Here is a 55,890-nt window from a genome sequence, read left to right on the forward strand (position 1 = left end):
TTAACATACCGTGGTGTGGATGAGTTGAGCACATCCTTTTTTTTACAGCTTATCCTCTTCAGGGTCACGGGGGATGCTGGAGCCTATCCCGTCTGCCATTGGGCGAGAGGTGGTGTGCACCGCCTCTCAATCGCAAATCACGTACAGACGGGCGACCGTTCACCGTCTTTTTCACATCTGGGCAGTTTTTCCGATTAACCTGCATGTTTTTTGATCGGAGACCTCGGAAATAACTCACGCAGACACGAGGAGAACACGCAAACTCCAAACAGTCCTCTGTCGGAATCGAAAGCGGGGTTCTTTGCGCCGTTTGGCCGAAGCGCGAAACACTCTGCCTGTGTGATCGTAAACTTGAAATGGGCGTCCCTGGAGGACGATGACACTTATATCACTCCCTGGCGGCACCACAAAAAGTCACTACCCTAAAGGATGCACTACATTAAACAAAACTCATGAGTGGGGCTTTGGATGGAGAAGCCGGATCGGAGGAAGAGATTAGTGCCGGGTCAATTTATACTGAACCAGCAATGGCAGACACAAAGTCAATTCATGCTTCTATATTCATAGAATAGCACGCCCGCTGTCAGTCACTTCTCGCACGTATAGTAATCCTACCGTGCACTCACCGGTTGTCGCTTCACTTACGAGCTGAAATCGTCACATCTCGCCGTCCCTCTATTTACTTGTAGAACATTTAATGTTTCTTTCCCTCTTATCTAAATGCAACAGTCCCATAAAGTGAGTGAAAGCTTGTTAAGGGCATCATTGCTGAAGTTTGCTATTCTCAGAGGAGATAACGGGGATCAATTTTCACAGATTGCCTTCACAGTGCTCATAAGATCACTGCACCTAGCCACTGACAACACACACACACGCGCGCGCACACACACAGGGAGGGAATCAGACAGCATCCGAAAAACCAGCTATCAGTCAGTCTCTCTTGACAGAAAAGTGATATTTTGTCAATATGACAGATGTTGAGTGAATCGAGTGTATCTCGTTCGGAGTTGTGAGGCTTGTGTTACGTAAGACAAATGCATAAACTGGCGTTTCTGCTGTTTTTGGACTTCTTAAAGTATTTAGCTTCAAAGTAAACAACAATAACACTTAAGTGGCTCGGGTTTTGTATGTGTGGTTTCCGATCCTCTTAAAGACAGAGGATCTACTGCGCAGTGTGTGAGTCCATCTGTGTGTGTCTGTGTCATTTACATGGCAACACACGGGTCATGGATGCCTGTTTGTAATGATAAACTAAAAAAAGTTTTACATACATATAAAGCTGACACAGATGGAGTCGGGGCTCAAACCACACCTTTGTTCCCAGCGGATGCTCAGCTCTTCGTTCTTGTCTCCAATGAGCTGTGAGTTACCCTGGGAACAACACAAAGTAGGGGAAATGACCCAAAACAGACTGTTTCCTCATTCCCCGTTGCCGCAATCATGGATTCAATTTCTTATCTCTCTCTCATGTCTTACAGCTCTCTCCTATCTCCTTTCTATTTTAATCGACAGGTGACCTGGAACCGGTTGGAGCGAGGGAGGAGATCAAATGGAAAGGGAGCAGACGGAAAGAGGATGAGAGAGATAGAGAGCAGGACCCAGGAGATTCCTCATGCAGAATGGGAGCCTCTAACTCTGCCAGCTCGTGATTTGAAAAGAACAAAAGAGACTTTGCCAAAGAAGGCCAAAAGGATTTCGACTTAACATCCGCGTTTCGCCCTTCTGGGGCCGTACCCTTGTTATCGCGGTAGGAGTAGTCATGGTTTAAAAACCGAACTGAGAATTAAGTCATTGTAAATCTCAGAATAGCCTTCTGCTATTGACGTCTCATTTATCGCGGCCCATTGCCATGGAGAAGACGTACTCATTAACCGCACACTATGACGAGTTCCAGGAAGTAAAATACGGCGGGCGCTACAGCAGCGACATCCTCAGCAATGGCATGACACTCCATTTGGGCGGGAGCTTGGATCGCCACGTGGGGCGAAGCCGAGGAGGGACCTGGTCGAACGGTCGAAACAAAGATCCGAGCGGCGCCGGCGGCGCCGGCGGAATTCCGAGATGGAGCCGCAGGGAGATTTGCCTCCTCTCTGCGCTGGTTTTTGCAGCTGGCATGTGCATTATCCTGGGCACCATGCTGGCCCTCAAATACATATCTCTGGATGCCCAGCAAGACCCGCAGTGTAAGCAGGACTGCCAGCGGAAACGTTCGCTTCTGCGCGCCGCGCGCTTCGTTCAGGCGAATATCGACCCCACCATCCAGCCGTGCCAGGACTTCTACTCCTTCGCGTGCGGCGGTTGGCTGAGACGTCACGGCATCCCCGAGGACAAGCTCAGCTACGGCATCATCACAGCCATCGGGGAGCACAATGAGGAGAAACTACAGCGCCTCCTGCTGGAACCCATCCGGAGACGGGGGCCCGACTCCGCCGAGCGCAAGGTCAAAGAGTTCTATCGATCGTGCGTCAACATCCAGGAGATTGACAAGCTGGGCTCCGACCCCATGACAGAAGTGATTGACAGCTGCGGGGGGTGGGACCTGGTCGGGGCTCCTCCCGGGGCGGCCGGCTGGGAGAGAGAAGGCGCCCCGCAGAGGCCAGATTTCAATGAGCTGTTGTACAGGACCCAGGGCATGTACAGCACCGCCGTGTTCTTCTCTCTTACCGTCAACGTCGATGACAAGAACTCCTCCAGGAACGCCATCAGGGTGAGTGTGCTCGGCCACGAAGCGGACATTAGCGACAAAAGAGGTGTTCTTCTGTTTGTGCTTTAACCTGTTATTTCAGGACGGGGAAAAAGAAACATCCCGCTTCTCGTTTAAGAGTGGACACATAACAACAACTACGAACACGGTCGCCCTTCCGCGCCCCTGCCCCGTCTCTCCTGTCAGCTAAGGATATATTGCCCACAAGACGAACAACCTTGTAACCAGCGACATAATACAATAATACATAATACAAACATTTGTACTGTAGCCAATAGAAGTAGCCAGAACACTTACATAATATGAACAAACAACTACAGATCTTTGTCACAGCAATTCATGCCAAAGCTGTGTCTCTCAAAACCTGTCACTTTTCCAAATGGGGCAAATGATTGCGGCATGTCCGAATGGCCTAAATAGAGCAGGTCAACAAACGCACACCTGCGCACCACCGAGGGTTCTGCAGAGTTATTCTTACAGTATAAATCGCTTGCATTAGATGCAGGTACTTTCGCCAATCATCGCCTTTCTATTCAGTTCATGAAATCACCCTCAGGGCATCTCCCCCCGCTATTCAAATTACAACCCAAAAAATTGAAAACGATTGCCCATTTTGATTGATAGTTTCAAACTTTTGTTTTCTTTCATTGGTCATCATGTGCCTTAAAAAACCCTTATTTTTCAAATGATGATTCCCAAGAATTGCTAGAGCTAATTTGTATTTTTTCTGTGACATCTTTCATATATCTTCCAACTTTAATAGTAGAAGTGTTCATGTCTACGACGTGTTCAGGTAAATATATACATGTATAAGTAAGTATATTAGCCTGTTTGTTACAACTGTTGGGTAGGACATAAATTTTGTTAAAAATTTTAGCTAATCTTTACAACATGGGACATGCATTACTGTCTATCAGTGCTTGAAGCAGCGTGTATCAGTTTGCAGCAAAGAGATGAAGCAAAGCAGGAAGCGAGATATCAGACGCTTGCGCTCGCAGCTGTTTTTTACTTTAAAACATACAACCAAACACTCGGTCGTATGTGACATCGCTTTACCGTTCCTGGAAAAATCAGAAATTGTTTTCGAACTGCAGGGATGAGGTGATTTTGAACATGTTGCCCGTAAACACAGCGGCTCTTCGGATTTGATGCGTTGCTGAAATACGTTACAAAGAGGATGATTCTACAAAAAAATCGCCAAAGGGTTCATCTCAGGGTGAAAAAAGTCATAAGTAAAAAGACTTTCTCTGTAGGGATGTTGCACAAAAGCAAAGGGGAGGGGGGGAATCAATACACTTAAAACGGATAAGAATTTATTTAACAACAAAAAGCCTCCTATCCATGATAAAAGCCCCCCAAAAAGAAATAGAGAGAATTCAAGAGAACATAAAGAGAAAATGATTTAATCAGTGAACCTTAGCAGACAGATCGTACTGCCTCTGCGGAGCTCCTGGTGGGATATGAAGCCCTTGAAGGAGGAACGCAATGTGAGAAACGGCGTTTGAATCCAGATGTAAGATTGATCTGCTCCGTTCTCAGGTGTGGACAGATGTGCGTTTACTTTCAATTTTTTGATACTCATTTGATATCGTATTTACATATTTTTTTACATAATTGGAGCAAGAGCTCATGAATGTCACATTTGAAAATGACATCGAATACTAATAAGAATGCTAATAATGCTAACAACAAAAATAGCAATAATAATAACAATAATGATAATAATAATAATAATAACAAAATAATGCTACTACTACTACTACTAGTACTAATACTAATAATCATAAAATAACAACAATAACAATAATGATGATAGTAACCGAGAACTTTCAATCTTACTGTTGTACAAATGAGAATGAGCAAGAGTAGGGCACAAATGAATATACAAACAAATTCAATTAATTTATCCTGTAGCGAGACGCTTTCACTGAACCTATTGAAAGTTTGTGGACTGTTGGTGGAAAACCCACAGAGACGCAGGGAAAACCCACAAACTCCACACAGAAAGAGCCCTCTCTCAGAATCCAACCTGGAAACTTCTCGCTGTGAGGCAGTAATGCAAACTACCACCGTGCAAGTGGTTATATTTCAAGTGTCATGTAATATTGTTACAGTTGCCAGATGAAGAGATTTGGGTCATTTTAAGATTTGTTTGTCAGATAATACTAAAAATGAGTGTTGAGGAGTGACAAAATCTCCATCATGAAACCGTGATGAGAGGCACGCCAGACAATTAGTCATTACTTGAGACGAATCCTCAAATAGCAAAAAGCTCTCTGTCTCTTCAGTTGCTCATGAACAAATTATCAGCTTCACTTGAGGTCAAGAGGTCACTCTTGACATATGGAAAACCTCAGTGATATGATAGTCTATTACTTTCTTTTTCGGATGCTGTCAGTCATTTATTGCATGATACAGTAATCTCCCCCACCGAGGTTAGCCTCCTTCCACGTATGTGCAAGCCTTTAGATCGACTCTAGCTACTTGCGAAACTTTGACGTGCAGATAACCTGCAGCAGCTCCATTTGAGATAGTGTTGATGCGAGGTTAGGGAACAAAAACAATCAACCGGAGAAAATTTTATTTTCAAATGAAAAGTTTTTCCTCTTTTTATATTCTTATTGAAAGTGCAATGTCTTTAGGTGAAAAAAAGTTCAAGATTTCATTTTGTCCTAAAATGGATAAGAGCGGTCTCGTCAAACGGATTCTCAGAATGGACAGCAAACGTTATCAAAGCTGAATAGGCCGATATCCCAGATTAATAAAAGATGAGCATCACTTAAGATTATAAATAATTTACTCACAAAATGTTATGATTTATTCATTTGTGCGCTTTGTTTATCAGCTTGCATTTGTTTTTTTTAAATACGGATATATTCACAACATGCAGATTTATTTCCCCAAAATGTATCTTCTCATTCAGAGCTTTTTGTGCGTCCGTGCGTGTCCCTGTGTGTGTGTGCGTGTGTGTGTGTGTGTGTATAGATTGATCAAGAGGGACTTACACTGCCTGAAAGGAGCCTCTACCTGGGACAGGATGAGGACAGTGTGAAGGTAAACTCTTCTATCTTTGTGAGTCTTCTCATTTCTCCCTACTTTCCTCCTCCTTTCTCCATGTCATCCCTCCTTCCATCCTTTGCCGCCAATTATTTCACTGTAACTTCCCGCTCTTCTCCCCCTCCTCCTCTTCCTCCTCCTCCTCCTCCTCCTTCTCTCCATCTGTCCCACTGACCCATCTCTCTCCCTCCTCATCATTAATCCACCACCTGTTTTTACATCTCCATCTCCTGCTGTTCTTTTGTTATCCTGCCCGTTTCGCCACATGTGCCACCCCTCGTCTCCCAGTCACCCCGGCCCCGCGTTTCCACGGGCGTAACCTAAAAAAGCGGTCGTTCCTTCTGGCGATTGATGCTGATGTCATCACGCCTCTTAGATCTTGGCGGCGTACAAGGCCTTGATGGAGCGCTTGCTGAGCATGCTGGGGGCCCACAACGCCACACAGAAGTCCAAGGAGATTATACAGCTGGAGACCCGTCTGGCCAATGTGAGCTCATTTCTCGCGCGTGCGTGTGTGCGCGTGTGTGTGTGTGTGTGTGTGTGTGTCTGCGTGCTTTGTTGACCGAAATATCCCCTCTTTCTCAGATCACTGTGTCAGAATATGATGACCAAAGAAAAGACATTAGCACCATGTATAACCGCATCACCCTCAAGCAACTCCAGCGCATTGCTCCCAGTGTGAGTACTGCACGCACGACGCCCCCACACACACAAAAAAAATAGATAAATAAAACACGCGTACACATTCACAAGGCTCGACGCGAGTCACAAAAGCAACGGCGATGGATTGCGGGATGAAATGAAAGACGTAGGTAAGAAAATAAGGCGACATCGGACGCTGTTAGAAGTGATGGCAGGCAAAGAGGATGTAGACACTGGAGATAAATGGGGAGCGCGGAGCAAGAGGAAGGAGGAGGTTTTCCCCTGAAGCGACGAGAATGCTGACAGATAATCCTCAAGTTTCATGGTGGAGGGAGGGATGGATGAGGAGGAGCGAGTGTGTGTGTGTGTGTTGGGGGTGGGGGGGGTCTGCTTTTAAGATTCACAGTCATGGAAGAGGGACAACAAAAGAGGAAGAGAAGCGGGAGAGTGAGAGTAAAAGGGGTTAAAGAGCATTCAAACCAGGGTCGTGGTACGGAGCAGATTACAGATTCAATTGGAGAAAGATTGTAAAGCAGCCGCTGTGTGCCGCGGCCATTGATTAGCCTTAAATTGGATTTGGAGTTGAAATGTAGGACTTTTTTTTTTCCCTCCGTGCAAGTTGCAGGCCGTCCGGCCAACACGGCGGTTTCCTATTAATTGACCTTTAACAGGGAATCGAATAAAACATAAATATCTAAAGTGATGAAAAGAAACACGGAAGCCACTATTTCTGATGGTTTGAGGTAGCTATTCAAAAAAAGTGTCCAGCTTGTGAACTTTTAACCAGCTGCATCAGAAAGACTTTTTTTTTTTTTTTGATCATGTTCAGAATCTGAAGATTATAACCCTGTCAAAGCGTTGCAATCAAACTATTAAAAAATGTCACCAATGCCATAACTTTGAAAACATTTTGACTTTCACATTTTTTGCCCAACTACCCAAAATGTGTCAGTCTCAGCATCAGGGTCACTTAATCAGTTTTCATATTGTTATTCCACAGATGGTGAAAAACACTCTTTCAGTCAAGGAAGAAATGACGTATAATCCATCAATCAGCCTCCATCCAAAACCCGCCGTCACCCGATATCTTTTTAAAATCATTTTGCAATGACGAAGGTGCAATAATAGATTGTCGAGCACCAGTAAAGCAAGAGATGCTGTATAATTCAATTAGAGCTATACATACCCATTCCCGACAATAGAATGAGATATAATGACATTTTAAAAAGCGGGAGAAATCAATTACATGCCCACACTCACCCATTACTCGGTCTAATGGAGGCTGGACACCACGCTACGGTGCTGTAGACTGGATTTCCATGGGGATAACCAAACTACCAAATAACCGGGAATGTCGTGGGTGTATGTTGGCTGACATCGAGGCTGAATTTAATTAGGTGCGGTACGTTCACACCCAAAAAGTGGTGAAGTCTAGTGTCAAGCCGGCTTAGTCGTACAGCATACAAATATTCCATTTTATACAAATCACATGCTGTTTAATTTACTGCCACTGTGTAATTACATTTATAAATACATTCATTTTATTCTATTCTATTTTATTGTTTAGCATGCTCACCGACGTCTAGAAAGAGATGAACTTGCGCGTATCCAAAAGCAAGAGTGCCAAAGGCTGAAATAATCAAATTCCAGTCATGATGACGTTTGCCAGCTTACCGATAGTTCGGTTGTAGTATATTTAACAAAGAAAAAGAAAAATAAACAAAGACTTAGGAACAACCTCAGATCATTAATTTCTTCCTGTGCGTGCCGGCATTCGGATACCAATCCTCCTTGTCATGCCCTCAGATTTCAGGTTTCCCTTTAAAATCAGACCAGTTCTTCCACGCTACTCCGTTCTTTATTAGGGACTCCACTTTCATTCACCCGAAACTGATCCCCATTTTTTCAGCTTCACAATCACCATGGTCGAGTATTTATTCGCTAATATAGTATAAGCCTCTAAATGTCTAAATCTCGAGTACTAAATGAATACACTGAATGTGTATTAATCTATTCCTGAAAGTGGTTTAAATCAAATACATCATTTATTGCTAATTATGCATTATTTGTTTTGAAGCTGAATGCAATAAGGAGGTTTTGAAAATACAGTCAAGTAAGAATTTTATCTATTTCGCACAAAATCGCATCACAGTTGCTGTGTGACATTTTACATGCAGGTTTTTTTTTAACGATTTTTTTAATGATTTGAAGATTTACAGAACCCAACATTTTCCCAACAAGCAAGCATGGCAAAGGCAATGAGAAACATTGTCTTTTAATGGGCAGAAACCTAGAAAAGATTCAAGCTCAATGTGGGCGACCTTCCACCTCGACCGTTAGGGGTCGATAGAGAGAGAATAGAGTCTGAACCGGGAAACGTGGGTTGGGAGGGACAGACACAAATGATCCCTTACTAATAGTAACAGTATCGCTGACAGTTACATGGTAATAGTTGAAATGATACATCAATATCCTTGATATCCATAAAAGAAATAACAATGGTGGACGGCCGGCAAGACTACTGCGGTAGATCAAGCCACACGCCACCTGGGAATCTGCCAATTGAAAGAGCCGAGGGACTCCGGAGAAGATATGAGGTTGCTGTCATGCATTGATGAAGGGACATCATTGCAGACGGGATAGAAGAGTGGGAGGAATGAGCGAGGGGCATATCGGGATATCCTTCAGCAGAGTGAGTCCATGGCAGTATGTAGAATAAGGGACTCGGCCACTTGCGGCCCTCGGAACAATGTTTTGCGAGCGAATCTTTGTGTTTGTGCGGCCCGTGCGTTTTTTCTCACATGCATCCTGGGGGGTTTTATGTAGTGCGTTTCAAAAAAAAAAAAAAAAAAAAAAGGGCAAGGAAATAATGAAAAAGTAACTTTGCGTTGTATTTTTTGATTCAAAATTTAAAAACAAAATGATTTATTGATGAAAAAAACATCGAGTGATATTGTTAAAACGATCTTTTCTTTTCTTATTTCTATAAAAACCACAAAAAATAATGGCAAAAAAAAAAAGGCAAAATTAAAAAGATTGATTTAACAACCAGGGTCGCCACCATTAGCCTTGTAAACATTATCCTCCTCTTATGCATGATACGGATCAATTTTCTAATAAATTCTAGTGGCAAATTTTCTCACAATGACCCAATTTTCTCTTTTAACTCAACAATATTTTTAGTGTGTAATTTCATCAATTCTTTTTTAATATTTATTTTTGATATTAATTTGTCATTGTATTGTTTCTTTCAGAGGAACAGTTCATTACATATAAAGATTTACCTGTTACCTCTTTTACACTAAAACAAAGGAAAAATTTGGACTTAGTGTTACTTCTAGGAAATTATTTTACTGTCCGGCCCCCTTGACATCAAATTAGGCCGTATGTGGCCCCCGGAGCAAAATGAGTTTAACACCCCTGATGTAGATATAATGGCACGAAAAAAATCCTTTTCAAAATGTCCTTTTCTTTATGGGATGCATTGACAATAAGCAAAATGTGGCAAATTGATTACATTCCTTAAATAGTGGCCCTTTCAAAACTTTAAGCCAGCTTTTATGAATTCAGCCTTCAGTTAAAAGGAAAGGCATTTCTCAGCTGGATCAAATAGATTCTTTATAACCCAAATAGGCACATTATCACTTTATTTTATAAGTGCTGAGAAGTAAAAAAAAAATTCTCGGTTAACTGATTTCAAAATAATACATCCGAATGACGCTGTTGAATACGACCTTGTCTACCGCAGCTGCATTGGAAACGCCTGCTGGACAGAATCTTCCACGACAGCTTTTCCGAAGACGAGGAGATCGTGGTCCTCGCCACCGATTACATCCAGAAAGTTTCGGACATCATCAAGACCACCTCTAAGAGGTAAAGAGTTGGACGGATTCCCTCGGGGGAAGAGGGAAGGGTTGAGTGTCGAGGGAGGGGAAGAGAGGAGTGCGGAAAATCGATCATATTTGACGCGTGCATTTTTAAGTCCGTACTTTTCGAGCGTGAGTAAGCACTTTAGTCGGAGCTCATTTCACAAGTGTGGGTTGTGCACCCCTTTGGTTTGAGCTGTCAACACAACACGGGACAAAACCCGGTGTCAGAATTCATATGGATCTGTTCGAGGCGCGGAGTGTACCGCATATATGTGTGTGTGTGTGTGTGTGTGTGAGAGAGTCGGAGGTGAGTCACCGCTGGATGGAGTTCAAGTTGAACCGCAGCTAATTATTATCGATCTTCCCACACCTTTCTGTGAGACGGACACACGTGGACAAACACACACTCACTGCCCCGTTTTCCTCTTGACAGACTCAGAGGGAGGCCTTGAAGGGGCTGCTACACATCAATGTGTGTGTGTGTGCGTGTGTGTGTGTGTGTGTGTTACGACTACTGACAGCTCGCCAATAGTCACTGTGCTCTACACAAATACAGAACAGCATTCAGGCGGCATCCAGGCCTGACTGCCTGCATGGCTGACAGGTGAATGACTCGCTTGTCATGCATCCGTCTTCAACTGGATACTTGTTATAGCATAATATAAGAAGAGCCAAGGTCAAAAGTGCAGGCTTCTGAATTCGACTGGGTTACATTTGGGGGGATTTGGGATTTTTGTCACTTCTATCAACCCCGAGTCCAGATATTACTCCGATAGAGGATTTTCGAATCTAGAAAAAAGAAACATATTTAATTCAGTAGAAAAAGATTCATAACTTACGTGACATGCCTTTTCCTTCAGGCTGATTTTAGAGAGCAACACATTAGTATTTTGGAAAGAACTCTTTCCCATTGTGCTCAATATATGCGGCTTATTTGCACTCAGTACACTTAACTTTTTTCCTTTTCTATTTATTGTGACTTGCATACGGTCAAAGTTGAGTGGCAGTACAGCGGGAAAATACTCACTATTCTGAAGCTTTTTTTTTTTTTTTTACCAAATAGCAGGTTTTAATATGGACAAAAATAATTTGGATTTGAAATGTTCTCTTGGCTCAGCCTGTTAGATTTGGAGAAAATGGCTTTCCGTGTTTTCCATGTTTACGCATGTCTAGCGCTTTACCTGATAAAAAAATGTACGGTAATTGTTTTTCAACAGAAGTTAATATTCGGTAGTCACTGAATTCTAATCAGAAATGATTTGGCTTAACTGGATGGAAGGAATTTCTCACACGGGATTAATACATAAAATATTCACTTTTTTTGTCTGCTTCATTCGCTGAGTCGGAGACGCAAGACAGGTTAGGGCGGCACACCTCTGCCTCACACCAAGAAGGTCCCCGGTTCAGTTCCGACAGGACGCCGTTCTGCATGTGACGGTTTCCTCCGACGTTCTTTGTTTTTTTTTTTCTACCGACAGTCCGAAAACATGCAGTCGGTTCATTGACGACCCTAAATTGCCCAGCCATGTCAGTGAAAGAACGAATGGTTGTTTAGCCCCCCCTCCCCCACACCAATACCAAGAGTAGAAACTCTACTATTTAAAAGAAAGATCTATTAAATGTGCTTGTTTTATTTGGTCCTAGTTGTTTTGGTGATAGTCGGAGAGACCAGACAGATGAAATGCATATTTGGGTGGGCAGGAGGCCCGGAGGAAGACCGAGAAGGAGATTTATGGATGGAGAGAAAGAGGACACAAAGTTAGTTGGTGTGAGAGAAGAGGATACAGAGAATAGCGTCATAAAGCGGCAGATGATTGGCTGTGGGGAAAGGCAAAGAAGACTAATGTCGATGTTTTTTAACACACAGATGATGTGCATGTCCTCTTCAGCCCATGGAGATTCGCGATGATTTATAAATTGCGTCTGATGTGATTTACAGCTGTCGGATTCGCAGGGACACACTTTCATAAAGTGTGACACTGAACACTGGTGTTGCAGCCACATAAGTGTCACTCAAATGTTAAAACCTGCCTTTCCACCATAAAAACACAGACGCGGCATCACTTACATATGCCGACTCTCAGAGGGAACCCGTCTCCACTTCCCTCCCAAATGAGAAGGTTGATTACGGTTCTTTTCTAGAATAGTAATTTGCATGCATTTACTGTTTCTATATATACAGATGATATATACTCATCAAAAAAAAAAAGAGTTCTTTTTTTTGGGCTACTGTAATCACACAGTACGGGGTCGTTTTCTAGTGATTTCGCTGAAATCCCATCAGCGTGACGCATCTTCCACATAATTGTTTCTACTCTGCCTTTTGTCTTAGTTTGCGTCTATCTGGCCACCACTCATCGTCCCTCTCTTTATATAGCGTGGGTTTTTAATCACAACATTGCAAGATACATGCTCACCGAGTTAGAGTCTCATTAGCCGAGGATCTATAATCCACTCTGGAATGTTTACCATCACTGACAAATCCATTATCACAGATTCCCAACTCAAGCCAGGTTTGATCTTCTGTCTCCTCCTAGTGGTTTATGAACCTTCCCTTTAACCATCTGTCCATCCAACCCCTGCTAATGGCTTGGGTAATAGCTTTTAGACTATGATTCAATCATCCTTTCCCTCCTTGTGTATCACCCCCCGCCCCCCCTTTCTGCTGTTTGTCTGACATCCTTTCTACATTTTATCCTCCCCTTCTCCTAATCAGCTATAAATGCTAGCTCACCGGGCCTCACAGTTTGAGCCACACTCTGAAAGTTTTATGTCTCCCTATCTTCCCCGAGTCCGGAGAGTTGTGTAAACAAAAGTCCGATTATATTTTGAGCTGATGACTTCGGAAATTATGCATGTATTAAGTTTGGTAAACTGTTGGACGAACTAATATATATGTTAATAAACACTCCGGGATTGGCAGTTTGGAAATATGGCACGTAAAAGCCGAAGAAAAGCGAGTTCACCTTTTACCGGCTTATACATCACGAGTGTGACATCGAAGCCGATGCCTGCCAAGGAGAGAAATGATTAAAGGTCAGGAATGATGAGGACGACACGACAACAGAAAACTGAGATTATGGATTATTTATCATGTGAATCTTGCACACGGTAAGACAAGAAAAGCAATAATGATAAAAACTGACCCGACGCTGCAAGTCTGGTCATGATTTCCACGTTCTAAAGTGCGAATTTGTGAAAGCGATCTTATGACTTTGTGCACCCGAACCTTAGATGATGACACAAGGTGTGATCCGGCTTGTGCGCCGCATTGAATAAAAAGCAGTATTTTGGTTTTCTCATTCAGGGCCCACTCTCACCAAACACTCTCATTTTGAATATATAACCTTTCTGGAGGCGGAGGGGGGGGGACTTGAAAATTCCAACTATTGTTTGACTGTGATAAAGGCAGAATCTCCAACATCTGATCCATTTTCATGTGGACCGCCGCTCTAACGAAGAGAGTTGCATAAAAGTCACTTTTATTAATTGGAAAATCTGAACATGTTTTAAAGGAGTGCCTGGAGTGAGTGACTCGGGAGAACATTTGGACACGACAGACGCTTTTTTCACATAAAATCTCTAAGTGGCGGGTTCTTCTGGAATTAATGTGCAAAAGTGATACTGAGCCTTAATTAACGCTATGATTCCAATTTTCTTTGAGGACAATTTTGCAACAAATTTGCCAATATACATATTTTCACTTCAGGTTTTACAGTATAATATATTCATTACAATCATTCCCCTCTCACGCAAACTTTCTGTTTCTCCACTCAACGATGCTTCTTTTCAGTCCGAACACCCGTCATTGTTTTCCTTCGTCCTCCTCTTTGCCTCAGTCAGCCTCCCACTCACCTGTCCTTCTTCTCCTTTGTTTCTCCATGGTCACACTCCCTCTGGTTTATAAAGGTTTCTTATTTATTTCGCTCACACTCCATTTTTTTTCCTCCCACCTCCGGTCCTTGTCCCTCCTCTGTCCTCCAGGAAGATCATTATCAGAGTTTAAACAAATGTTAGCACGGCTTGTGGTTCATGGACAAACTCAGACAAAAACTCATGCAGGGACAAATCCATCCAATATCCCGAGGATCGGTGCTCATTATAATAGCTTATGAGAACGTGGTTACTGAGGTCCTCGCTTGCGGTGATGTCAGACCCCCCCCCACAGGAAACAGAAAACTTTTAAGGAGTTGAACTTAAACCAAAACTGTTATATTGATGAAATACCTTCCAGAATACCAACACACGGGGAAATGATGTGTCTCCCCTTCATTGGTTAAAACAGCAGTCGGCAACCAATGGCTTGTTGAGCCACGTTATTACAAAATGCGTCTCAACACTCCCAGACTATTTTGATTTGAAAAAAAAAATCAGTTAGGAACTGATTTTAAAATACTTGTGATATTTCTTCATAATACTGTGTCATTTTAAAGTCAACAGAAATTAGTTTTGTAGATAAATTTCACGGGTGGCCCGTCGGTCGGGTCGGCAACCAATGGCTCCCGAAGGTGAAGAAATTAATTTTAGCAGATAGCCAAGTAGTTTATCCGCTTCAACCCTTGTAACGGAAAAGATGGCGAAAAAAGAAAAAAAGACGATGCTTACCGTGCAATCCAGGCTGTGTGGACAGAGAAATTTACATTTGGATCTGCAGAATGTCTAATATGCAATGATAAAGTTGCATCGATGAAACGGTCAAATATAAAGCGGCACTTCGAACAAATCCATGCAGCACCAGAGGTCGCATTAAAAGTAACACATATTTAATTTATTACACGTTAAAAATACTATATGGCTCTCAATGAAATATATTTAGAAATATTTGGCTTTTATGACTCTCCCAGTCAAAAAGGTTCCTGACCCCCGGTCTAAACTTTGACTAAGGTTTGTCATTGTGCATTTGCATTATTTTGAACTGTGATGTTTTTTTGAAACTTACTCTCCAGAGCAGTGACATAGGAGGCTCCGCAACTGTTTTGCATCATCCGATTATTATGTCAGGCAGAACAAGCGCAGAATTTGCAGGTTTGACAGTGCGCTGGTATAATAGCTGTTAACAATTAATGCGAAACGCAAGTTACATTCCAAAAATAAATGAGAGATAGGAATGTGTCTAAATAGGCAGGCTGAGACTGTTGTGTGAAATTTTAACCTCATCCGGTGATAACGCAAATCCTAAGTCTCTGGTATCTTTATTTGAGGTCACATAATGAGGCTTAGAAGCACCTGTTTCTCTGCTCCTTTGTTGAAATATTCGCAAAAAAAAAAAAAAAAAAAGTGGAAGACTGGAGACTGAAAGGATAATGCTGGAATTGGAGCGAGAACAATTTGAGCGGCATTTACTTCCACGGGTGGGGAAGCACTCGAAAATAAATTAACCAGCTCTAATTTCTTGGCGTAAAATGTTTAATTAAAAAAAAAACAGGGGATTCTATCATATGAATATAGATTAAATGTCTCACTCTATAATAATTAATGTTTGCTGTATTGATTCTATAAAATCATGTTTTTCGAGGTATCTTTGGACTTTAGGCCGTGATGATATTCTAATAGTATCTATATGTATATTTCATTATGATGATTAATTATTTTCAACATTTGCTTCACTTTAAATTGAACTTAACTTAGTCCTTGAATTTGGTTTTAATCTACGCATCGTTTATCTATGTAAAACTAGCAGTGTGTTTTTTTGGTCGACTGTACTTTACGTCTGGTATTCATAAACTCCCTGTACAGTCATGCACCGCAGCTCAAGTAGAATTCAATTTGCCTGGCAGCCAGAAATATGTGTTTCTTCTTGATGCTACTGTTGAAGTTACAAGCTTCACAGAGCAGAATGATGGATGCACCGAGTCTGACACCATGCAACTTCTCACATTCATTGATTTAGGTCATAATTGTCTCCGTGTTCACTGAAAATCGGATTTTGAGACGCGAGCCTGTAAACTCAGATTGTGACATGACAAATAGTCTGAAATGTGTTTTGGTTAAATATTCAGGGGACTGGTCACTGTGAAGTATTGTGAACGGACGTGATGGCTACGTTTGAGACATCTTGTGCATCTACCTTCAATTTCATGTATGCTGGAATCTAAAAGAAAGATAGGAGGATTTAGGAATTATATGTCTAGTATAGTTACGTGTGACATATATTTATATAGATATATATACACATCTATATATACACCTATATTACATTTATCATCTATACTGCATATCCTGCACTCAGGCTTGTGTCAGGGCTGAAAACTGTCCCAGCTGGATGCAAGACGTTCATAAGTATAGAAACACACAACAGTGCGGCTGGGACAACTTGGTCACACGATCAAAACTAACATTCATTTTTGTATTTGATCGTAAAAGAAGTTGATTTAAAATCAATTTTTATCGAATATATTTTAACTTATCAAATGCAGGATAAATTGATCATTTCTTGATTAACATATTGAGGGTTGATATTTCAGTCCTGTGCCAGTCTGTACCGGAATGAATGAAGACACACACACACACACACAAAACCTTACTCATTATATAAATTCTTACCGTGTAGGTCAAGGGTTACGGAAGAGGTGTTCGCCTGTTCTATTATTGTCCATTAGAGCAGATGGAGAGGAGATTTGTTTCTTCCCCACAAAGCCCACTGACAGTGCACAATAAGTTCTGATGAACTATTTGGCACCGCGCATGATTCTGGACTCCGGGGGTTCACTTGAAGGCGCACATGGTTGAAAAGCCTCACGGCCTGCAGGCTGCTCATTTCAGCACTCACGCACATGCAGAATGACAGTTTGGTTTCTTTGCACAGTCGGGGAGCGGAGTGAATGTCCTCCTCGGGAAAAAGTACTGCACCTTAAGGGAGAAGCATTCATATTTAAGTGTGAAACCCGAATAAACTGTCATATGCGTAGAGAGAGATTTGAGATATCGGGAAAACACTAAATGTCCATTTGACATAATATCAATGTGGTACAGTTGTATATAGAGATTAAAGCTTCAGTTTTAGAAAATTGATGTAACAAGTGCAAGAGACATTTAATCTTTATTTTTAATGTGATTTCAGAAGTCATCAAACTTGTTATATCTGCAGGGGATGTTCACATCGAACATCCAAAAAGGCTGCATAATGTGCATCTTTACCACTTTGATAGTCATAGACGCTCCCAACATTTCTTCCATAGATGGCGTATAAGTATTTTTAGTAATATACTGAACTTTTTAGCTCTTTCACATTTATTGGTGCTTATAACTGCCAAAGTTTCTCCCGGAATGTCATCGCAGGGGCAGCTCTGCTCCTGCACTAGACTTACCCCTGGGGATTTATCAGCTCATTATTTAACTCTTAAATCTATGGTCTCTGCAACAGCTCAGAGAAGCATTGCACCAATTGAACGCACCCCAATGAGTCTCTCCTTTCGTTTACCTGCAACAAACCTCTTCACATTCAAGCCATCCATCCTTTTCTATACTTAACCTACAAGGAACCTTCGCCTTAACCTGACCAGCGTTCACAGCTAGACCTAACAAGGACATTAATCCGAACCCTGCGATAGACGTCCGCGGTAAACTGCATCGATATAACACAGTGTCGTATCTACAAGCCAGCGGGAAAACGGGGCCAGATGCAATACAGAGGGGAATGTGTGCAAGCATTGTCAGCGTGCTAAATGTAGACAATTAATATGTTTATTATTCCCTTGACATAGACGTTTTTTTAATCACAGTCAAAAAAAAAAAAGTTCATAGAAGACATTGGGACATTTTTGTGAAACTCAGCAAGTGTACAGTTTTTATTCATTTTATAATATACAGTTTTAGATATTTACATCATATTGGGCCATATCTGTTTATACATGTGAAACAGAGAAAATAATTGAAAATGTTTTTCGTATGAGAGGAAAAGAATACAAACCGTGATGTAATGTCCATGTCCAAGGTTGTGATATAAATTTTCGCTCGGACACTTGGAAAAAAAGTTATCATACTGGCTTTATGAGAGACTTTATAATAATAGGTAATAAATTAGCTCCATATGTGAATGTGATCCCCATATGTGAAAATTTTTCTTTTGTCTGTTTAAAACATTTGACCAAAACCCCTTTCAAGGTTTTTACTAGCACTTGGCTGCACACAAGTACTACTAGTATATATTCCTCACTTGGCTACACTTAATGCCCCCTAATAAAGACAGAGTTGGAAACTACCTGATGGCACTATTTTATGGGAAATTGTCTCAAATTGATGGTTATTCTTGAGACAACTCAATGAGATTGTTGATTTTAACCAGATACAAGCATTATCAGATTTCCCTCTGTTTGGCCCTCCATGCAAAAGAAGGTATTGTTTCTGTTTGATGAGCTGGAGTTTCTATGCACTGGAAAAAACTCCACAGAGCCGCTAGAAAATAAAAGAAGTCGGAGTACGGTTCTGCATAATCGTATCACTCTGTGACAAAATTAGCGGTGAATACAATCATTGTTTTAACACAGTTATATAGATCTTTGTGATTATAGATTTCTTACTGCTTTGGGCATCAATGATACTGACACAAATCTAAAAACACCACAGGAGTTCATCTATTGTACAGGTGTTTCTCTTCAATCTTCTTTCCATCCATCCTCCTCATTCCAATATTGATTTTCCCATCATACAATTCCACAAAACATTCACACCTCCATCATCCATCTTCCTGTACCCCTTTGCTCCTCTGCATCCCAGCGTTCCGCCACCGTGCACCAGCGTGCACCAGCGTGCACCAGCGTGTCTGCAGTCAATCCCATTAGCCAGATGAGCAGGCCTTTAATGAAGGGGAAAGCATAATGACAACACCAAGCGTCCCTATCAAACGCTCTCCTTCCATCTGCACCTCCAGTTCATCCATTCATTATTTTCAAGGATGTGTGTATTTTTGAACGAACTTGTGCAGTTCCAAGGCATGTTTTCTGGTCTCAACATGCAAAATATGCATCATCCATAGATATGGACCCACCTCGGTATTAACCTACAAGTCTGCATGAATATTCGGAGTCGTGGCAAAAAATATTTCATGAAGTTGTGATATAGAATGGACTGGTGGTACAATGAGGAGGGCTGCCGTGACACTGCAAGAAGGTACACGGTTCAACTACAATGACTAACGGGCACTTTCGCAGTGAAGTTGCTTAAAACATAAGTCCTACCGTGTCTTTAAACATCTTTATTGTATTTTATCTGACATGTAAGATCTAAAATAGTCTCCCTGCTGCCTGAAAAGAGACAGCGGTAGCGCGGGGAACTTTTCAACAGAGAAGTCCCTCCCTCATTACCCTTCAGGGTCATTACCTGTGGTAATGTGTGGACAGCATCTTTTTATCTCCCTAACTAGCCCCATTAAAATCCATTCAGCTAATGAGCCTTCGCTCAGTCTTCCAGTGATTAAGACCTACTGCTCGGCCCGTTCCGCACCCTCCCCGACAGGCTCTGTGCTTTAATTTAGCTCTGCTGCGACTCCATTACTGGACACAGCACGCGGTGACACATGAGCGCCCCGTTCGTCAGAAACGGCACTTTTGTTAGGCGGAATTAGAAGTATGCCATAATACACTCCCGTTCCCCGTGTTCTTATGGCGCTCCTAAAAAAATATTTGTCGGATACTTTTCCCACCATCAGTTTTCTTTGGAGTCTCCCTTTTGAAAGGGATAAGATTGGTTTATATGAGTTTTGTAGATATGTTTTAGATGAGTTGATTCATTTTTGCGGCTTTGGCTCGGTTGGTAGAGTCGGGCTTCACTCGCAAGGTTGATGGTTCAATTCCTGGCTCTTCTTGTCTGCATGTCAAAGTGTCCTTGTCGTTCCCAGTGGCCCGATTAGTGTCTTACATGGCAGCAAAATCGGTTTGCGCACGTGAAAACCTTGTTTAACCATTTATATTGTCTGCATTTAAGTTACGGGGCTAAACATGAAGTAACGCGGTCCATCGCAAACTTAAAGGTGCATGTCTGTGGTCGTAATCCTCAGAGAGGACAGTGACACAATGATTGTTTCTCTGCTTTAACCCCAGAACTTTTCCACATTTCTGCTTTTACCAGACAAGAGCTTCTCCCAGGTGGCAGAAAATTAACATTTAAACTGCAATTTAGTAAATAGTTGCAAAACAAAGCCCCTATTGAGGAATAAGGCAGCCTGAAGAACAATAAATTCACTTTGATGGTCTCTCGAGAATGGACGGTGCTTGGGCAATAATTCGACAAATCCTCGAACAAAACAGGCAATTTGCAATTGCCAACTACAAAGTCACCCGCATTTTCCATCACGCCACGTTCCAAACGGTGTCGGAATATTCAAAAATTTGCATGCTAGTACACAGCAAGCCCATGATGGGCTCAGAGTACACAGTCCTCATGGGTCGGAGAACTCGTTTCCCAACTCATCATTTAGATCCCACCTGCCTCTTACTGTTTTGTGTGTGTGTGTGTGTGTTTGTGTGTGTGTGTGTTATTGTCAGTTACAAAACTGAATATTTTAATGTAATCTGGAAGTGTGCTGCATCAGGGGTGGAGCCAACAATTGCAAAGGTTGACTTCACTTCAAGAGCACTTGAGGAATAAGTATGCGAATGAGAAATCTGTCGAGGAGCAGAGAGAAAAGGTTGTGGCGCTTGTTGAAAGTGTGGGATGAATCATTTGAAAGCTGGACAGGAGATCCGTCAGACATCATCAGTTAATATGAAATTAATATTATTCATACATCGGAAAACTTTGACAAGATGAGGAAAAGACTCTTAGAAAACTATCATCTCTCACCCGTTTACATCTAAAGACAAATTTTTAAAGGTTTTAGTCGCTGTTTAGTCTCAGACTGAGATTTTACAGACTGTGAATCTTACAGGGTCACTATTTTCAAGACTACAGCTCGATTCTTTCAGTATTTTTTTTCCCACCATGCAATGTTTTCATTGGGTATTTGCGGAGTCGCTCTGCCTTCTCCGTTCAGAAGTGAAATGTCGGGTCTGCGCACAGCTCTGTCCGTTTTTGTGGCTCCCGCCACGGGACCTGACCTTGTTGTCCCGGTGTGTTCAGTTCTAATTCAGGGAAAGACGTCACAATGGTCAGGAACTAATCGAGCAAGAATGGTTTGTTCAAAGTCAGGAAATACACTTACGAGAATTCCCGCGCCAGAATGAATGTCACCCCACGAGGACGCGTTCAGTCGAATGTGTGGATGAGGAAGGATGTAAGTGGAGAAATATGAAGTGATGCATTCCTTATCGTCACGCGATGCGTTCTCAAGGATACATTTCAACAGCTCCACCATCTGGTCCATACTGACCGGAAAGTCCTTTGCCATTACTGTTCATCCGTGCCACCAACAAATACCGTCTCTGCCACCAATACCGCTCTGGTGATTGGTGGCAATCTGGTTTCCTTTTTCTGGTTTTGTTGGAGCTCATCTATTGGCTGTTGATGGTGTTATGTAATAAAGACTTACAGATCCAACACAGCTCAGATCACCGCCTTACATTTAACGTCCGAGATGACGGGAGTGCACCGCAGCTCCATAAAAGTCCTAAAATTTCCTTCTGACTTTCAGTTCTGCGACCATGAAAAACCAACAGGGGGTGGAGTTTGCATGTTCTCCCCGTGTCTGCGTGGGTTTGCTGCAAGTACCCCGGTTTCTCTCCACAGTCCAAAAACATACAGTATTTCCACTGGAGACCCTGAATTACCCAGATGCGTGAATGTGAGATGGAAAGTTGTTTGGCTCTATATGTGGTTCTGAGATCGACAGCCAGTCTCTCACCCGAGCTTGGATAGACTAGTACAAGGCATACAAATCCTGCAAAATCACTGTAACCTCCAAAACCTAATTGGCCCGTTCGATGTGTAATTTAACCCGATCTTTGCCTCTGACTCAGAAAGACCAGTGCAGTTATGTAGTGATGTTGATTTCAAAAAAAGACTAATGTGTGCACCCCAATACATTGTATGCACTTGTGGCATAAATGTGTTTTGCTTTAAATAAAGAGCCATTAGCAGACCTGGAAGTTTATACAGAAAGTCCCCATCACATGTGGTGAAAAAAAATTCTTTCAGATCTGAAAAAGGAATTAAGAAGTTATTATTTGCAAATTGGAGGCGGGCAGGGGGTGACTGCTGAGTCAAGCAGCAGGGGCAGCTAACTTAGCGTTAGCGATTTCACTGTTCACAAAATTTGATTATTTCAACCTGGTTTAAACCCACCCTTCTTTTTGTAGCGTTGGGCGACATGTGGTTGTCCCGTCTTCTCTACATCCTTCCGCTCTTCCGTGTTCTTTCCATTTCTTTGCAGACAAACTTGTCCTAATGAGACATGAAGCGATCGCACGCTCAAAGCTCATCAGGAAATCGTGCTCATTCCCGGCGAGCGTTCAGCCCCGACATACGACAGCAAAACATTTCTTAAAAGCGAGCCGCGGTGCTTTGAACATCCTGTTGCGCTGCCTGTTGTTTTAATTGCGGCGGCTCCGGAGGTATTTCCTGACGTTCTTGTTAAAAAAAATATGCCGCAAACTGTGATACAACATTTGCCTCACAAATCAGGACAAAGAGGCCAACATCGAAAAAGCAAATAACCCCTGAGAGTGTAATGTCTGTATATGAGGTTGTTATGTTATTATGAGTGATTATCCTGCCACTCCTGTTGATTACAGTTCTTGCAGTATTGCAATTAGATTAAGTTACACTAAAAGAAGAATGTTTTCTGGAGACCTTTATTTGCCCAGATATGTGAAGTGAGTGAGTTGTATGTTTCTATATCGGAGGTCGAACCCCGCCACTTGTCCGATGACAGCCGGGTTAGGCTCCTGCAAGGAGTGCAGGATATGCGTTCTGGAAATTGAATGAATAAATCAATGATGGATGAATGAATCGGTTCAGATTATTTGTCAAGTCCCGAAATGAGCTCAAAGACTCGCATCTCAAAATCCAACTTTCACTGAACGTGGAGACAATTGTGATTGAAACCAATGACAGCTGGGACAGGCTCCAGCACCCGTAACCCTGACTGTCGGAATAGCTATATAGAAAGCAATATAATGAATGAAAGACTGAATTAATGACAGTTAGGTGGTTGGTTTGCGTTGTGGTGCAAAGGTTCGGACCCTTCTGTGTCGAGTATTTATGTTCTCCCTGTGCCTACGGGGTGTTTTCGCCGGGTTCTCCGACTTCCTCCGCCAATCCAAAAACACACAGTACATCCAATGGAGGCCCTAAAATGTCCAGTGAGTGATTGAGAGATGTCTTTAAATGTGGCTATGCGTGTTTTTGGCAACCGATCGTGAGTGATTCCCAACCTCTCGCCCAATGACAGCTGGTATATGCGACCCTGAGTCCAGGATAAGCTGTATAGATAACAATTGAATGATTTTCATTGTTTCCATGTGTACTGTTTACCACACACCTTGAAGGAAAGGATATGAAGAGGATATTGCAGGCATGAAATGTTCTATATCTTGACATTTGTGTGATTTTTTTTTTTTTTTCATCTTTTGCAGTTTATGCATCAACTCACAACAGGGCAAGAGGGAAGGCATATTTACATTTTGATACCTTTGTTAAATTTCCTGCATTCTGACAACAAGGCAATTCAAAGCGCTTTATGTGAAATATTAAAAGCATCAAGATTCAATAGAAAGGCATTAAAAAAATAAAAAAAAACGCACAAATAGAATTAGAAAACATCTTTGCAGGACTTTGTTTATTTCGCAACATCCGAAATCACATCAAATGAGAGAAAAAATATTACACACATTGCAGATCATTGAACAATGAGTAAGAAGATAAATTGTTATATGTCAGCCTGAATGTACCTCTGATTTGAAAGCAGCGCATTATATTAATTTTGAATGGATATTAAGGTTAGAATTATTCAAACACAGGTTCCCAGGCAGTGCCCAGCAGGTGAGTGACCTGTGAAAGCACGTTTGCCCGAACGTTTGCGAATGTTCAGATTCAGTCATAACTAATACAACTTTTTATACGAAAAAGTTTTACCGAAGAGATCTTTGGAAGGAGTGAAAGAGGACGTGAAGTTACTTGAGTGGGAGAGAAGCGGATGCCGGGTTAGATGGAGACAGGTGATTTGCTGAAGGGAGCTGCCGAAAGTATAAGAGGAAGATATTACACAGTAAATACCATTTACTGTTTTCGTGTTTTTTCTCTAGAATCTAAAATGACCAATATGTCACCTGCTTTATGTCGTATTAATATGACCATTTTACAAAGCTACTCCCCTCAGCTATCAGACACTATCAACATCCATAACTGACCCTCGATTCAATACGCTGTGGTTTATACCGTATTCATCAGAGAACAAGGAGTCCCGCTGGAGCACAGGAAGAGGAAAAAAAAAAGCCTGATGCCTCTTTGTGCTGATCTTTCATCAAAAAAATGAATTGAATATCAGTGATTCATTTTCCTAGAAAACTGATGCCGTTTGTGAATAATAGCTGTTTGCCCAATGTGAACCGCATGGACATCATATTCCTGAAAAATGAAGCAAGTCCATGTTAACCTTAACAACAGCTTTCACAACATGTGCTGCTTTGTGACACATTACTTTTCCATTTGGTCTGCTTTTCCTTTATTTCTTCCGCACTTTAGCACTCGGTGATGATGATGATGACAATGAGACCGTGAGACATCAAACTCCTTTTTCAGCGTGTCAGACATGTCAGACATGCAAACCGATGAATCACTATTTAGCTTGCCGATTACTTTTCCAGTGCCGCATCAAATGGGCACAAACAAGTGATTTAGGCAATAACTATATGCTTTAAATATGTGTCGTTTTTTACATGTACAGTACATACCGCTGTATAGATAATGGGAAATCCAAAAATATGTCAGGACTGATCGGCGTTTGCCTGAAATTCATCAAAATATCCAATAGTCTTGAAAATAATCATCCAAAAAGAAAATCTGAAGTGGTATTTCTTCTTCAATCTCCGTCCTATTACCTGTATATCACCATAACATTAGTTGCAAGGAGAAAGGGCATACCATGAAATCAGGTAAAAGAATAATCAGGAAAACTGGAGCCCAATTAGAGAGAATTGAAACTCCTTCCCTTCTGAAAACAGTTAAAATTAATTGCGTTTCTTACCAAAAAAGAGAAGAATGATTGCAAAGGGTCACAGTTGGGGTTTGTTTTGGAGACCTCGAGTCCTCAGGGGTCCAATCATAATCAGCTGCTTCCGTCTCAGTGTTTTATTTTTCTCCAAAGTACAGTCAAAGTAATTTATTTAGCTGACAGGGTCTTCTTTATAGACAAAATTATTTATTTATCTGTTTATTTTTATTAAATACATGAAAAACTCTTCAAACCTGCTTACCCTAGGACGTTGTATTGTGTTATTCCGCGGAAAATCAAGAACATATAAAAAAACAGAGGGACTGACACAAGCCCAGGAAATAGATATTCGAAATAGGTAAATAAATGAATAAATAAAACCTAAATAAAAGGTGAGACTACTAATATTCACCAAAATTCAGATGACACTAAACTGACTTGTGTTGACACATGAATGAGGTGTGATGATTTCTGTCTTGACAGTGTTGTGTAACCGTTGTCCTATTTCAGAACCACATATCCAAACACACACACACACACACGTGTACACACACACACACACACACATACATATATATAAATCAAGTAAAGATATTCATATCCCCATGATAGTAACATGGAGATCAGCTGGAGAAGAATTAGAGAATCTCTGTCAATCAGAGAAATGAAGAAGTCATTTCTGACCCCAGGTTGGTATTTATTGAAGAATTAAGATACATACTATATATATAGGCTGTCTGTGGTCAGAATCAGATATAAAACAAGAACAAGACAGACCAAAAAGAATCTTGCCTACCTTGGTTATATTGCTTTTTTTAATTTTGAACCCAACGCCATTTGTAATGGGGTGCATCTATGTGTCTAAGGCAATCCCGGAAAACCCCGGACAACATAATAAAATATACGTTATTATAGCTACTCCAGTGGATTTCCACATTTTGTCTTTTAAACAACATAGACTAGCCACAACAAAACCTAAATATCACTGAATATAAGACACCCTTGATTATGGTTACAGTTGAATAGAAAGTTGCATTCAACATATGAAAGCTACCATGCAGTCATAATGCTACTAATATAAATCCAGAAATGCTTGATATTAGATCAATGTTCAAAAGAACCCGGCCAGCCATATGTGTTAAACATGCTTATTAGTTTCTGCTGTTGATAATGAAGGACACCACCTGAGTCTCTCCATTTATTTACCCTCCTGCCTTCCCTTCATCTGCCACCCCCTGCCTTCTTCTCCCTTTTTTCCAGCAATTAAATTCCCTTCACAAGTGCTTTGTTGGCGGCAGCTTCGGGGTCCTGTTGCCAAGGTGTTTCTGATGTAATATTTGTCATACAAGGGGAATTAAAAAAAAGATAAAATAAAAATCAGGGGGATCTTCAACAACATCTCTCCAGGTTTGCAAGGAGGCCCCGCAGCGGGGAAAGAGGGCACTGGTTCCCTCAGGGCGCATTAAATGTGCGCGCCCAGCAGGGGAACCAGAAAATGCCACCATTCTGTAAAGGGGAGGGGAGAAGCATGGCTTGAATGCATAAACAAATGTTGTTTACTTTTACTTTTCTCTTAAATGTTTGCCGCCCCTCGCATCTTGATCTGCAGTGCGATGAGGGATTGACGCTTCTATTTTTTTCTTCTAGCAACATCCCCTTTTATATGATTATTTTCTCTGTTTTCTTCCCCTCCTTGTCTGCATTTGGAATTAAATTGTGGGACATTAAGCCGTCCAAGATAGGAGATGAGTAACTTCTTTGGCCGGATCTTTAGCCGTGGTTTAAAATCAAAACACGACGGAGGTCATTGGTTGTCGTAACAGACAGAAAGTCTCACTGAGATCTTTGTTTCGCGATGTGGCGACCAGTACAACCTTCTTTGCCCAACGAGCCAACAGAAATAACACAGTAATCGTCGACGCATCGGTTATTTGTGCTTCATGTCAGGTACATACATGTGCAGGAGCTTTCTGTCCGTCCTCTGCGTTCATTAATTCTGTAGGTGTTCAGAGATTGTGGAACCAAATACGCAAAACAGAACACTACCACCCTAAGTCGCGGGGTCAGTGTTGCACGGTGCGCTCACGCCTGACGAGGTGAGAAGAAGTCTCCATTCGCACAACATCTCCTCCCTGCACTTCCTATTTTTGTGTCTCTTTCTGTTGTCAGAAACAGAAAGCGGGACTTGAAAGTGAACTCCGAACTCTGTCTGTGGAGGTTCCCAAGTCATCCGGTTCATGGTTTATTCTTGTCAAAATCTTCTTCTCATAGCAACTTGATATTCATCCCTGAAAAATGTTTCACCTCTCCTCCAAAAGGCCTCTTTGGTTCAACTCCGAACAACTTTGGCAATGTATAGTACGGATGGGAAGCATGTGGGTAGTGACTTTTGACCACATTTGAAAAACCTTTTGATGCACGCGACGTGAGCAGAAACGGGCCTTGAATAAATAGATGTTTATCCCTTTAACTTCCATTCGTGGCATTGTTTCCTATGATTGTGGTTTTGGCCGCTTCATTGTTTAGCTAAACACGCGCCGATTGTGTTTTACTAACTCTTCAAGTGTGATAATCATAAATAATAAACAGTTTACACACACATGTCAAACATAATCCGCCTCCGAAAATAATTCTATCACGTGTCTGCAAGTCTGCACATAAGAATGTAGTCTTTGAATTTGTCCAGTTCAACACAATTTAACAAACTGAAAACAAGAAGAGGTGACAAAAGTTGAATTCCCGCCCCGATGTGCCCTTTACACATTACGTTACATTACATTACATTACATTGCATTTGGCAGACGCTTTTATCCAAAGCGACTTACAATAGAGGACATAGGGACTGCAAATACATTTGCAAATACACGATGCACAGGAAATATACAGAACAGTAAGCTTGGGTTAGTGAGGGTTTTTTTTTTTTTTTTTTTTTTTTTTGGAATGGACAGAGACACTCAAACATACACACACACACTGCATAGCCTAACTTGCTGCATAGCCTAACTTGTTTATGCATTACACATTCATCTTGAGCCCCATATTCGGTTTTATTAAAAAATCGCTCCCGGAGGACGGCACATTTAAACAAATCGAACCGGCGTCAAGCAGGTAACCCTCTCCTCTCGTGTTCTCTGTCCCAGGGTTCTCCACAACTACATGCTGTGGCGCATAGTGGCGGCGCTCAGCGAGCATCTGTCCACCGCCTTCCGCAGCACCATCCACGAGTTTTCGCGGGAGATCGACGGCACCGAGCAGCAGCTGGAACTGGGCAGGCTTTGCCTCACTCAGGCCAACAAACACTTCGGCATGGCCTTGGGAGCCCTGTTTGTTCAGCAGCACTTCTCCTCTCAGAGCAAAGCTAAGGTGAGGCCGGGGGTTGATGAGTTTTGCGGAGTCGTGATTAAAAGAAAGCTTGAATAACTTTGCGTATTGTTTGTCGTGTAATTACGAGTGCGATTCGAGATGAAAAAAATTTGGCGAAGATTTGCATAGTCTTTAAAGAGCTTTTTGAAAAATTTCGTCTCATTGCTGAGCTTCAAGCCTTTGTCTCTCTTTTGACTTTCTTCTATTGTTCTTATTGTCTGTACTTTGTTTGGTGACTGGAAAATATCTCCAGAGAAAATGTGCTTAAAAACAACTTTTGAGTGCTCGCTTATAAACAAATGCCTCGACAAAAATCGAAAAAAAAAGGTTTTGGTGAATGAAGACGAGAATTATCAACAGCTCATTGAAACCAAGACACCTGTAGAAAATTGACAAAATCATATTTAATCACATTTTGTTTAATATCTCGAGTTATTTACCCGTGAAAAATGCCCAGCAGGGCTAGCTTTGTGGATTATCTCCCCAACATCTAGATCCTGATTAGACGAGCTGAGGTCAGAATTACGGGGGAGCGGTTTTAAGGTTTTGCCAACACACAAACGCCCCTCTTCTGCAGTTAGGAACATCACCGCTGTCCTGTCTCACCCAACCTCTTCCACAAGCCGCCTCTATGCGAAACAAAAAAATCCCCACAATATCATAAACACCATGTCATGCACTGATGGTAACATCTGTTCCTGATCATCACTTTACTTTTTAATTTATTTATCCAATGACCTTGTTTTTGTACTAGCTCACTGACCACGTTACTTATGCGGATCATTGCCTTATTAGTTAAACAGATAATATTATCATTTATTATATTTTGTACTGTGCATAATGTTCTTGTTTTACCCTCCACGTCAGTACGAGCTGTAACCGTAAACCGGACCCAAATTCCTGTACAGTGTGAACATTCTTGTTCTTCTAATAGAAGAGGGCTGCATCATATTGCACGTGATATATTCATATATTCATAGATATATTACGTATAGATATAAGATGCAGTCTGAAAAGAGGTCCATACATACAAAGTTTTACTATAATGGTAAATTCCCGCTGCCAAACACAAACCAAACGCTCCCCCTGCATTAGTGGCTGCCTTTTTTTTTTTACTTATTCTTTTGTGATTCCATTTTATAAATTCAATTGATTTTCAGGCGAACTAAATTGACACAATGACAAGATGTCTGCATCCTGTCCGTGCATAATTCCCATTTTCACTTAAGTCAAAAAATTGGTTTGTGATCCATCTCTAGTCCGCATCTTAAAAAAAGAAAACTGAGATAAAACATTAAGAGAACATTGCATGTGATTCTACTGACAACTCCAAATAGTCCTTCCATCACGATGGAAATTCTGTTAATGTTAACAAATATACACTTTAATTTTCATTCGCATTTACATATCCTAAACGCAGGAGCTTAACTATCATATTATTATTATTAAACTTTGCAACAAACTCATTTTAACATAACAATTATATGCTAACGATGGCATCATATTTGCAGTAGCATTTAGTCCCTACCTACTACTTTAATGATTCATTCACTCATTCATATATTTATTATCGATATTGCTTTTCCTGCGCTCAGGGTCGTGTAGGTGCTTGGGTTTTTCCCAGCTGTCATTGGGTGAAGGCTACATATATAAAGAAAAATGACTATTCACACATCTAGACAATTGAAGCCACGGTTCTATGATTAAAATAGCCTAAGATGAACACCAGTGATTTAATCTGCAGAGGCAGTTGCGAGAATGTCCGCTCTCTGATATCGGACCCCAATTGTTTTTGGCTTTAACTTATTACAGTAAACCTTTCACACTTGATTGATTGGTATCTGAGATTTTTCTACTATTTTAAAGCTTTACTTTACTTTTGTTCGACGCTTTCATATCTTTCTTTGCCTCGGGCTCAGGGTAGTGGGGGGGGGGGGGGGGGGGGTCCGGTGGTTACAGTTTTTTTGACACAGCCAGATGATCCAGATTGATTCCTGAGCTAGGATCAAGAAACTCAATCCAATGAAAACCGTCCCCCGTTTCAAACCTCTTTTTTTTTTGGGGGGGGGGGGGTTCTGTTTTACTCTCTGCCTGGGTCAGTCACTACTAATCCGTCACCTCTGCCCCTCTATCACCTATAGTCCTTCTTTTTTTCCACTTAATCCTCCCAAATATCTTTTTCATCTCGGTCTCATGTCCATTCCAGGACATGGGGATATGGTTTCCAATGAGATTTCTCACCCCTGCAGCACGACGGTCTTCGTTTAAGCCGCTCATCATCTCGTACCCTCGCCATCAAAACCTGCCCTCTTTATCTCGCATTGAGCCACTTTCTTCCTCTCTTGCAAACTTATTAAACCCCCCCCGCCGTGACAGCCGACCAACATAAAGCGTGTGTGTCTGATACGAGCTCTAAGCGCTAATCACTTGCTATGAAGCGCTCTTTAATTGAAATTTGAAGTTCCCAGTCATCCTGCGTTCCATTTCAGATTTCAGTATGACGCAAAGTGTGAATTTCAATAAGGTTTCCAGCTACCAGAGCCTTTATGATTAATTAGGAATAGACAAGAAGGCAGATGAAGCAGGTTCCAATCTCATGTGCATCTATAACTTCAAGCGTCTACAAGCACTTGTGCCCCTTTTCACTCGGTTCAAGTAGTGGATTGAAATGTGAATAGTGGCGCCGCTGCGCTATTAGCTTTGTCCGCATCTGCGCTGATTGTTTCGGGCTGTATTTACACAAGACAGCACAGGCTGGAACCTGAAATTCGAGATATGGACTTGAAAGCAATGAGGGTATCCTTGACTGACACGCTGATGTGACATGAACATTAATTTTTATGAAGTCCGAGGAGTAAAAGCCGAGAGAAGATTGTCGTTGCCGTGCCTTCAACTTAGGAAAAAGGCATGTAAATCCTCCCCTTGGGGGGGTTTAGAGTTTAAATCCTGCAATATTTGGACAGCAGGTTTTCCTCAACAGCAGTGTTAAAAGTGCGAAAATCGTGCGTTACAGAAAAACCTTTTTTTGCAAATGTATTTTTTCATTATCTGTCATGAACATCAAAACACGATGTAGGGAGAGGTAATAAATGCTGTGCAAATTGTTATTCGGTGCGGCAAGTTTACCACCTGTGCACCAAAGTAGAAGGTGTGGGTAAAATTTTAAAAGCTAAAAAAAAACAATCGATTCAAAGTTTACAGGCGATGAAGCAAAGCCAAAGATACCGACTAGTTTAACTCCTTCTCTTGTCAAACGTGGTGTCGTCTCTGCCCCTTCGCCCAATCCTAGCTGGATTCATCCACCACAGCAGATTAGGATTTGTCGAGCCCCGCTATTGAAATCTCTGTCTCAACATTCATTTGCGCAAGATTTAAAGGTTATCGCCGGTCAAATATCAGCTAAACACCAGACCTCACATCAAAATGTCCCATTTCGGTCGCTCTAAACGTGCCGTTGATTCCACTTACCTCCTGGATTGTAACGATAAATTGGCGTGGAAATCACTCTTACAGCATTTGTCCGTTAGATTACAATCAATGTAAGTGAGAATCAGAGCAAAAGGTAATCAATAGATATAACACTAATACTTACTCTATGTACATATATAGAGATAGATTTAAACCAGCTGGGCTTTATCGTTTTGTTTTGTTTTTTTCATGTGTGAATATTTCTCAAAAAATTCTTTTTAACCGGTAATAAAATTTGTCGCTTTTTGCCTATAAATGAAGGAAGGAAGGTCGCTTTGAGGCACTGCATGAATTTCAAACTGGAAAGAAAAAAGAATATATATGTATATGTATATATATATATATATATATATATACAAATCTTTCATGTGAAATAACCAAGAGCACTTCAGCTTTGCACAAAGAAGAAGCTCTAGACCAAGGGATTTCTTTTTCCCCGATTATAAAACCGTCCCCCTATGATGTGGTGGCGCTCCAGGTCCAGGAGCTGGTTGAAGACATAAAGCACTCGCTGGACCTGAGGCTGCAGGAGCTCGACTGGATGGATGATTCCACGAAGGAGTCGGCGAGAGCAAAGGTTCGAAGCCACCGTCGGCCTCTCCATCACTCACCTGACTGCCTGCCAGATCCGATTTAGTGTTTGAAAAGGATTTAATTATTTTTTCGCCATTCTCCTCTTTCTGCCGGTTTGATTGATTGCTTGGTTAGATAGGAATGCGTGATAGAATACATCAAGGGCTTGACATTGAGAAGTGAGGAACGCCTAATCCGCATCTCTCTGCGGTGCTGATTTAGGGTCTGCACTGCAAGATATCCCTTCTAATACTTTTACAATCTGAAGTTATAATCCTTTTAGAAGGCCATGCTGAATATAAAGAGCTTCCCTGTAATCCTATTATGCCGGGTTTGCTTGATTAGTTGATGTGTATGCGTGTGCAATTGGACGGTTGTGTGACAGAGGCAGATCGCGGGCGACGTTGAATGGATCCTCTTTCCCCTCGTCCCTCTTTCGTTTCCTCTCGCAGTTGAAGCACATGATGGTGATGACGGGTTACCCAGACTTCCTGCTCAAACCGGAGCTCATCGACGAGGAATACGGAGTAAGTCCGTCCAGGCCGTCCGGTCTTCCGCACCAGACACACACACACACGCTCAAATTATACATTCAAATACCATGTGCCGGCATTTCTGTTTATGTAGAGACGCCGCAAAGATTTTCCATTAGGTATTACCATGTTTCCGGCGAGATTGTATTCAAATAAAATGCATCGCTGTTGGTTCACTGATTTAAACAGGAGGCTTGTCCGAAGACCTGCCGAACTCGGGGACATCTTTTAAAGGAGTAGTTTGCCGGAATTGCGGCACACCGTTGTTATCTACAACCTTCACACTGATAGGGCGTCGGGGGGAAGGGTTTTTTTTTTTTTTTGCTTTCACAAGATACTTCTTGAGGTTATCAGGACAAAAGTAGCTTCGTCACGATGAACTTTGTTTTTTTTTTTTTCTTATTGTACTTATAATTTGAGTAAGAAGTCAGCTGCACCTGCTGCTTTGTAGGTCTGTTACTAAAAATCAGTTTTTTTTTGTGGCCTAAAAACACTAACCCTCCATCATGCCTTATTCTATTTTCCTTTAAATGCCATATTTTCTTATACTTTATACGTAATCATGTCCTCACTTATCATTGGATTACTCAAAGTATAAATCACCTGTAAATAAAACAAAATATGTGTATAATCCGTAGAGGTGCTCTTTTTACTGGAAGGACGCCCGCATTTTAAATGTTTTCAAAAATAATCTCAAAACAGTCGGTGGTTCTGGTTAAAAGTTTGTCTAATCCAACTGAAAAGTGAAAAGTAATTTTCTTAGCCATTAGAAAGAACTTGATTGGACATCATGCAGGGGTTTGTGTTTCAGGTAAAAAGCTGTTGGATAGAAATATCATAGTTTACATATAATGTGGGATTAACATGAAAATTTGGAGGATTTAAAGATTGCAGTTGCTCAAAAACAACACCGAGGCCAACTTGGTTTCATCATTCATTATAACAAAATTCTAAACCCAAACGCCGTGCGTCAGCAGTCGTGTAAACAAACTAAACGAACGGTATACGATCATCTTGAACATGTTTATATCAGCCATTTCATTCCTTCGCAGTTTGACGTTGACGAGAAAACCTACTTTAAGAACATCATTAACAGCATCAAGTTCAACATTAAGCTGTCGGTCAAGAAGATCCATGAAGAGGTGGACAAGACGGCGTGAGTCCCTCAATCCTCTATTTGAGTTAAACTCCAGTGGTTCTCCATCCGAGCAAACAGGCGGAAGAATCGTACAAAGTTCATGTTTGAAATCCAGCGGGTTTTCAACCGGGATGCTGTAGTTACACAGTGTAATGTATATTTTCAGAGATGATTAATGTGGCCATCTGCGGTTTGACGTATCTGTTAATATGGCCTCTTTAGCAAACAAACAGATCGGAAATCGACATACGCAGGTGGAGAAAATCTGTTTGACTTAGTTATCTAGAGCAACCAGGCGGCAGAAACGGTTGGGGGGGGGGGGATTGTGCGGGGGTGAGAGGGGGAGTCCGTGTTTGTCAAACACACCTGGACCGAGCGACTCCAACACATCGGAATCGCGTTAATATTCCAAGATGCTCCGAACGAACGGGTCATTAGCCCGATCCCGATGCCCACAAGAGCGAAAGCAAACATTCCTCTTTTATCGCCCAAAGTGTGTCTTTCATGGCGCTCCGGCTATCACCGCGCTCACACCCTCCCCCGCGTCTCCGCGAAGCCGGCCCTCGCCGAGGCTTTCGCTCCAAGAACAAGGGCATCTCGCGCTCTCAGTCAGTCATTTGGGGGATTTCGTGCCAATCGATTGGTCGGGCTTCAAGTGGATTAGCATAAAGAAACTGTCCTTGTTTTCATATGCAGAGAGGAACTTGTGCCGTTTGACCACACACGCTGAATATTTCTCACCGGGAGGTTGAGGGCGGCAGAGAGAGTGTGTGTTCAGAATTATTTTCAGGATATGTGCGTGTTTGACCCGTGTGTGCGTGTCCCGTCTCTAAAAATTCAATGTGGTATTTTTCCACAGGTGGCTTCTCCCCCCGCAGGCCCTAAATGCCTACTATCTCCCTAACAAGAACCAAATGGGTGAGTGTGTGACCGTTTATGGCTTTATCTCCCTTATCTGTTCGCACAAACGAAAAAAAAAACATAAACACATTACCGACTGTGCATTACTTATGAGCAATTACACCCAGTTACAGCCCGTTTTATTTTTTCAAGCCACGCGAAACATCGGCTTAATGAAAAACTCATATCATATTCCCTCTCATTGCTCACTTTTTGCTTCAATCTGCTCCTCGCACACGCACGTGCGCACGCGTCGCCCCCGAGGAAGCCGTTACGCCTGAGTTTTTACAAGTCGAGCATTCGTACCGTTAGCCTTTCCTCTCCTCGTCTGCCGCCGCCGCCGCCGCCGTCTCCCACGGTCTGCCCGCCAGATTAAATCTCTCAACTCGAAATCTATGCTGTACTCGTAAGCTGCCACTCTGTGACGGTGAGGAGTCAGAATAACTAAGTCACCGGGGGATCCGAGTCGTTTCGTTGTAACTCGCAGATCCACGCGCAACCACGCCGGCTCATTCGTTGCATCTCGGGCATTTTATGTCTAATGAAATTAATATCACATTCTTCCATTAAACCTCCCATTCTTTTTATTTTTTTCAAGTCGGTTTCTTTTTGAAGATCAAGAGAGAGGGACCAAGGCCAATTTAAGACCCGCTCCCATGCATATTTAGTTGTTGTTTTTTTTTTTTTCTCTCACTCTCTCTTCGCCGTGCTCTTTATTAATATGAAGCCGAGAGAGATATTTATATATATTTTTTACCTAATAAATGTGAGTTAACAGAGTGTTGCGACAGCCATGATAATTAGTTCATCCACAGCAGAAACAGACTCTTTCAGTGAGGCTCTGCTCACCTGCAGCTAAAAAAAAAAACAACATAGGACTACATCGTGAGTCCAGCAGCGTATTTTTCATGCGCTTCATCATAGTTAAGCGGGCGACTGCGGCTCAGTCGGTCCAGCCGGCCTCCTTCCCAACCTCGGCTTGCCCGTTCGATTAAAAAACGTTGAACCCCCGGTTGCTCCCGATGGTTCAGTTAGCTGCTCCACGACCATCGGTGTGCGAATGAGCCAACATATCGTCACCCGCTTAAAATAATCGCCCATGTCATTTTTTCAGATTTTTCAGGAAACACAAAAAACTGAACTATTTGACACACTCTTGACATAGGCAGTTTCTACTAAAGGGGTAGAATGGTACAATCTGTTTAACTGAGGATGTGGGCAATTTTGCCAGAGGTGGTCAAGCATCATGAGGAGATGAAAAAAAAGATTTTTGTAAAAAATTTACTTAGGTGATCATTCTAAGAGGGTGACGATATTATAAAGTTACAGTTTCAGGATTGTTTGCTATTTGCTCATTTACTAACTAACGAATAGTAATGATTTGCAGATGTGAGGCAGTAAGCAGCCGAAACAACATCAAATCAATGTGCAACAACTGCAGGGTTTAGGACTGAAAATGTTTTTATTTATCATTTCTCACATGCAGGAGGTATGATTTATTGCGACATTACAAGATATTTTCACGAAGGTGATCCTGGCTTTCAGACGCTAAAAATTAACTTTAAAAGCGAGCGGCCAAAATAATTGGACCTTGATTGAAGAGATTGATAGTGGACTCAGTTCACCCACAATGTGAAGTGAAGTAACCTTGCAGTTACGCCTTACATGGATCTAATGGAGCGTTCCCGCTGCATCCTACGTAACGCTTGTCCCCGTGCCAAACGCATAAAATTCCCACCAAGGTGTTTGTGACCTCTGGATCAGTAAGTGTGTCAACGTGTCCAAAAACCTTGCTGAGCAAACAACATTTATTTTCCCTGGCCTTTGAGGTCGATCATCCCAGGAATATTCCAGAACAAATAATTGCATCATATTTCTTTCCCCTCTCTGGATTACCTCAGTCACGGTCACGAAAGGGAACGACGGGTCAATCTCGATGTTTGGAATCCAGAGCCAACAATTCACAGAGAAGCGGATAACTCGAAGCTCCATAATGTTGGGATCAGTTGAAACAAATCCAATGATAATATCAACAAAGTTTAAGGATTTTAGAAATTAAGAATTATGCTGATGAAAGTGTTATGGTGTTTACCTATAGGGAACTCAGACGTTAAACTGTGAACAGAGACTCCAGTTCCTTGATAAACTGATAATTACACACAACGGTTTTCAATGACAACAAGATATGTACATCAAGAAAACAGCTGTCGTATGAAATGGTAATGGCTATTATCAAATTTACAAAAATCTGCCTCAGATACCAAATTTCTTACAATTTTGCACATTACTGTGAGAGCAATTTGGTAAATGATAGACTCTGCAAATATCAGAGCAGACACATAAATACACACTGGAGCAGAGTGAGATTGGTTAAAGAGGGAGCGAGAAAATTACTTAGCACTTTCTGGCTGTCTGCTGCTTGAGATCAATAAGACCTGATTAAAGTTTGAATTTTCCAACCTTATTTTGTCAAATATGATTTATTTCCACATGACTTCTTTGCTTTTCAAAAACTATTTAGCAGGAGTTCTAGCTATAACAAACAGCCACTTATATCAAATTTTAAGTTGGCATTGATATATCTTTTCTAATTTTGTAATAGAATAATAATCAACTACAACGGTCAGAACGAAAGGGCTTGATACATTGACAGAAATATTAAAATTAATGTCCTGTTTTTTCTTGCATGAAACTAGAGGACAGTATAGGCAGTAAAGACCCTTACCAAAGTATCATCGGTGTAAATAGATCGGTCTTACTTCGTATATATCTGGAAAACTTGCGACTAAAGTTGTTTACGAATGCCAAGACCTCTTTATGGACACGTGATTTTAATCCGTGGACTTATGACGTTTGCAGATGACATGGTAATCTGTAGTGAAAGCAAGGAATAGGAACATCTAGAGAGGTGGAGAACGAAGGTTTGACGCAAAAAGACAGAATGCATGAGTGTGAATCAGAGGAATCCAAGCTGGGAGTGTGAATATATCAATCTTTTTATTATTATTATCATTATTATTATTATTATTATTATTATTATTATTATTATTGTTGTTGTTGTTGTTGTTGCTGTTATTAATATTATTATTATTATTATTATTATTATTGTTATTGTTATTGTTGTAGATTATGCTATAATAATTATCATTATTAAACTTGACATTATTTATATTATTGATATTGAAACTCTGCCCCCACCAGCCTGTTGTTCTATTATGCAATCTTATTGTGCAACAGAAAAAGGAAATACAGCAATGAAAAAGTAAAGGCAACTTTGAAATTAGTTATATTTTGAACATAACAGAGCATTTGGAATAAATAATTTATAGTTGTATCCCTGAAAGAAATAGCTCTGCTATTACAGTTTGTTCTGCAACAACTCAGTCAGCTGTCAAACGTTAATGTGTTAAAGTTTATCTGGACTTTCTGTCAACCCAAAATAAAAACTTGTTTTAGCATCTGCTCACCCTCACGCGGGGAGGTCAGGTCAACATTTAATGATTCATCAGGACACTCGGGGAAGTTGTGCAGGAAAAGAAGAACAACAAAATAGCTTTTTCCCATAAATCATGATGAAACTGAAAGAAAACCAACTTGTGTTTTTCCGCGCTGATAGGTGTAATGTAGGTGTCCGAGAGCCCCGATGTACGACGTTCACTTGAAAGCAGCGGAAACGTCTTTAGCTGCTCAGCAGTGAGACAACAAACGCTCATAAATATTTTGTCGTCGTTCTTGTCTCTTGCTGCTTTTACGACCTTGGACTTTTGAAAGCGACAATGACAATAGTGTTACATATTTGGGAATTCTATACGTCACTCACGGAGATTCTTTCTCATAGTATCTGCTGGCTGAAGCCAGGCGACGATGAGAAAATGTTTTTTCATTAAAGGCTAAAAAGATATACATCAACCCTTCATAACATTGTTGTAGTTCATGATGTTACACATTTAGGTCACATATCCTTTCGGATTTTTTTCAGAGTCCTTTTTCTTTCCAAGTCAAGTCACATCTTTATCTCTCTTCCAGTATTTCCCGCTGGCATCCTTCAGCCCACCTTATACAACCCTGAGTTCCCACAGTAAGTAACCTTCACCTGTCCCTGCTGCTCTCAGCCACAACACCTCCACGGCTGCAGCGCCATTGGTCATTGAAGGCTACATCAGTCTGGCAGGCCATCCCTTCCCCAAAGCCCCATCACACTTGAAACCAATTTAAGTACCCACCAAGAGCTCAATTACCGAGCAAGATCCTGCTAATGGAACAAGTGTCATTGAGAGGTCGCCTCCAAAAATTTGAAAAAAGGAATTGGACGATGCACAACAGTAGATGGCCTCCGCTATCTAATCTATTTATCTGACTCGGCCTCATTTCTGCCTCTCCAACAAGCTCGCCCTGAGAATGAATATATTAATCCTGGAAATACCCTGCGAAGCTCTCGCCAACTCCAAATTAATCATATTCTGGAATCCAAATCCAAATTAGTCCCCCTTCAGTTTAGTATTTCAGTAGGAGGCTCTTTGTATTTCAAGGGATATATAGGATGAGTATTCCTGAGGTGGTCCCAGGACAGCAAATAAAACCTGGAAATACAAACACTTCTCAAGGAAGCAGTAAGAATTTAAACTTCCAAAAATGTATAAATAAGTATGAATGACGTTTTCATACCTGTTGACACTCTCTGAGAAAAACGGAGAAAAATGCTCATGTTTAACACAAATAATTCACCAAGATAATAAATGCCTATAGAAATCAACCAGTGGCAGTAATGTAATATTATAAACTGTGATGCAGGAGTGGTAAATTCATTTATTATCTATACTGCTTGTCCTGTACTCAGAGCAACACAAGGCTCACAAGTTCACGAGTTCCCTCCCGGACCTGACACCGGTCCGTCACCGGGCCAAACATAGAGACGTGCAACCATTCACACTCACCCACAATCCTCCATTGAGCCTACCGCATATTTTCTGGATTGTGGGAGGATACCGGAGACACCGAAGAAGACTTACAAGGCCCCGAAGGAGAATATGTAATCCCCTCCCAGAAAGGCCTCCTTTCAGAATCAAACTAGGGACCTTCTTGCTGTAAGTCAGAAGCTACCGTACCGCCCTGTCTGCCATAAATATCTATCATACTGGCAAAAATAACTAAGAAGAACTCCAGCTACCGAAACCATCGAAATCCCTCTGTTGCAATGGAAAAAGCTAAAGGAATGTGCTTTGACATTTCATAAGTGTGCTGGCTGGATTCATTAATGTCACCAATACTGTTACGCTGCATTTCAGTGTCACAACATTTCAGCTTCTTTTGTTGTTTCTTGGTCGCTTTAGGCCAGTGTTGCATAATGAGCATATCCTTACATCATTTTGCTTGAGTGACATTTGAAGTGGAACGAATTTCACCATCGTCATGAAAGTGCTTTGTAGACTTACGTCCAAAGAGCCTCAAGTTTAATATGTGATAGAATATTCTAAAGAACACTGTATATTCTGCTTGAATATGGAACATATTAATCTGGTGTTCATTTGTTCTAATGCGGCTGCAGAGTGGGCAGCCCGGTGGCGCAAAAGTTAGCAATTCCATCTCAAAGCAAGAAGGTCCCTGGTTCAATTCTGACAGGAAGACAGATTCTCTGGTTTTCTGGTTCACTGGAGACGTATTAATGGGAGGGTGAATCGCCGTACGTCCCGAGATCGTCCCTGTAATCGATGCAGGGCGAACCCTGCGTCTCGCCCTATGACGGCCGGGATTGGCTTCCCTGAGTGCAGGATAAGCGTTATATAGAATGAACGCTGCGAAGCATGCATGGGTAGGATGTAAAATTATGTCCAGCTGTGTCCGTGTTTGTGTTTTCCTGATATCAAACATTACGTCCCATAATCTAATGCCTTCATCAAAAAAAACATTTTTTTCCTCCTCACAATGCCTCTGCTGTCTATTTATTCATGGATTTGTTTTTTGTCTTGCTATCTCCTGTCTTCTGCCTTTCTAGTTATATTTATATTCACATTTATTTCCTCTTTTTGTTTGACTTTATAACTGTTACGCTGCTGTGACAAAGGAATTTCCCCAATGGGGATCAATAAAGTTTATCTTATCTTATCTTATGTTCTGCCACTTCTCTTAAAATGCAGCATATGCTTTCAGACAGACGAGAGTGTATTCATTGCCTGGCTTCAAAATGAAGCCATCACACCTTAGTTGTTGTGTTTAGCTCTGTTTTTTAAAAATCCAAACTAATGTACCAAGTTTCAAAACACACAACAACCAACACAAGAGGTTATTCATATTTATACATCTGTATAAATTAAAGGTGATATTAAAGTTGATTACTGCCATGACCCGCCGCCTTGCATGCTAATTCTGACTGATGGATGCATTATGGTGTGTCAGGGTGTGTACCTGCCCCTCCAAGATATTACTTTAGCAGCCCTAACCGCCCACGAGTTTCACTTTACTACGCTCCCACACACACACACACACACACATATGCACGCATGCATGCTCACACACACACACACAGAGTTAACACGCTGGTTGTAATGAAACTTCAATCAGCCAGTTAGTTTTCAGCGAGGGAGTCAAGCTCGGTGCAAGGCGGCATATCGACTGGCTGTCATAAAGTCATTTTCAGGCGTAGCCATGTGAGTAGCCCCTTGTCTGCCCTGCCGTTGCTTTCCATATCTGCATTTGCCACAAAGACACCTCCCTGGCTTGATCATAGGGTCAAGGAGAAGTGGAACACACTGCGATTTTTTTTTTTTTTTTTTAAGTAATTCGGGGGCTAAAAGGGTAGCACGCCGCGTGGATTTGTAGTCGTCCCTGCAATTAAGAACCTCTGGGGTGGAACAAGTAACAAGCTGTTTAATTTAGTATTCACAACTTCAGGATTTATGGCCACTTTGCGGATGAAAACCTCCCAGAGCTCACACGTGAAACAGAGTTCTGATGTTTACGAATCGATTGAAGGATCGAATGCTTCTGCATCTTGTTCAACGCTTGTCTGACGAGGCAGTGTTTTATCTGGTCTACTGAGCAGGGTTTATAAATACTGTAAGACCACAGGACCAAACAACTGGTGGAAAAGGAAAAGGTTTTCCGGAGTGACGTGCAGTTCTATGTGCAAAGCAAAGCTGCAGACAAAGTTTGATGTCGCCTGGAACATACCTGGTGCTATTTCTGTCGAGCGGCAGTCGGCAAAAGTGTAGTTGTTTAAGATGATGTTTGCCTGGAAAAACTATGTGTTTAAAGGGCAAAGAGTTTGAAATAAAGGTTAAGACGGGTGGAGTGTAGCACAAATTGTCATATTTACGTTATTCCTGCACACTGAATTAGCAACATGTTTTTAATGTTCTGAATTGCTGCACTGCCATAAATGAGATAAAACCTGCTTTCTTTAAGCCCAAAAATCATTGTGTAGCTATAGGAGGCAATTGCAGACACTCTCATCACCTACAACTTAAATAACCAAAAACATTTCCATTTTGTGAGACGCTTTCTATTTTTCTTTTCCCCCTTCTAGGTCTCTAAACTATGGAGGAATCGGAGCGATTATTGGCCACGAGCTAACGCACGGATACGACGACTGGGGTAAGAGTGAAATCTTCTTCAACTGCGATCCATCTTTATCAGAAATCCAATCAATGAGTTTAATTACTGTCCAATGAAAGTGACATTTCCCCGCTGATTTGTTAAATCTGACATCTTAATGATTTCTCGCAACTATACGGAAAAAGAGAGAAAAAAAAAAAACAGACTTTAAACCACAATCTGTAACTTTCATTTCCCGTGAAAGCTGTTGCCCTTTCACGACACGACTAAGGCATTCAGAGAAAAAAGTCACCGCAAAAGCATGCTGTGATTAAATTCAATTTTAACTTCAAAAAAAGTCAGACAGAGTTTATCTGCTCTCTTGCAAGAATATCCTTAAACATGCAAATATCTCACCTTGTATTGTTTTACCTCCGCGACATGCTGGGCAGCTCTTTTGGACCATAAAATGAAAGTTGCAGGTTGTGTTGTTTACATGCTAACACACACCCCTCCCTGCCCTTTTGCCCTCATCTTAGTGATGCAATGGTTCATGTCCCTAGGGGGCCAGTACGATCGTCACGGCAACCTCAAACAGTGGTGGACTGAGGAGAGTTACAGAAAATTCCAGAAGAAGGCAGAGTGTATCGTTAAACTCTACGATAATTTCACAGTTTACAACCAGAGGGTGGGTTCACACACACATATCGCATGAATCTTCGACGCTATTTTGTCTGTTCGAAGGTCCGAGGGCTATCTTTGGACATTTAAACCTTTTTAACTTCTTTTACAGGAAGGATCTGGTATATCTGCGATGGTCCGGTTTGGTTTAATTTGTGTACAAGCCAAAATCACAATTGTGCAATTTCTAAAGTGATTAATCTTCTTGCCATGTCTCTGAAAAATCAGTTTTCTTCATTTCCTTCCTTCAATTTCCTATTTTTGCGCTAAACCATGCCACACGAGGCTAGTGATCTCCTCAATCCGACATGAAGCATCGCTGAAAATGAGCACCACAAGCATCAAATAGCATTTTTGAACATCAAATTGATCTGCCCAGTCTAAAAATGCAGCGTCATCACTTGCGTAGGTCAGAACAACTGTGATTCCCAGAAACTGAATACTTTTGTTTGCCATCAGACCAAACGTTTTTTGGTCTGGATTCAAAAAGAACCAAAGTAAAAGAATGATTTTATTGCATTGGAACTTATTTGTATTGGATAAAGAAGAGAAATCATGCACTGTTGTATTTTTCAATGTATGGGTGAATTTGATGCACTGGTTCAATGCATGGGTTCATTTCATGTTTTAGTCAATGAATGGTTGAATGGGATGTTTTTTTTTTCTGATAAGGGATAAGATTTCTGTGATGGCTTGCACTACTAAGTATGTGTTTGATGAAATACTTTCTTTCCATTTTTGTTACAGAAGGAAATTAACTTCTAGCTGGAGTTTGCTTCAACCACCTTTGTTCTATTCTAGCCAATGGTTTTCTACATTGTCCCCTACTAATGAATACTTGCAATGAAATGAAACCAGAAGCAACAAATCCAAACCAATTTTGTGTTCGTCAAATATAAACGTATCAAACCGTGAGCCTTCGGGCTGCATTTGAAAACGGATTCGAATCTTTGAAAGTCGGCGTTTGAACTTTTACCCCATTGAAATGAACCCTATGAATCAGAATCACGGGATCACAGAATGACTGTCTCGCCGCGCAGGTGAACGGCCGTCTGACTCTGGGGGAGAACATAGCAGACATGGGGGGACTCAAGCTCTCGTATTTTGTAAGTTTTTGCACCTTTCTTTTAATTACTGTTTCACTCTGAGAATAAGAATCACCGTCAGTAAAGCGTTGGACTTGACCAGCAGTTCCTGTTTGTAATACAAATCAATAGATTCATCATCAGTGACCCTGCTTTATTTGCATGAAATGAAACTTTCCCCAGGATAATGATAAAGGAACATTTATATTTACTGTCATTGCATCTTCACCAACGTCACCAATGCTGCACAGGTGAATTCTACAATCGATGTTTAGGCAATTTAAGTCTTTCAGTGGCGAAGTAAAGCAAATGCTGAAAGAACGTTATCAGAGAAATCGTCATTGTAACAAACTGTTTTCCATAATTTAAGCCATGTAGAATGGCTTTCGCTTTTTGTTTGGATGTCGCCCATAACAGCACCGCTTATCTGAATCTGTAATAACTCATTTGCGGCACAGCTAGAGATTTTTAATGGGATCATCTGTTTTTATTTTGAATAATACGATTTATAAACAGTTGTTAATTGTCACAGAGCAGGAGAGGGGGGATTAAAAAGGTTGATTGATATCTTGTTATTAATCATTTCACATGCTAAATAAGAAAAAAAGCAACTCTTTGGATAAACTGCTTAAAATGATTTGATCCCAGTACTGTGGCTGTATGTGTTGTAACTGCAAATGAATCTATGTTTTTATGACAGGAGAACGCAAACTTTTCAAGATATTTCTAAAAAAAAAAAGATGTGTAAATAGAATTTGGGGCAAAAACTGGAAATTTAGGATTTCTAACTATCCCATCCAACGTGTCTCTGCAGGCGTATATGAAGTGGGTGAGGGAACACGGCCCCGAGAGGCCCCTCCCCGGACTGAAATATACACATGAACAGCTGCTCTTCATCGCATTTGCACAGGTACCGATTCATACACATTAAATGTCATATCATTCAGCTACCCACTCTTGTGGCTTGTAATTAATCTACTGACGTTGTCATTCATAAATGATCAGGAGGAAAAAAGAAGTCTGTCAGATCTTTTGTTGATGATAACCTTTGTTGCATCTAAAGCCCAAAATAAACCAGCAGCATTAAGACATACGGGCTTCATCAGATGGGCAATGGTAGCGTCTTTTTGAAAAATGGGGAGTTAGAGGGAGATCACAAATGTGCCGTTTGCATCGGTGACCACGACAGGACATCGTTGTCTCGTACTAATTTCGAGTTTTTAACCAAAACAAACCAGAGCAAGAGTATAGATACTTGCATGGGACTTGCAAAGCTCCAGGAAGGTGGAAGGTGGTGGTTTGCACCCACTTGGTTCACACTCCGCCAGGAGTTCACTTACGGCCCAAAGTAAGTGAATAAAAAAAATAAGCCTTTGACACCACAGATTTCTTGGGTTTTTTCATTTGACCAGATTTGAGACAACAGATCACCAGATGATGAGAAGGCTTATAATAAAGGCTAGCCTGGCTGCTAGTTATGTTGCCATAGGCCAAGATGCACTTCTGTCATTCCTCACATCCGTCCCATCCTGTCTGCACTGATGCCCCTGGTTCTTTTCTGGCTGCTGTTGGCAAGTGCTCGCTCATGGGGGAATGTTGTGATTCATTGTGTGAATCATTTTAAAGAGTTTAGTCCAACCCTTCTCAACATGGAAAGTGGAATGGGACAACTGTGTTGTGATTTGGCGCTAAATAAATACGATTCTGAGATGACCGGACGGGTTTACTCTGGCCCGGCCCTGGTCTGGAACACAATTTAGCCGGTCGTGGATTTTCTCTGGCTGGCCTTTATCCAGTTGTTGGGTTTTTTTTATGTTTTATGTTGAAGTTTTATGTTATGTTTTCAGAACTGGTGTATGAAGAGGAGATCTCAGTCCATTTACTTGCAGCTGCTAACTGACAAACATGCACCGGAGCACTACAGGTATCTGAACACACACACACAGATGAATGCCAAGACCCAGAACATGTTGCATTTCTGCACTTTGCAATCACACTTTGAAAGCAATTGTTGATCATCTCAACTTGGTTTAATGTCAACAGCCCTTAATAAGACAAGCTAGGCTTTTTTCTTCAAACTGTTCACACACGGATTTATTTAGAGATGTATTCATCCAGGTGGTCACAATCTGTTGCGGATCAGTCATGGCTACACCCACTGATAGGCGGTTGTGAATGCAGTAGATAAATAAGTGTTTGTATGAACAGCTTTTTCAGTTGAAAAGTCACGGCTTTAACTTGCACAAAATCAATGAAAGTCACGCCGACCGACGCTCACGCTTCCGCACTTGTCTGTGCATTTCCTTTTCCTATTTTAAGTATGTACGAAAGCTGCGTATGACCCCCGATGTGTTATCTGTCTCCTCCCCCTTGCAGAGTGATCGGCAGTGTTTCCCAGTTCGACGAGTTTGCTCGCATTTTCCACTGTCCGAAGGGCTCGCCAATGAATCCCGCGGATAAATGTTCTGTTTGGTGACCTCCCAGCTCAGATTGCTGACCTAGAAATGGACTTCATCCGCGGAGCCTACCCTCCCGATACATCCGCCACCCGTTCTACATCACACCTGCGCCGACGCTGATTTCGCGGGACACAAAGTTAACCCTAGTCCGTACTAATCAAACTAAAGCATGAATCACATGATCGCCTTCCATGTACATATGTCATTTAGTCATATATTTTTCTATTTTTACTTTTTTTTTTTCCCTAAATCATCTATTTTTGTATTGGAACAAATGTATCACATACATAAAAGCATAACTCTCATTCTGTACTTTAGTTAGCAATCAAGTCGCACATTTCCCTCGTTTTCATTCTTTTTAGAATCACTTAGAGATTTTGGAGCCGACCAGAAGATGTAGATAGAGGGCAGCAGCGGTGATTTCAGGCCCGAGTAGAGGCTGGACACGGACCATTTGAGGACAAACCGGAATCAGAGGATCCTTTTCCGTGCCGAAACCTTGTGCCGTTCAAACAATTTGCTCTTGGATCTGTGTTGCAATGCTGTACTCTTGTGGTTACAGAGAGCTATGGTCACTGTTCAGCCGTCATGACTGTTGTATCGTTTGCCTGCACTGGTCTCTTGTTACTGTGAGTATTTGTATGTTTTCTAAGATTTGTCAAGATGTTTTTTTTTTTTTTAAGATGGACTTAAGGTAGACGTTTTCCTCAGGATTTGTAGCAGAGAATGGCACCGAAAATGAGGATATTATCTTTGTACGACGCGAACAACTTGCAAAAACAAATGTTGGTGTTTGTCAAACATTTGATACCGAGAACTTTGATTTTCTTGAGTGGATTTTGCGGCAGGGGTCTCGGCTACAACCTACCAGACAGCAATTGGATTATTGCGATCCAATCCGGGAACGGCGAAAGGTTGTGTGACGTCAAACCATACTGTATATTCACTGCTCAGCACATAACACAAGCCGATTCTGAACTAATAAACGGTGGTACATGAAGGCCGATGCATTTGTACACACTGTTATTAAAATACTTTTGTATCCGAAATGTGAATCTTTGTACAGTGACGTATCCCAGATGTTACAGTTGTACAGTTTGTGTTAATGAGAGTGCATGTTTCCTACTCTCATGATGGAAGAAAATGATTACCACCTCACATGGTGGATATCACACACACACGCGCGCACACACACACACACACACACACACACACACACACACACACACACACACAGACACACACATTCACAACTTACTCCACAGCTGCTAGTTCACGTTTGGCTGCTGTCTCCTCCTCTCTATGGTCGCTGTTTAATGTTTGAATAAATACAAAGGATTACTGTTTCATTTTGCTCAAGTCTGTGTGTTTTGGTGTGGGTCATTATCAGTGTGTTAACAGCTGTGTCCTCACACACTTGGTCATCCAGAACTCTGTCGGCCTCTCAGAGCCGGACGGTCGATGGCCGCCACTCCCACTTGGCGTCATGTCAGCAAAACCTGCGAAAAAAAAAAAAAAAAAGAGGCAGGGCAAATAAACAACACATTTACAATGGCCTTCAACAAACACTGAAATGCTGGTTGAAAAGTAAATTAATTTTGGACGTGGAAAATAAGCCACCGCCATTCAGTTTCTCCCTTTGTCATAATCCTATTTTTGCTTAGAGTCTTGTTGAACCGTTGCATCGAGCAAAATAACAGACCATTTCCATTTAGCATTTTTGCCTTAATGAATTCAGAGTGTGAGTAAATGCATTTTAAACTAGTTAGCCTGAGAGTCATACATTTTGAATGCAACATGTTAATCAGCAATGTTAGTATGAGAAGAAGAGTAGACAAAAAAGTGTACATGCAAATGATCTTTAAGGCATCACCGTCTATCCAACCATCTCCCTTCAATTTAGTCTGACACTAATATCTTTTGTCATATTCAGATTTCTTTGTTGCAGCTCAACAAAATCTTCATTTTCTCCTCCGAGACCAAGAGTTCCAGAAACCTCACATTTTGTGCTTGCAGGTATTCGGCCCTCCATCCAAACTCTCCATGCCTGATATTAGGAAAGCAAGTAAGACCTTCATTTGGGTGCTTGTGTTTTTGCCATGTTCGCAGTCATAATGATAAAGGTCAGAGTGATAGAACACCAATATGCTAAGAGCAAACAAGGAAGACTTGTACGCTTTATTTGGGATCCTAGAGTCAAATTTCCCAGGCAATTTCCCAGGTATGGGATCATTTAAGTACATCTGAACATACATATATATATATATATATATGTATGTGTGTGTGTGTGTATTTTGTCACACACAGACAAAATAGTGTATGTATAATGTATAGTTTTTACAGATTTGATTTCTGGGAGACTCACGTTTGTGCAGAGTCTTTAAAGAGGTGCCGAGAGACACACACACCTGCGCAAAACCAATATCTCAAAGGCAACACAAAACATCCACTTTAAGCAAAAAAAAAACATTTTTCACCGGAATGGACTTCCGCTCAAGATTGTATCACTGCGGTTGCCCATCCTTGCTTAACATCAGTCCCCATTCTTATTTCTTTTCCTGATCCAGTGTGGGAGGCTAATAGCTTTTTAAAGGCCAGTTTGAGCTGCAATACAATTATCATCATTTCTAATGAATGCTGCCAAAAGCCATTATTTTATGCTTATATTTAACAGTTCAATCAGCGGAGCTGCTGCCACTGATCAATGTCCGTGTGGTAAGAAGTGTGCTTTTAATCACTGTTGCCCAGACTTGCCACTTCAACTTCAATATTACAGCTGAACATAATGCAAAGCGCTGGTGACAAATTAAACATGAGGGCGACGGTGCAAAAACTTTAATTTGGGGAGATGGGAAATACGCTTACCAAGTTTGAGTCCCTCTGTCTTTTCAGAGGAAAGGGAGTCTATTGCCATGTTGTAAGATTTCCAGTATTTTCAATTAGCATGAACAGGAAGTGAATCGTCGGAACCCAGAAGATCGTAAAGCGATGCGACAAATCATCAGTCGTGGACGTGCGCTCGTATGTTTCGAAATGGTTGGTTTCTCGGCTCTTTGACGCGTGCTGCTCTCTGATAGCAGCCTCTCCGGGTTCCAGTAAACCTTCCTTCAGCTCAACGCAGGAACAAATGTAAGAAGTTACATCGGTTGAGGACGGCACGGTAGTTACATTCCAACAGTGGGCCAGTCTGTGTGGAGTTAGCATCTTCTCCCCCTTGTCTGCACGGGTTCTCCAGGTTTCCTTCCGCGGTCCAACAACGTGTTGTACATGAATTGTTGACCTTAATTTCCCCAAAGGTTAGAATGAATGATCGTCAAAAGGATTCTCACTTCCAGCTTAAGTTTTCAACTTTATCACATTACGATTTCCTGCAGGTGCAGCGGAACCTGAAAGAGGATCAAGTGCCATTATAGTTCATTATTTGCTCCACAAAGGAATCATGAGTACTTTTTATATATTTTGCAAACCATTTTTGTATCTACTCAGAGCAGATTGTTTAAACTCCTGACTACCAATGTTTGCATCAACTCTAAAAGTGCTCAGGATGTAATTTATTCACTTCAATCAAGTTCACACTTCTGAAATCCGTCTTTAAGGTGTTATTCATAGGTACAGAATAGTATATTTAGCCTTTTCTTTTTGTCATTTTGTTTGAAACTAAATAATGGAGTACCATTGGAGGGCCTTGTGAAAAATTGTAGTCTACTTCAATTTGCTGATTTTCAAGCACCGTGATCTTTTCAAGAATTATTCTTCACTTGTCCTGACCTTGTGCCTCATCTCTGCGGCACATAATCACGGCTCGGAGCAGAATCACACACGCATATCAATGTAATACGAGCATCTCCAGTACATTATCCTCTGATATATGATAAACGCCTTATCAATTCGGATACACAGACATGCTACTAACTCAGCGTGAATGTACCTGGGTAGTGAACTCCGACCCGCTCTAGTTCACAGAGCGAATTGCTGGTGGTCGACACTGACCGTCAATGCGGCCGTATGCAAGGCTGCCTGCCTGCGCACGTGTGCGCAAACACACACACCTATCGAGTTGTACGTACACAAGTGGATTGACAAGGCAGCAGGGCCTGGAGGCAGACGGGAGTTATGGACAGTGAGTGGCCATTAGCTCCATCCCTCCTGTCTTAGTTGTAAATGTAGCTTGAGTAAAGCAGACTACCTACGGCATCTTCGGAAAGCCGGCTCTCCAGACCGCAGTGGTACATGCTCCGAAGTTCATGATTAGATTATGCCAAGATTTACCTCTGCATTTACATTCATAAGCAAAATCGGCATGATGTCGATTAAATCATCCCAGATTTTGGATCTGCCGGTCAAAGATGCGCGCTTGGTCACCGAAACCCGCCGATGGACCTTTATCATGTTCATAAACAAGTTATTCATTCTGTGATTGGGCGACAGGCGAGCTGGAACGAGACGATTGAAGGGCCACATGTAAACTTTTGGGGCAAATCAGAGAGCCAAGGGATACGCAGATATGACAGAACATTCAAACTCCAAGCGGAAAGGCCCCTCTGTTAAAATCAAATCGGAGAGCTTCCTGCTGTGAGCCTGAAATGCTAACCACCGCGCCGCCCTTGAATAAGTTAGTCTTACTAAAACGAACCGCCGAGCAGAGTAACTCACCCCTTCATTCTTTATTTAAAAGCGTCACATTATTGCAGATCACATCCATGGGATGATATGTCAGTTGGTCTTTTTAGCTGTGACACAAACCATGTGTTCTTAGGAGATATAAACAGGATTTCTCGGTTTTCTCTGGCAGCTGGTATCTTTCAGGACAATATGCGCGACGCCGCTTCCATGTTGAGTGTTTTAATAACAGGATTGCGGGTACACACTGATTTGATATGTTTATTTCACCGTGTCAAGGAAAGGCAGCGGCTCAGAGCACGACGGTGCAGAGTGGAATTTATTTTGAAACTCGCTGTTCTCATTCTGTGGAGCTCCATCGTTTAAAATGCGTGGATGAAAACATAGACCAGTTGCACAAAAATAGATATTTGCCAAGTTCACCTATGGAGAGATACTGCATATTTTATAAACAATGGGGCATGAATTCTCAGTTGTTTTATTTTTCAGTGCGCTGTTCCTCAAAGCCTCGCAAGTAGAATCACAAAGCTTCACTTATAATCCCCCAAAAGACAAATTATTAAATGGAAAGAATGTTTATCGCTAATTAAAACATCAAAACAATCAATTATCACAGAGGAAAGGTCATCCCGGCTTTTATTTCGCGAGATAAAGTTATCGTGTACGTGAAATTCACAGAATGCAGCATAAAAGTTGCTCTTCTCTTCAGCTCCAGACTATTTACACCTCAAGAAATGTTTTATTTGCAACACATTCAGATATACACACACACACACATATATATATATATATATATACACTTATTTATATGTGTGTGTATATATATTTATTTATTTTAAGGAAAAACATAAATACATTTCCATGAAAACCATGGCAACCAGCATTTTCTTGAAGTATGACAGTCATGTTTCCCATATGAGCCTCCAGCTTTAATGCTGCTGTACAAACCACCACATTCACCCTGACAGGTGAAGTGAAAAACACCAATTATCTGTTTACCGTGGCACAGATGGGATGTATGTTACAGTAAGCAAACACAGTGTCAGTGATGTGGATGTGTTAAAACCAGGAAAAGGAGTCAGGGTGACTGAATTATCCCAGCAAACAGGAGTTTTCCTGGTCTGCAGAGGTGACAGCCAACCAAAAGTAATCCCGCGAAGAAAAACCAGGGGGACGACGAGGGTCGTAAATGTGCGTGGTCACCGCGCCGGCCAGATGTTTCAGCCAATGGTTGAGGTTCTGTAACTCTAAGTCCTGAAAATGTCACGAAGGTGGCGAGGTTAACGTTGGCTCTGCTCGAAAGGTGCCCAATGCATCCAAGTTTGTTGCATCTTGTGTGCGTGTGTGTCTCATTATAATAGAAAAAGTCATTGTTAATACATTTCCAGGAGTTATTATAGATGATAAACTAAGCAGGAAACATCCATACAGAAAAAAAAACAAAAACAAATGTAAAACAATTTCAATTTTTTTAATTTATTTTTTTAATATACATGAAAGTATTGAACAGACTTAATAAATTCAAAATTATAGAAATAATACCATTAGTAAATAAAACTGTATTATGAATGCAAGTGGGAGTGTTGTGTGTATAATATAAATAATGTTATTGTTTTAATAATTTTTAAGATGAGTTGTAAAAAAGTAGAGGCAAAATAAGCTAAAGTTCGCCTACGCCTTTATGGACAAGTTAAAGTTGTTTTAGGATTTTCATACGAAATTTACGTTTTCTTGTCCCTTGATTATTTATGTAGAAATGTAATTGTATGTATATAAATATATATATATTGTTTATTCAGGGATTTGATTCAACGAATTAAAAACACTGATATAAACTCACCAAACTAAACCAATAATAATTGGACGGCAAAGCAAACAAGGACGCTGGTCTGGTCTTTGTGGTCTTGGCCCTTTCCAGACTTTACATATATTATGTTAGATTACATAAAAATGAAACACATGGGTATATCTATAATTCTGTATGAGATTTAATTTCTGTCTGTGGAGCGTTTTACTGGTGCATTCCTCTCACTAGGAGGGCAGATTGTCCAAGTTCCTCTTCTAACTTTTTCTCTATGCTTTCTTTCAGGTCTGTTCAACGTCATGGCGACGGCTCTACAGCCAGAAGAAACACATGAGGTCAGTTTTCCCATCAGGGTTTTGGTTTTTTAAATAAAATGTGATCCAACTTGCAGACGTTTGTCAATGTGCTCCCTTTTATCATGTATATATACATATTTTTCATCCTGCCACTTCTCTCGCATCATGTGACACCCTTGTACTCGTGTTGTATGCATGTATTGCTTTTTTTTTTTTAATATATATTGTACACTGTCATTTTATTCCGACCGCCATTCTCAAACCAAATTGCCCCTCGGACACATGATAGCTTTGCACTTATCTTCTCTGCCGGAGCTGTACGCTCTGCTTTCAGTTTTCACTTGAGCTTATAAAAAGCCCCCAACAAATGATTAAAAAAAAATATTCTCATTCTCATGTTCTACCTTCTTGGGATGTTCTGAGTGACCGAGTTTCCCTTGAGATAGAAAACCTCTGAGGCACCTTTGAAATAATCTCATAATGACCGTGCTGCTCATATATAAGACTTTCAATTATTCATTTCAAGCAGCATCGTGAACCATATTTCAATATACTTTTGACACCAGAGAAGCTTAAAATAAGTTTTATTATGGGGAGGGGAAACTTGATGGCAGTTATGTGTTGTTTAGTTGAAATAAAGGGACAAAATCAGACTGAAATACTTGCAGTTTTTAAGTTAGCTGATAAAACTCATACAACTCCGATATCTGAAGGAAAGGGACAGGAAATGGCCACTCAGCCTCGATTAAATCTGTCAGCTGGGAACACTGACAACACTGAGGCGGCTGCAAAATCTCCATGGCAACGTATTAAAACATCTCTTTCATGTCTACAGTAGTCATCATATGTATACTTCAAAATTGTCGGTTTATTATGATGTTTATTAGAAGTAACATAACCCTCATATTCTGTGTGTGTTTGTGTTTAAGGTCTTTATATATGTCGATATAGAAAAACCCACCCATACATATGTAAATATTGACAAATATATGATATGGTATGATTATATTTTGATTCATTAAATATATTATATCAATTCTTCATTTTAATTCTATCTTATTATGTATATAAACCATATTTATTCCTATTATTTTAGGTATAAATCTATCTATCTATCTATTGCTGGGATTACATGTTTAATTGCAATGCAATTCTCAGGTGGAGAAAAGCAACTGTGACCAGTTTTGTAAAATATGTGTATTTAATGTGGCCACTTCTCAAGGCAAAACATTGATTGAGCTTTCGAAATGGAAATAATGCAATAGCTGAAGCGAGAACCTTTGTGAGTGAACTTACAGCTCCATCTGCTGGGTGACTTTTCTCCCAGCACAGCTTCAACCTGCAGCCACATGCTAAACTTGAATAACTGTCTTTTTAAATGTCATTAGCATTAAACCTTTTAAAAAAAAAAAGTGCAGTAAGCGTTCCTCAATCCTCTGAAAATGAAGCCGCGATACAAAACTGGCACTTTTCAATGTTAAAGTTCTTACGTCAGATAGCAGCTTTTTTCATTGGTTACATTTTACATATTGTGTTGGTTTTTTTTTTTAAATACTTTTGATTTTCTCCAAATTTTACAGTTTTTCCAGATGTAATCTGCCCAATCCACCAAAACTATTGACACCACAGGGCTCATAGAAAGCAATTGTTTGTTTGCTTGTTTGTTTTCACAAAAAATACATACAATCATCCACACACATACATATAGACGCACATATACATATATATACATATTATGGTCAATATATTGACATAAATGTTCATACATATGCATATAAATATATATATATATATATATATATATATTCATTTATTCAAATATATGCAGTTAAAAATGAGGAGGAAATCCTTTTAGATAGTACTATTGTTCAGTTAGTTTATTCCCGTTTAAGTGTACTCACTTGCTATTTAAGTTTTTCCTGACTTAATGGTTTCATAGGCTTTGAGCCCGTAAAATCCAGTGAAATTTCATAATTTCTTCCAATCTACAAGAATTTAATTAAATAAGAATCAGAATCAGAAAAGATTTATTTGTCTGTTTATTTGTTTATTTGTCAGGGGGCATATGGGGCTACAAGGGATA

The 55,890-nt window shown here is 41.0% G+C and overlaps 1 protein-coding gene across 1 annotated transcript; it reads left to right on the forward strand.

The window, feature by feature from the left end:
- The first annotated feature begins 1,713 nt into the window (after positions 1-1,713).
- ecel1 (endothelin converting enzyme-like 1) lies at positions 1,714-47,432 on the forward strand. The gene is made up of 17 exons (XM_086142315.1): positions 1,714-2,707; positions 5,690-5,758; positions 6,138-6,248; positions 6,347-6,439; positions 10,152-10,276; positions 28,498-28,720; positions 32,667-32,765; positions 33,214-33,288; positions 34,347-34,450; positions 35,292-35,350; positions 39,359-39,410; positions 42,855-42,922; positions 43,426-43,550; positions 44,584-44,649; positions 45,443-45,538; positions 46,476-46,552; positions 47,005-47,432. The coding sequence occupies exons 1-17, from the start codon at positions 1,850-1,852 to the stop codon at positions 47,102-47,104; spliced, it is 2,400 nt and encodes a 799-aa protein (XP_085998441.1). The 5' UTR covers positions 1,714-1,849; the 3' UTR covers positions 47,105-47,432.
- The last annotated feature ends 8,458 nt before the right edge of the window (positions 47,433-55,890 follow it).

This window comes from Fistularia commersonii, chromosome 3, assembly GCF_037954325.1.
Source record: "Fistularia commersonii isolate RoL2024-O1a breed Wild chromosome 3, RoL_Fcom_v1.0, whole genome shotgun sequence".
NCBI classification, from domain to species: Eukaryota; Metazoa; Chordata; class Actinopteri; order Syngnathiformes; family Fistulariidae; genus Fistularia; species Fistularia commersonii.

What these genes read in the sequence shown, in the direction of transcription:
- ecel1 (XM_086142315.1), top strand. Translation starts at nt 1,850, where the DNA reads ATGGAGAAGACGTACTCATTAACCGCACACTATGACGAGTTCCAGGAA. An exon ending in TCACAGTTTACAACCAGAGG is followed by an intron (nt 43,551 to 44,583) that starts GTGGGTTCACAC and finishes CTCGCCGCGCAG; the next exon opens with GTGAACGGCCGTCTGACTCT. An exon ending in TCTTCATCGCATTTGCACAG is followed by an intron (nt 45,539 to 46,475) that starts GTACCGATTCAT and finishes TTATGTTTTCAG; the next exon opens with AACTGGTGTATGAAGAGGAG.